This window comes from Raphanus sativus, unplaced genomic scaffold (assembly GCF_000801105.2).
Source record: "Raphanus sativus cultivar WK10039 unplaced genomic scaffold, ASM80110v3 Scaffold0085, whole genome shotgun sequence".
Lineage (NCBI taxonomy): Eukaryota > Viridiplantae > Streptophyta > Magnoliopsida > Brassicales > Brassicaceae > Raphanus > Raphanus sativus.
The window spans coordinates 9,600-70,772 of NW_026615407.1; the positions used below are offsets into that span (position 1 = coordinate 9,600).

At 41.7% G+C, this 61,173-nt stretch overlaps 3 protein-coding genes and 1 long non-coding RNA gene across 4 annotated transcripts in view; 1 reads left to right on the forward strand and 3 right to left on the reverse strand.

Annotated features, from left to right (window-relative positions):
- LOC130501044 (uncharacterized) overlaps positions 1-148 on the reverse strand; it is a 742-nt gene extending 594 nt beyond the window's left edge. Inside the window, exon 1 of the long non-coding RNA XR_008939470.1 lies at positions 1-148. This exon is cut by the window's left edge and continues 353 nt beyond it. This is a non-coding gene — a long non-coding RNA (uncharacterized LOC130501044).
- Positions 149-2,271: 2,123 nt separating this feature from the next.
- On the reverse strand, positions 2,272-5,147 carry LOC130501047 (mechanosensitive ion channel protein 9-like). Its single transcript, XM_056995941.1, has 5 exons — positions 3,772-5,147; positions 3,561-3,681; positions 3,075-3,368; positions 2,795-2,997; positions 2,272-2,707 (listed from the first exon to the last, which is right to left on the reverse strand). The coding sequence occupies exons 1-5, from the start codon at positions 4,956-4,958 to the stop codon at positions 2,467-2,469; spliced, it is 2,046 nt and encodes a 681-aa protein (XP_056851921.1). The 5' UTR covers positions 4,959-5,147; the 3' UTR covers positions 2,272-2,466.
- Positions 5,148-35,310: 30,163 nt separating this feature from the next.
- Positions 35,311-37,722, reverse strand: LOC130501045 (uncharacterized). The gene is made up of 6 exons (XM_056995939.1): positions 37,029-37,722; positions 36,778-36,951; positions 36,597-36,698; positions 36,134-36,432; positions 35,547-36,078; positions 35,311-35,429 (listed from the first exon to the last, which is right to left on the reverse strand). The coding sequence occupies exons 1-6, from the start codon at positions 37,720-37,722 to the stop codon at positions 35,311-35,313; spliced, it is 1,920 nt and encodes a 639-aa protein (XP_056851919.1).
- A 19,018-nt stretch (positions 37,723-56,740) lies between these two features.
- On the forward strand, positions 56,741-60,231 carry LOC130501046 (uncharacterized). Its single transcript, XM_056995940.1, has 6 exons — positions 56,741-56,819; positions 57,659-57,787; positions 57,872-58,012; positions 58,097-58,445; positions 58,653-59,701; positions 59,798-60,231. Exons 1-6 carry the CDS (start codon positions 56,741-56,743, stop codon positions 60,229-60,231), a joined length of 2,181 nt encoding a protein of 726 aa, XP_056851920.1.
- Positions 60,232-61,173: the final 942 nt, after the last annotated feature.

The following is a 61,173-nucleotide window of genomic DNA, read 5'->3' on the forward strand; positions in this document are numbered from 1 at the left end:
AGAAATTTTAGAGATGCAACTCCGACTCCGGCTCTGTGTGAGCAACCGGAGTCGGTGAACAGCGACTAACAGATGGGAATCAAAAGAGACGAAAAATCGTATTTAGAGAGAGAAACTTTGATAGTCTGTGTGACATTTGGTTGAATCTGTTCTGATTTGTCCATCAAAGCTGATTTTGTTTTGCCAAAAAAGAGTTTAAGATCTATTAATAGTTAAGATATTATGTCATATTATTTTAGTTCAATATAATAATTTTATTTTAACATGATGATAATGATTATAATTTTCATTTTATAAACGATAACTTAACATATATATTTGCATAATAATAGTTCATTTCTAATTACAAATTAGTGAAAAATATTTACATAAAACTTTTGAAAATTGATATATTCTTAAAGTATTTTCAAAGATTTATTGGAATTTTTAAAATATAATATTTAAGTATATATATATATATATAATAATAAAAATACGTTGATAAGACGGGTTAACATTAGCAAATTATATAATTCATGTATAAAAATTAACATGTATTTCAATAAAGCTAATTATATAAAATCTTTGTAACTACTTTAGTCATGCTATCTTTTCATTTTAAATAAATATATAAAATTTATCAATTTAATATAAATTTATCTTAGCACAATATAATAAATTTCTTTTAATATGATTAAGCATGATTATTCATTGATAAAAATAGGATACCCCCTCCGTTTATTTTTGTAATATATTTTAGAAAAATGTTTTTGTTTCAATTTATATGATGTTAAGAATCTTTCTATGTAAAATTATTAAAATAATTGATTAAAATATCGAAAGTAATGTATAGTTTTTTTGTCTTATTTGTTCAGAACATCAATGATTAACTACTTTTTGTTATAATTAAGTGTTTTAATGAAGTAATTTTTTTCTTAATCTGTGTGTCATAAAACATCCAATAAAAAGAAATAGAGGTAGTATATCTTTATTTTTCATTTTTACACAATAATTGAAATATTATGTATAATAATATTTTAAAACTAATTGTTATATTATTGAAAATATTAAAATAATTTTTGAAAATTAAGATCTTGTTAAAATATTTTTATACAAATCTATTAGAATTTAATTTATATATATATTTATATATTAAATGAAAAGATATCAAACGATATTATGATTAAAGTTTTGAAAGATTCTATATATTATTAGTATTAATAAAATACATTTAGTAAATTTATAAATGATGGTCCAAATTTTTAAAAATTACACATGAAAAATCATGACTTCTATTTTTATAGATAAGATAGTGTTGAATCTCTTGTACATGATAACCTGTTTTATCACTTTTTCTGTTTTTTTTTTTGTCTTTCTTTCTTATTATGTATTATTTTTTGGATTTTTTTTTTCTGATTAACATGAGTGTCCCAAACTTATGGAATGATTCATACTGATTTCAGAAAAAATGTAGACCACAAATGAATTTTTCTCTCCAATATTTAAACAAAGGTCAGAGTATAATTCACATTCTTGTAGGTTCAAATATTTAATATCATAATTTTTTTCAAACGGAAGTCACTTTTTTCTTTTGTTCACCCAGACTGAAATCAGTTATTTTTACAGAATTCACCTACCAATACACACTTATGTGTAGGGTTGGATTGGGGGTCAAACCCACCATTTGTGCAGGATTGAATAAATATTAGTCTAGATCATTAATAAACACTCTGACCCATATGGCCCATAGACACTTAGGTTTCATTGTTAGTTGATTATTTATGGGCCATATGAGTCAGAATTTGTAAGAAAAAAATATTTTGTATATCAAACACACAAAAAACATTTTTTGGTCTAGATCATTAATTCTTGTTTTATGTGAGATAAATAAGTTAACGGTAAATTTTTTGATCCAAATATTATAAATTATTATATTTTATATTAAAATTAGGTATTAAATTTTGGTAAACTATTTCAAAATCCCTAAAGGCAAAAATCTTACAAAATCCTTGTTAGTTTATCATTTCAAAAAAAAAAAACTAAGATCTAAAAAATCAATTGTGTATTATTGGTAATAGAATTTTGGCTAACATATCAATACAAATGTTTGCAGATTTCGTCCTATGGGAGAAGATTACTGATTTGAAGCATATTTTCATGCTTTGATGATGTCATGTTGATTTAGTTTTATATTTGAGATATTGGTATTGAGAATGGTAATCACGGTCTCATGATGTCCTTCGAAAATTAGTTTCTTATAAGTTAAAAATCAAACGGCTTGTATTGCCCAAATTAGTGACGAAAACTCTGCCTTTTAGCAGTATATCTTCCTTCAATCTTACGTTCAAAAAAGAAAGGATAAATATAAGTCTTCAGAAAAGAAATCCAAATCCAAACAGAGTTTTATGAGTTGAATTATCAAATGGAAGCAAAACAAGTGAACAAGTAGTAGTGAAATAAATGCAAATGGAAGGAAAAAGGAAATGATCACTTGTGACCGGTGAGATGAACATCTTGAGGAAGAAGGGTGTAATCAATCTCAAGCTCCTCCAGAACTCGCTTGATAGCTATGAACAGCTCAGTTCTCCTGATATTTTTCTCTGCAAAATTCTGGAAGTTGATAGTGTGCTGGACTAGAACATTCATCTTCAATTTATTCACATTCTCGATTGCCTTCACCATCAACAGCGGTTCTGGATACCAATTATGTGGGTTCTGCACCAAGTATCTGATCCAATAAAAAAGCATAGCACTTATTCGCCAATACACAGTGATATGTGAATACTAAAGAGGTTTTGTTTTGCTTAATACTTACTCTCCAATTCTTTTCTTGAAAGTGGCTATTTTCGCAGCCGGTGTTGAAAATGCGATGGAGAGTTCTATAAAATCTCCCATATCTGGACTTCTGTAGAAATTGCTTATTGATTTCGTTATTAAAACCGCATTTGGATAGAAGACTTTCTCGTTGTCAATCTTGAGGAATACGGTAGTTAAAAGATGTATTTCTTCAACCAATAACTTCAAAAAAGAAATTCCAATAGGTTAGATGTGTTAATAGTGAACAAAAATAAAATAAAACCTCAAAAGTTATTTACCATTACACCATCGACAACACAACGGTCACCAACATCATAAGGGTGCATCACAAAAACAAACACAAATGACTCAAAGATGTTCTTGCAAGTGCTTCCAATCATAAAAGCAAGACCCACAAATTGTGAGGAGAAGACCAACAAAAACTTGGTCGATGCTATATCAAGAAGTATTAACCAAATGATGAAGGTGATGATGGTCAAGATTCCAGCTATTAGTTTGTCCACCTGCTTAACTGCTGTTTTTGTGTCATCCAGTGAATGTCCTAGAGCTTTCCGACTTGTGAAAACTTTAATCTGTTAAAGAAAATTGGGCAAAAATTTACACATATATAAAAATGTTCTACAAGTTCTCCAAATCAGGCATGGACACAAAAACAAAAGCTTGTTTTTATAACCATGGATCGCAACCGGCTTATAGCTTCTACAGCGACCAACATACAAAAATAAAGAACGCTTTATTTGAAAAAGGTGTTTTAAGAATGTTACCACCCATTCTGTAAAAGCTTTGCGCGTGATTTTTCCGGTTTCAGCACCTTCTATTAATGGAAGTAGAAGATCCACCTCTTGCTTTATCATGAACCTCAACAGATCATCTTCATTTATGTAACTGGAAAAAAAAATATCAAGTATGTTACATATGCACAATATGATTTAAGATGCAAACTAGAAGAAAGAAGAGTATATTATGACTACTCACTTGCGGTTAGGCTGAGCAACATTGTTGAAGATATCATAAGCAGCAGCCACAGCTTCCATCTCATTAGTTATCTCTTTATCAGTTTTCCCTTTCCTATTGATACACTCATCTAAAGTGTTTGATATGGTTGAGAGACCTGAAGCTCTCACAGCTTCAATCAAAACTCTCATTGCCAAAGCAGAAACCTTCTCTTGTTTCATCTTGTGAACTTTTCCCATGTCGAGCACTTTCTTCCCTTTCAATGATCCATCTTCGGTGCTCATGAAGCTAAGGTGTCCCCTCTTTGGCTTGCTCCCAACTCTCTCTGCCTCTTCTACAAGCGGAGGTCCCGAGAGGGTCTGGAGAACGTATTGGTGGAAGACAGACTCCTGAATTCTTTCAAAGAAGTTTCTGACGTTGAATTTTGAAGCAAGTACTTTCAAGGCAAAAGTCTTCACCAAGAAAAGGATTGACCCCACGAGTAAGGAAACAATAGTCCAAGTTATAAGGTCAAGAATTTTTTTGGTCTTACGTGAGTGTTTATCGTCTTCCTCGAACAGAAATATCCAAGAGACCAGAACCAGGCTGAACCAAATGAATACCTGAACATTCTTCTTCAAACCATGCACAAAGTACAATACCTTTTTCCGTAGGAGATAGTTCCTTTCTATGATGAAAACTGCTAAATGCATGAACCAGTTGGTCATGAACATGCCGCTTAGCGTCACCATCACAAATACACACCATTTCCAAATTTCCAGACCCCAAATCAAATGCTTGTTCACCTTATCAATGGTTAAACTCACAACCAAAGTGCATAAAATGGCAAAAAACACTGCCAATTCAAGCAAAGCTCGAAGTTTAATTCCACTTCGCTTCACTCGGTGTAGCTTAACCTTTTCGTAAATTTCCTCATTTTCATCTGTTTCCTCCTCATCAACTTCATTCAGTGCTGCTGCACCAACCCTAGAGGCTCCAACATTTTCCTCTACTATACTCTCATCGAATCGAAAAGAATGCTGTTTCTCAAACCTTGAATTAGGCTTAGAGTAAACTGACCTAGAAAACGATTTCCTCCGAGCTAGACCTTCATTGTTTGGACTCGGAAGTTTCCTATCTGTATCTGTTGAATGAGATGCTGCTCCTTCTCCTTTATCTGGAACATTGATAACAACTTCTCCTCCGGTTTTGCTTGTCTTCTCTGCCATCCCTAAAGTCACCCCCAGCCAATAAGTTTGCGATGAAATTTGACCTCAATGGCTCTCAAAATAGCACAAAATCTGGATCAAATCCTAAGAACACGACAATAGAAATGTACCAACAATGATAAGATGAATCATAAACTCTTACAAAAAAATAAAATGAGATTTTATTTTTCAGATTCTTGACACCGACTTTGAACTAATTTTCTTTTTTAAAACGACCAAACTGAGGAGCGTCTAGCTTTTAAAAAGAAAAACATAAGATGAAAACTAAAACGTTAAACCCTAAATCCAACACTGTTAAACATAGGTATGCAAGGTCGACCATTTGTTCGTACTTAATGAGTATCTATTCTATTAAAAAGTAAAAAATAATATTTGCCTATTTTTAAACGGCTTTTACATATTTTCATTCATTTTAAAACTAATTAATTCGACAATATTTATTGTAAAGTATAAAAAGTTAAAAACATAACTTACCTGTTATTAATTGTTTGATTACATCTCTTTATTCACTTTTCTTGACTACTTTATTAATTATATTTAGTATAATAATTAGACATCATTTATTTTACGTATTAACTATAATTATTTTACATGTTTGAATAAAATTGCTTCATTCTTAACAAATATTGAAAGCGGTTAACAAAAAGATTTTTATTTGTTTACATAATCAGTTAGACATGACATCCAAATACCTATTCGAGTACAATTTTTTTTTTGGATATCAGTTTTTAAGTTTTAAAATTAAACTCCATTCGGATATTACAAATTTGGACGGGTTTGAACCGGATCCTCACGGATCTGGATAGGTTCATAGAAACCTAAAAATATCTAAATAATTTATGTATTTAAAAATGTCATTAAACAATTTATTAAAAAAACTAAAAATCAAAATCCACGCTGACGGGTGAATGAAGCTTTAGTTAACTACTTAAGACAAACCTTTGAAACCTTACTATTTATTCTAAGAAAGCGGTAAGAAAGATCAAAAGTTTTCCAAAGCAAATATGCATGTTCACAGAAACAGAAAAAACTAAACAGGGCTACTGGTATCAGCTATACAAAACAATACTTTAGCTAGAAGAGCAAAACAATGCAGATGCTACAAGAGATTATAAGGGGTGACTACCAGAAAATAAACAAGAACTGCTAAAAAAAGAAGAGGTGATGGAAATACCTTTAAATCAGAAAGCCACGATGATAAAACAGAGCAGATATGGAACTTTATATATATCCTTATGCGGACCCAAAAAACCATTTTTTAAGAAACTTTAAAGAAAAAGAGAAAGGTGAAAGAGCAGAAGATCGTACAAGAACCCAAGCAAGGAATTATGTTAAAACTTTAGTCTAATTTAACTGCATTTTAGAAACCAAAAGAATTACAAAGTAGCCAAAAACAAATAGGCCTCAATTGAAAAATATATACACTAAATGACTTTACTATTTCTCTTGATTTGCATAATAACTTTGATGTTAACATGTATGTGTAAAATACAAACAAGTTGAGGAAACGTCACTAACAAGTTCTTGATCTAATGACTGTTGTATTTTTCGGTTGTGTTAGTCAGCAGTCAGTGGAAGGCGATGGTCTTTTATGCTCAACAACACAGGCTATGAGAATATTACCGTAACGCCCGGCTCCCCTGATGTCTGACCGAGGTTTCCGAACGAGTGTTATGGACACGTGTGTAAGAGACATAGAAAATATTTATTAGATACCCTATGAGTATGCACTAATGGCGATCCCTTAAGTGCTGTATATTAGCTAACCTTAATCTCTCTTGTAATCGGATATGTATGTACTTTTATTGTGAATAATAGAAGAAAAGCATTTCCCAAACGTAATATAGTATCAGAGACAGGACGAGCTTATGGTTTATAGGGTCTTTAGGCAAAATTCTTTTAGGCCCTTCAATTATTAAAAAAATTTATTTTAGCATGATTTTCTAAAAATTATAGTACATAAAATGTTATAAAATTTAAATATGAAAATATTTTAAATAATTTTTTAAAAAATACATGAATATTTATTTTTGTTTTTAAAATAATTTAATTTTTTCTTTAAATAAATAAAAAATAATTTTTTTAATTAGACCCTAATATCATGGATTCCGGGGCGGTCGCACTGCTCGCCCCCCTAACTGAGCCGCCACTGTCAGAGGTTTAGGCTCTCTTTTTTTTACGCCGTCTACTTCCTTCTCTCCTCTTTTCTGTTTCTCTGCAACTTGTTCTTCTCATCTCTCCTCTGTTTTCTCAATCTATCTAAAACTCTAAAATTTCTCTGCCATGTCTGATTCAACGCAAAAAGAACATCGGTTTTCAACACTCATGATCTGCAGAGCACGCTCCTCTCGGTCAATATGTGGAGTGTAACGAAACTTACCAACAAAAAATACTTAAAGTGGAGTTGACAGGTCCGTGCGTTACTTGAAGGTCACGAGCTACATAACTTCATCCAAGGAACCAACAATGCACCACCATCGACAATCATGCTTAACGGAGTCGCAGCTCCAAACCCGGTATATGCTCTGTGGCGACGCCAAGACAGTCTTCTGTACAGATCCATGAGTGGATCGATCTCTCTTCCGGTTCAGACAGTTGCTCAAGTGCAAACACCACAAAAGATGTTTGAACAACACTTGCAATGACCTTTGGTAATGCATCTCGTGGGCATATCAGGCAGCTTAAACTGAAAATTGAACGATGTGTCAAGGGAACAAAGACAGTCAGAGAGAAATCAAATCCAAAGCAGATTATCTTTCTCTTCTGGGAAAATCAGTGAACCATGAGGACCTTATTGAGCGCATCCTTATAGGTCTTAGTGAAACTACAAGCCAGAAGTCGATTCCATCCATGGATGTGATGTAACAATCTCCTACGCAGAACTTCATCAAAGGCTACTCAATCGAGAAGCTATTATCATGACCAGCGAGACAGCTCATATCACTCCGATTACAGCACATGCGACTGACACTCGCCACAATCAAAATCACAATCAACAATGGTGCAACAAAAATAACCAACCTTGCCACAATCAAAACAACAACCATGGAAACAGCAACAATCAGCAACGTTTATCCAAGCCGTCTCTAGGGCGATGCCAAGCATGTGGGATACAAGGCCACAGTGCCAAGTATTGCCCAGAATTTTGTACAGTAAGGGGATCTGCATCAGCACCACAGAATCAACAATGCAACAACAACTCGTGGAATAATGCTCAACAGATTCAACACCAGCACCCGAGTGATAATGCTCAACAGATTCAACACTGGCACCGAGTGCTAACCCTGCAATTGTGTCAAACTCCTTCAACCGGCTGCTAGAATCCGGTGCGTCGCACCATATGACCTTCAACCTTGCAAACTTGTCTAAGCACAAACCTTATCAAGGTGGTGATGGTGTCATGCTTGGGGATGGCTCTGGGTTACACATATCACATTCTGGTTTCCTATCTATTCCCTCTTACACTCGTCCATTCTTTTTAAATAAAGTCTTGTGTGTTCCTTCTCTTGAGAAAAAATTAATCTCTGTTTCAATTATGTATGACTATTTCTGTTACATTTACGCCAACGTCTTTCAAAGTGAGGGACTTGGAAACAGGGACACTTCGTAGCAAAGGGAAACCTAGAGATGGAACATACCAATGGCCAACCTCTACATCGAAACCTCCTTTACTTGCATTTGCATCAGCCGTGAAGACAACCTTGTCGGATTGGCATTCCCATTTGGGGCACCCAGTATTTCATATTCTCCAAAAACTAGTTTCTCAATTTCAGTTATGTATTGTTTCAAACGCTTTATTGGCTCAACCATGCAATGCTTGCTCGAGTAATAAAATGCATAAGTTACCTTTTCAAAATTCTAGTCTTTGATCTTCTGCGCCGTTAAACATAGTTTTTTCAGATGTGTGGACATCTCCCATACTTTCAACCGATGCTTTCAAATATTATGCTATTTTTGTCGATCATTTTCCGAGATACACTTGGCTGTATCCTTTAAAACTCAAATCTCAGGTCTTTGATGTGTTCACCCATTTTGAAGAATTGGTTGAAAATCAGTTTCAAACAAAGCTACGAACCTTATACACAGACAATGGGGGTGAATGTATTGGACTGCCACATTTTTTTGGCTCAACATGGCATCTCTCATATGACCAGTCCGCCGCATAAGCCTGAATACAACGGCATCACAGAACGTCGTCATAGACATTTTGTAGAAATGGGCCTTTCCCTACTGTCTCATGCATCGACTCTGAAGTCCTATTGGACGTATGCATTAACTGCGGTTTAGTTAATTAATAGAATGCCATCGTCAGTTTTAGAGTTCAAAACACCTTTTAAAAGTCTTAATGGGCATAGTCCATTTTCAGAAGCTTAGAGTTTTTGGGTGTTTGTGTTTCCCTTGGTTTCGACCTTACACGTCTCATAAGTTAGATGCCAAATCCACACCATGCGTGTTTCTCGGTTACTCTATTACGCAAAGTGCATATTTTTGTTTAGATCGCTCTACTTCTAAAATTTATACATCTAGACATGTAGTCTTCCATAAACAAGTTTTTTCTTTTTCATTACCTTCGCATATAGAATCAGATGTCACTGATGATATGGACATTACGACTTACTCTCCTGTCAAGATTTGCATGTTATTAACACTCCTGCAGGATCTGTCTCTACACCGCAAGAACCAGTCGTGCATACTACACTGGCTCCAGCTGAAACCTCATCTGCCGTGCCTGACACTCAGAACCCAAGTCCCACAATTATAAGTGCAACTGTGGTTCCACTGAATCCATCTTCATCCAACCTGCAGCAATCTCAGCCTGCTAGTGCTCCTCCTCCACCGGCCAGACAGAGCACTCGCCAATGGAAACCAGTCCAAAGATTGAATCTTCACACAAAAGTTGTTCAAGCAACAGAAACCCCACATACAACAGTCTCTCAGGCTCATAATATTTCTCACTGGCGGAAAGCGATGATCGACGAATATAATGCTCAAATTGGTAATCATACTTGGGATCTTGAGAACTTGACTGATGATACACGTTTAATGTTATAGGTTGCAAATGGATATTCAAAATAAATAAAATCTAGATGGGACGATTTCCAGATACAAAGCTCGACTCGTAGCGAAGTGACTCACACAAAACCAGGGATATACTACCATGACACCTTCAGTCAAATAGTCCAACAAGCAACCAACAGAATTGTCTTAAGAACTGGAGTCTCCTCAAACTGGCCTATTTGTTAACTCGATGTTAAGAATGCTTTACTCCAATGAACATTAAAGGATGAGGTCAATATGATACAAACACCAGGTTTTATCAACAAAGACAACCCCACTGCAGTCTGCAGACTTCGCAAAGCAATCTACGGAATCAAACAAGCTCTCCGAGCTTGGTATAAAGCTCAAAAAGTTTCTCCTTCATGCAGGATTCATCAACTCCTTAGCCGATGCATCATTATTCATCTACCGGAAACAGGGAGTTCCTATTGTTTATGTTGAAGATTTAATAGTCACAGGAAATAGTGCAACTCTTATGTCTCAGTTTATTGACTCTCCCTCACATAGATTTTCTCCAAAGATCTTGATGATTTGTCCTTCTTTCTTGACATAGAAGTTATGTGATCGTCTAAAGGCATGCTACTAACTTAAACTTGTTACATTGCATATTTGTTACATCAGACGAAAAATGGAGAATTTCAGACCGATAGTGGTGTCAATGTGCTCCTCTACGCACCAAACTCTATTTTCTGGAATTCCTCTTGCTTATCCAACAGAGTATCGAGCTGTCGTAGGAAGCCTTCAATATCTATCTCTCATCAAACCCGACATATCATTTCCAGTAAACAAGATGTCTCAGTACATGCATAAACCAACCGACGAACAATGGAATGCGGTCAAGCGATTCTACGCTATCTTGCTGGCACTATGAACAAAGGGCTTATACTTCACGCAAACAACACTCCTTCTCTCATTCACAGATGCTGATTGGGCTGGCAACAAAGATGATTACACATCAAATAGAGTGTACATTGTCTACCTTGGCCGTAACCCTATAGCATGGTCCTCCAAGAAATAGACTGGAGTCTCGCGCTCCTCAACTGAGGCAGAATATCGATCTCTAGCCTCTACAACAGCTGAAGTTTGCTGGGTAACTTCTCTCTTTATTGAACTTGGCATCAAATCTACCACTACACCAGTGATATATTGTGATAATATTGGTGCAACTTACTTGGCGGCAAATCCGGTCTTTCATTCAAGAATTAAGCATTTGGCACTCGACTATCACTTTGTCCAACAATAAAATTTAGCATGCAAGCTACGTGTCTCTCATGTGTCCTCTCATGATCAACTCGCGGACTTCCTTACTAAGCCTCTGCCTCGGCCTGCATTTGACTCACTTATGCTCAAGATCGGACACTCTACCGGCCGTCCGTCTTGTGGGGCTGTGTAAGAGATATAGAAACTATATATTAGATACCCTATGATTATGCACTAACGGCTCTCCCTTAAGTGTTGTATATTAGATAACCTTAATCTCTCTTGTAATCAGATAGATATGTACCTCTATTGTGAATAATACAAGACAAGCAATTCCTTAACCTAATAACGTGTCTACTCATTTTAGACAACCCGACGTGTTCCGTTACTGGTCCTAAGAGTCGACAGACGCACTCTTTCTGTGAAATACCAACCCACCCATATCCATATACTTTTACTTACATATCTACACACATGGATATAGAAAGGGAGGGAATGAGCAATTGGATTACTCAGTGAAATGGTTCTAGTCCAGCCACTACAATCAATCAATGCAACCTATCATTTCTTAACATCAACATTTCTATGAATTTCTATCAAAGTAGCGTTCAATCATTGCAAGAACTCAGTCATTGCTACACGTAAACTCAACCGACTCGACCAACATGACAGCTCGGCCCCAAGCAACCTAGCTACAACTCGGATATCATTTAGGAAGCTGGGGGACAGTCATACAAAGTAAATACCTAAATGATTAGAGATAGAGAGAGAGAGAGAGAGAGAGAGAGAGAGAGAGAGAGAGAGAGAGAGAGAGAGAGAGAGGAGAGAGAGAGAGAGAGAGAGAGAGAGAGAGAGAGAGAGAGAGAGAGAGCTTGATGGCTAGGGCTTTCAGTCTGTAGATATTCTCTGCATAACTCCGCTTCAGATTTGTGAATAAGACAAAAGAAAAGGTGAACAACTATATTTATAAGAAACTAAAAGAAATCCTGGGTCTTTTTTTCAAATGGACTGTAGAAAAACTCTTCTCTTATAAAAAAATTTGGGCCAGGTTTCGGATCATTACAATTACTTCAAGCATGTTTGGCTTTGATCATATAAAGTGTGGTTAACTAGTAGATAGAGACAGTTCTATTTTGTTGGCAAATGTGTAATTATTAGTGAATTATGGGATTGATTCTACCAAATCATATCCCACCAATCACGTCCCCGTAATTATCCCTTAACACTTGGGAATGAAGCTGAATGTTATGGGCCCTTATGTAGTGATTTCATAGTATTATATTGTTTATGAAAGTTAAATTTAATCATTGTATTCTTAGCATGTTTTTTGTGAGTCTCACACTGCCTTAGGCTTGGAATATCTCAGATATTGGTTTGTTCTTGGCTAAAGCTCATAAAGGTGTCTACTTTGAGCCTCTGAATCATAAAAGCACTTTAATTTCTATCATATTTCGTGTACTCTTTTAATCAGCTTCAGATACGATAGTTAATACCTGATAAAGTAAATCAATCTTTAGTTTGTTCTTTTATCTGAAACAAAAGTAGGTTTCAACGTGAAGGTTGTTCAAAACTGAGATACCACCACAATCGAACTAGCAAAATAAACTTGTAACGCTAATTTAAGACGGGAATCTTGAAGTCTCTGATGAGACTGTAAGTGATGCTAGATTCCGTGATCATAAGTAAATTTTATTTTAATATTTAATATTGCAAATAATTAAATTGTCACTGCTCTGCTCCTAATATAGAGGACAAGAGTATTTCATGTTATTATTTCACGTTTCTTAATTGTGTAGTTGTTTAGTTGTTTCCACAATTGTAGGAACGTGTACTTTCCATATCTATCATAAACAGAAGAAAACAAAGAAAAAGGGAGATTGAATTTGTCAAAAGAAACTTGTTTTTTGTGTTTGTTAGTTTGTTCTTCACAAACTGTCGTAATTTTGAGAGACTTTAATTAGTATCAAAGCAAAGTTGTGTTCTAAGGTATCAAAAAGGTGATCGGGTTCACTCCTAACAATTTGTATCAGAAAATTCTATCCTGCTACTTTTGTTTTCATTTTTCATTGAATCATTTTGCCTACAGAAAAAAAAAAATGTTTCAACAAATTCATGATTGTGAAGATTGCTATGCTCGTGTATCATACACCGTTTGTGAGCCTGTGCATAAGGTATACAATGAAGATGTGGTGGTGGGCTTTTATGAAGTGCAATCCGAGATGCTCTGTAAAATTCATGACGAGTTCCAAAAGATGAAGATTTGTAAGGAATCTCAATGCGACCATGAAGTGTATGATGGAGACGGTGACTAGTGGTCATGAGGAGTCTGTTTGTTCAAAGAAATGAGAACCATAAGATCGAGATGTACGGTGAGCCCATATATGACAAGTATGAAGATGATGTCTTAGGCATCGTTGAATCCCAAGGAAGAAGGCATGAGGCTGCCACACCAACCATACAACAAACACAAACCAGTCCTCCAAGAGAGATTCAACAGTCTGGTCAAGTAACTCCCAACAGTTTCTTGACAACCAAGCATGTGTGGCTCGGGCTGTGTACAACTCCCTACTGCTGAAAGACTCACCATTTCACTGGAGCTTCCATGTGTCTTCCATTACGTATTAGTGCATTACATACATTGTTGCCAACAAAAATGAGGTATCATAGATTGTAAACAAATGAAAAACCCTGATCTGCAACTTCAACAAGCAAAATATTAACTACTCACTGCACTACTAAAGTCTAAAACATTATTTAAGTTTGACATTTTAGTTTAAAATAATAAGATTACAAGAAAATAAACAGAAAATTTAAAACACAAGAGCCTACCTGTCAAATTAAAATAAAAATTAATTCAAGTCCCACATCAGATAATAGATAGAATAAAGTTTAATATATATCAGGCTCAATCTCATTTAATATATATGAGGCCTTTTGAGAGTAAGGATCCAAAAACAAATTCGTGAGGGCTTAATCCCAAAACAGACAATATCATACTAGGTGAAGGGTTAGACATCTGGTGACAAACGTCTGACTCTAGTTGAGCGTCTGGCCTCCAGCTCGGGCATATATTCTGGCTGTAATAGAGTATCTGGCCCACGAGTGCATCTGGTACGTCACAATAAATTGGTATCAGAGCCAAAGTTTTGTGGTCCTTAGTTTAAGAGAATGATTGTCAGAATATATAAAAAGGCAATCTAAGTCCCACCTTGAATATAGACAGAATAAACACTAATATATGTATATATATATATGTTTCAAACCTACTTAATATAAGGCATTTTGGGAGTAACGACCCAAAAACAAATCAATGAGGGTTTAGGCCCAAAATGGACAATATCATACTAAGAGAGGGATTGGACATCTGGTGACTGACGTCAGGTTCTAGTTGGGTGTTTGGGCTCCAACACGGGCATTCGGTCTGACTCTAGTAGACCATCTGGCCATAAGTGCATCTGGTCAGTCATAACAAATTGGTGTTAGTGCTTCGGGTTAAATCTGCTGAGAAGATGTCTGGGTAAACATAAGTTCTCAGCAGATCTTCCTCAAGTTGAGGATGTCTGGTGACAGGCATCTAGCTTTAGTTGAGCGTCTGGCCTCCAACACGAGCATCTGTTCTGACTCTAGTATAGTATGTGACCCTGAAGTGCATCTGATCCGTCACAACACTACCAAACCAAGTCAATGTCTCAAACGGTTAGTTCAATGTTGGTTTGTAAATTTTTTTCTGCCCCAAACAATAGCGCACATATATGATATACCATGGATTTTACCCGTTTTTAACCATGGTATACTAGTGTTTTATTATATATTTAATCTGTTTTCTAGCCTGTTAGGTATGTTTTCAGGTTCAGGAGCGTTTCGTGATAAAGTGATATTTTTGGAGCATTTTGGAGTACAAGAGATGATACACCCGAGTTGACCATTCAAGACCAAGTCGGAAGTCAACATTGCGATTAGAATCGATCGATACTCATCCAGAGTTGTCGATCGATGTACTAGAATATTATAATCGATCGATACACATCCAGTGTTGTCGATCGATATCGAGGACGAAATGGTTTAGCCGACTACTTCACTAAGACTTCACCAAATTACGAGATTGCCCCTGACGAGTTTTTAACCTAATGGAAATGCTTAAATATTCCTGCTAAGTGTTTTTTGACGGCAAGCTTTGAAGAGTCTAAGAAAACACAAGTCTTGAGAGCAGCAGAGAGTGTGAGAGAGAGACTAGAGTTTTACTTGTTTTGAGAGATTGGAGAGATTTCTCATCTCCTTTGTATTTCTACTTTATTCTATCTATGCAATTCTTTCATCTATCTATTGTTATGAATTGCTTAGCTATGTCTGAGTAGTCTACTTGTTAGATCTAGGGTTTAAATAGGTTTGTGGGATTAGCCCCAAACTATAATTGCTAAGTTTGTGATATTCATCAAATAGATTGCACCCTAAGCTTGTTCTAGAGTAGCTAACTAGAATATAGATCACTAGGATCTTTGATATCTTGAATTATCTGTTTGAACTAGTATCTCTTGGAGAAGAGCTAACCGCCTCCTTGAGATCTAGTGTTCATTATCGGCTCGCGCCTAGGCATATCTAGAAGCCGTCGATCGATATCCCGACAGGTGAATCGATCGCCGAGCGAAAGGTGTATCGATCGATATCTCTAAAGGATATCGATCGACTCTTTTTCTGTGTCAACATACGACAGTTGAGGCCAGAGATCTAGATTATTTAACCAGTGAGACATCACTGAGAGTTAAGCGACTGAGTTCTATAGTATCATGCAAGCAACTTGTTAGGCATTTATAGACATTATAATCTCCATTCCTGAATAAAAGCCCTAAGTCTAGCACTCTTTATCACATTTAAACACCCCATCATATTGTTAGTTAGAGCAACTACCTTGCTCATTTTAGGAATTGCTATTTACATTTGTATCATTAAAATCAACTTCACCTAGGATTGATTAGTAGATTATATTTAATTGGTTCCCTAGCTCCTCGTGATTCGATCCCTAAGTACTACAGCTGTACCTCTTATTTGAGAGAGTAAGCTCTACTGGGTAATTTGAGCACTATCAAATTTGGCGCCGTTGCCGGGGAGCTTTGATCGCCATTAGATTTAATCTTATTAATCTTAGGTTTTTTTTTTTACCCCCTTTCTGATTAAAATTTTTCTTGTCTTTTCAGGTACATGCCCAGCAGTACCAGAAGCAACAGGGGAAATCAACTACTATTCTCAGAAGATCCTGCACACTTGGAACGCTCAATCCGCAAAGACCTACGCTCCGCATCGATCGACAGAACCGCACAGTACCGTCGACTGATATTCACGTTTACCACGTCGACCGACACTCAGACAGGCACCGTCGACCGATACCGTTCGCCGATCCACATCGTTCGATACTACTCACCGTACATCGATCGATACTACCCCGCGAAGCATGGTTGCGATTGTTATTCTCACGCAGGCCAGAATGGAAACCTGTATGACCAAGATGGTCATCTGCGTAATGCAACAGGTCAGAAGCTAGATGCACAGGGAAACATAATCCCTGAGCCTGAAGCTGAGGCTACAGGAGAAGCTCAAACACGATCGTTGGCAGACTACAATCGTCCAGACGAGTACTACACCAACAGATCAGCTATTCGACTTCCAGAGATTCAGAAGCCGAACTTCGAGCTCAAGCCTCAGTACTACTCTCTCGTGTCTCAGATACCTTATTCTGGGTTATCACACGAGCATCCTATGGACCATCTGGAGAGGTTCGAGGATCTTATCGCTGCTATTCGTATGGATGGAGTCCCTGAGGACTACCTACTCTGCAAGCTCTTCAAATACTCACTGATTGGAGAAGCTTCACACTGGCTCAAGCAGCTACCTACAGGATCACTGACATCCTGGGCCGACATCAAAAACGCCTTCCTGCGTAATTTCTTTGATGAGGCACGCGCTGAAGACTTAAGGAGCAAAATCGCCACTTTCGCGCAAAAGCCTGGTGAGACTTTTAAAGACGCGTGGATCAGATTTAAGTTCTTCCAGCGAGACTGTCCACACCATGGATTCAATGAAGTGCAGCTGCTAAGCACTTTCTACAGAGGTATCGCCTTGAGGTATCAGATGGCTCTTGATACTGCTAGCGAGGGGAACTTCAACACTAGGAATCCAATAGAGGCTGTGAGACTTATTGAGAACCTAGCCAACAGCAGCAGCACCAAGAACACTGACTCTGACAAGAAGAAATCGGTTGCAGCCATCGGGGAGACCAGATGAATGAAGTCAGAGCCAAGATAGATGCTTTACATGCATTTCTGGGCAGCCAGTCTGCTCAGCTGAAGAAGGAGAGGCTAGAGAAGATGATACAGAGGAAGATGTGAACTACATTGGAGGTACTGGATTTCAGAGATATGGAAACCAGAGTGGAAACAGAAACTTTTTTGGCAGTGGTCAGAAGAGTAACTACAACCAGAGTTCACAGTATCAGAAACCCTTCACCAACACAAGGAACTACGGCAACTCAGCTTACCAAAACCCACCACCACCCACCCAGGAGAGTAAGTTTGATGCCATGATTGATAGAGTTCTAGAAGGTCAGCAGAAGCTTACAGTAGACTTCAATGGGAAGATTGACTCTGTCTTCAACAATCTGACCACAAGGATAGACACCATTTGCACTCAAGTTAAGAACTTGAGACACAGATTGTCCAGACTGAAGACTCTATCAGGAGAATTGGAACTTCTAAGGAAGTAGGGAAAGAAGTAGGAAACACCACGTGAATGCCATTATAGATGATGATTTCTGGCAAGTGGTGAAGCATGAGAAGCTACAAGAAGGAGACTTTGAAGTGGAAAGTTCACTAAGTTTCGGTGGATCACAATGGTGTCGATCGACACCAACTAGTCCACATCGATCGACATCAACGATGTCATTTCCGGATTCGACTGCAGATTGCAACGCGGTTAGGATATTGACACATGCTGAATTCACGGCTTCTCATCCTCACCCCCCACCCACCCCACTACGAAGATATCGACCGACGAGACGAGCCACTCATCGATCGACACAAAGATGAAAACGTATCGATCGACCCTTTTCTCCACCTATCGATCGACACGCACCTCTCACATACCGAGTGCAACTACCATCGATAGACAGCAACCGAATCAATGCACTCAGACCCACACCGAAACCACAAGCTAACCCTACAGAGACTACTGGTAACCCTTCAGACACTACACCTACATCAGAGGGAACTGAAGGAAGAAGGTTAAGGAGTAGGAAGGAGAAGATTCCTAAGAACCTTAAGAGGGAAGCTAATGAAAGGAGATTGATGGTTTCACTAAGAGAGTTATCAGAATCCCACCAGAGAAACTTTTGAGGAGGTTTACTTCACAAGCAGATTGTGGATGTTCTTCAGAGAAACAAGGGAGACTGAAAATGACATTAGAAGAAGGTTTGACAATGTCAGAGAAGATATGAGGAAAATGATTACTTTGAAGAAGAAGAGTGATCCTGGGAAGTTTGCAATACCCTGTGTAGTACAAGGGATTGAATTTCCTCATGCACTATGTGACACTGGTTCATCAGTCAGCATCTTACCAAAGTCATGGCAGACCATCTGGGTCTGCAAGTAGAGCCTTCACCAGAGATCTTTACATTTGTGGATTACACTCAGAAAAACTCTGGAGGCTTGATCAGAGACCTGGAAGTACAGATTGGTAATGCTATCGTCCCTGTGGATTTTCATGTCCTAGACATCAAGCTAAATTGGAACTCTTCCCTCTTACTTGGAAGAGCATTTATGGCTACAGTAGGAGCTATATGTGACATGAACACCAACAGGATGTGCTTGACTATGATAGATCCAGAGATCCACTACGACCCTGTCAAGCTTGGCAAACCACCAGCCAAACCGTGGTAAAAGAAGATGATCTTGGTATCATTGCAGTTTGTCATTGTGAAGTCGAGTACGAGACAGAGTACTCGGGATCGATCGACAGCACCTTAACTTCATCGATCGACACCAGCAAGTCAGAGGAGATCGACACCAAACATGGATTATCGATCGACAGAGACCCACCAGATGATGAACTCGATCTACCAGATCATTGCTACCCGAATTTCGCCATCCCACCCAACAGAAAGAAGATGATTACTCAGTAAGGAGTTGGGCAGATAGCGGATTTCATGAGAGTTTTGCAGTAGATATAGCCAACTCTTCCCACAGTGGAGACCACAGTGAAGAACATGATGCAGATTATTGGGAAGAGAGAGCTTGGAAAATTACTTGGAGAATGACAGATTTGCAAATCGATTCCCAAAATCGATCGACATCAAGCGTCCACCATCGATCGATTATCTACTTCATCCAGCAAAACGACATCGTCCATCGATCGACATCGCCAGTATCACATCGATCGATATTAACCCGGACGACTTAAAGGACAAAATCGGAATTTCACCGATTAGGACAACACATGGGTATATAAGGTTGACAACACCAGCCACGAAAATTCAAACCTTACACCTTTATACCCAGCAGCTTCCAGCATTCAGAACTTAACAATGGAGGACTGCAACACCATGAACAATCGATCCAACCATGCAGCTAGACGATCACCATCGATCGCCCACCACATCACCATCGATCGACGCCTTCAACAGAGCTCAATCTCGATTTCATGATCCTTATGATATCAGGAATGTTTCACTAACACCTGATGAATTTGGAATTTTCAGGGACACAGATGGCTATGCAAGAGCAATGGATGGAAGAGTTCTGCACATAACCAGAGAAGACATAGCAGACATCCTCCAAGTTGCTAATGGACCAGAAAACCTGTTCACACAGCAACGTGGCCATCCAGACATCCTAGCTCACGTCCAGGACAACCACCACGTCACCACAAGGAGGATACAGTTCCTCAAAGTTTCGGTCAACCCAGGAGTTCACCATCGATCGACATCGTTTCATCACCCATCGATCGACGGCGGATATCCAGATCGATCGACAGAGCAAGAGTCAGATCGCCCGACAGACGATTGGAGTTTGGACGACGTGCCTTCAATACTGATGGATCCAGGAGATTCAAATGGGAAGCAAAGGATGAATATGGTGTCTACAGAGATGAGTTTGGACATGCTAGAGGAGTTGATGGTGAAATCATCCCTGTTACCAAGGAGCACATAAGAAGAATTCTGGAGAGAGCATCACTTTTTCACAAGGTTGCTTACGCCTTCCAGAACACACACGCCCTTACCATGCATACAGACCACCACCAGTACCCTACAGTAGAGAGGAGATAGATGATATGGTGACTGATGTATGGAGAGCTCAGGCACACCTTGAGGCAGACATGCGCACATTGGTGGAAGACACTTTCCAGCCTTTGGATATCAGCTACAAGGATTTCCAAAGTGACATGGCTGAGATAAGAATGGAGCTTGAAACATATTAACCATGCTTGAGAAGGAAGCTACGCCACCAGTATCGATCGACACAGTACATGTACCATCGATCGACATCGGCAAGACTACATCCAAGGACCGACCAGAATGTTCATCACCTAAAAGATGAATGGGAGATTGCTTACATCAATACACGGATTGGAGACGTCTACAGCCCTCTCAACAACAATGTCGAATGGTTAAGCAAGAGGATCGATCTTCTACAGAAAGAGCTAGCATCAATTCGCAAGAAAGATCAAGCTCAGAATGCTACTTTACCATCGATCGACACAAGTCTTCACCGTCGATCGACACAAGGTTCGCAGCACTGGAAGATAGGATGAAAGCATACGAAGAGAAGCATGATCATTTCAGTTCACCTATCTGCGATACCCGGATACACTGTCACAGCAGCTGAACGAGCTACAACAAGACATGAGCATAGTTCAAGATCATCTTGGTCTTCGTGACAGAAACGCGACATCGATCGACAGGCCTAGACTGACATCGATCGACATCGAGCCCACCACCAGCGAAGAGAGCATGCACTACAGCAGAAGTTGATCAGATCAAACATGAGCTGTACGAAGCTATGAATTCTATGGAGGAGAGACTCAACGAACGAAGTGATGACATTGACGACACTCTCAACGAAAGAGTGACCAACCTTTGCAGAGCTACTGGTCTATTGAAGAATGAGATACGCAGTATTCGAGAATTCTTGAGTACCAAGGCCAACATTCAGAATCGATCGACACAGTTGACTTTGAGTCGACCGACAGAACCCCAGCGAAACGCGACCGACGCACAAGTTGTAGCATCGATCGACACCGAGTCCTTGGCAGATCAAGATCAGAAAATTCTGACCAGCACGACACAGAACAACATGAAAAACTGACTGAGCATTCACGATTTGATTCTATCAGCATCAATTTGACATGGAAGATTTGGACAGAAGGTTGCAAGTCATCAAAGCAGATTTAGCAAAGATACATCCTAGATGGACAGATCAGATGATGCCACAAGAAGCTTCACTGCTACTGAGTCCAAAGATGAGGGAAATGTTTGCCCACCACCAACAACCCCACTGCACCCCTGAGTCACACCTCCCAGTCAAGCTAAATGACTATAACAAAGCGCTGAGTGGGAGGCAACCCACTATTAGGTTTTCTTTTATTTTTCTTTTTCAGTTATTTTTCATTTTTGCTTTTATTTTTTTCGGATTTATTTTGCAGTTTTTATAAGATCCGAGTAGAATGATGATTCCGTCGACCGACACGTACCATTCATATCGCTCGACACCACACGACCATTAATAACGATCGACGTACACCCCTACGAATCGATCGACACCTTGTCGATCAGGCTTAATCGTTCTCACTTGTTTATTTATTATGATTTATTTTATTTACCTCACTCCGGCTGTGTTACACTGGGACAGTGTAATTTAAGTCTGGGGGGGGGGAGTTTACTCATATGTGTTTTTATTTTGGTTTTTATTTAAAATGTTTTTCAAAATTATTTTTTTCACATAAGTATTAAAATAGGAACATTGATATAGATTTATATTTGATTGTCTGACCACTCTTTAGCACCATTCTAGATTTACTGATTGCAGATAGTACTAAAGATGCTAAAGTGGATCAACATGTCATCTATATACACTAGCTGAGATTGTTTGAAGGAACCAAAGCTGACCTCCAACGCTAATACTGACTTATTTGCTTGTCTTGGGGCTTGGAAATCACTGAATCGGAATCCTCTTACAAGTCTGAAAGGTAAAAAGTCTGTGTGTTTCTGGTTCCCTTCCTTCTCTCTCTTCGGCATCTCAAAGATCTAAGTTTATGTTATAAAAGATTGAAATGATTTTTTGAGAGGCAGAGGGGTAGGAGTGTCTCCTGCGACCCCAGTATTCTAAATCTCAAGGATGATCACACATTGTGGAAACGAGGGATAGGTAATGTCATGTCCCCGATCCTAGATAGGATCGGCCGGATGGACCATGGTACTAGGTGATGCACCAAATCAGGTCGGATGACCTAAGGCAAGGCGTATCATGGTCCAGGAAGTGGGTTAAGGGTATCAGAAGGCTGAAACTTAACCAAGGAAGGAAAGGTTCAAGCTCAGAGAGCTGGACAAGAGTTTAGGCAGCTGGCCGGAGTGGGAAGCAACCTCAGGCAGCTAGGTCAAGGGTGGAGAAGCTCACAGTAGCTCACAAGAGTTCAGGTCAGCTCCAGTAGCTGGAGTGTTAGCTCACTCAGCTGGAGAAGCTAGTGGTCAGCTCATCTCAGCTTGGAGGAGTGTTATGGGTTGAGATGGTGTGACCAGACCATGGGCGGTTATGGGTCCGGTTAGATGGTGGTGCGGTCCGATAGGACCAGAGGTGTTTGGTGGTGCAGCCAGGCACTTGGCAATGTGCCAAGTGATGAAGTTCGATGTATGGGAGCAGTTGGGAAGCGGTTGAGAGGCGGTTGGGCCGAAGAGATGCGTTGATTCTCACTTGTGCCCATTCGGCCATTCACTTGCACCCATTAGCCCAAAAGAGGTTGTCAAAGCCTTCCTCTATAAATAGAGGGCTCTGGACATCGATTTCTTCATCAGATCAAAGAGGGGAAAATCTACCAAAATTGCCAGAGAATCCAAGAGAGAAAGAGACCGGCGGTTTGCTTGTTTGGCCGCTTGAGTGTGGTGGTGATTGTTCTTGACCGGCGACCAAGGAAGTGTTGCAGGAAGGAACCAAGTGAAGATGGATACAAGAGGAACCGAGAAGGCTAGTGGGAAGGAACAGAACCCATCGTCGGCCACTCCTAAGGATCTGGTCAGGATCGTGGGAAAGCCAAGGAGCTGTGAAGACTCAAGCCAAGGATGGATGTGTGATGTGTGTTTAGATAGTTTGGAACTTATGATAGCCTATTGTGCAAACTGAATGATATTACTACCTTGTATGGATCACATGGTTTATATATATGAAATGAATGTTTATCTTAGCTTCCGCATTGTCTATTGATTGTATATTAACCTCAGATTGTATAAAAACGACTTAGAAAAAAATGGACATAAACCGGCCAATTGCACTTAGATCATTAGGTTAAGGCTGCGGACTGGTTGGGTCAAGGGATCCAGGTTCGGGTCTTACAAGTTGGTATCAGAGCATGCATGATTCTAGGACTTATGGCTTATGGTTTGATCATCACACATCCGGCTGGGGTCTCACAGTATAGGGCTTGTTTTCTTTGGATCTTAGGAACTGTTTTGATGGATCATTGGTTATGTGATTACTAACATTGGTCTTGTGTGTTGTTTTGATGTTTTTAAGGGTGGTAAGGGTCGGACTAAGCCTAGGAAGGCTAAGGATGGAGGTGGAGCATCGGGCCAAGGTGGCGCGGATGGAGTCAATCCAAGTGTGGCATTGCCTAACCTGAGCATTGGTGTGGACAATGCAACTGGATTGCCTTTGGCTCGGACAAATCCGACTGAGGTTCATGTAAGTCTAGCTGAACAGCAGCTTAAGGCAGCTGAGGAGACTAGGCAGGAGCTGGAGCAAGCTGAGCTAGCTAGGCAACAGCAAGAGCTAGCTGATGAAGCTAACAGGCAGCTGCATGATGACATGGAGGTTGAGGGAGAGTCCTCACATGCTGGTGTTCAGGGCGGCCGAGGCATTGGTGCAGTCAATGGTGGAGCCAACCAAGGGAACCAGCTGGTGGAACCTTCCATGAAGGAGGTGCTTGATGCAATCAGGCTTATGGGTAGTCAGATGCTGGCTATGACCCAAGTGATCACTCCCTTGGTGAATTCATCAGTGGGGCAAGCTCCACAAGTTCAGGTGGTGGTACCAGGAGCTGCTGGATGACTTGCAGCAGTTGATGAGGTGATTGAACTCGATCCACCAGTTAGAGCAACCGGAAAGGTGGACTACCTGAAGGTGATGGAGCACATATCTCGCCTAGGGACTAAACACTTTGCTGGAAGTGCTGATCCTATGGAGGCAGGTGAGTGGAGGGACCGACTGGTCCGGAACTTCAAGTCTACAAGGTGCCCTGAAGAGTACCAGAGAGACATAGCAGTGCACTTCCTGGAGGGAGATGCACACAACTGGTGGCTGTCTCTGGACAAGCGCACCAATGGCTCTATTGAGAGGTTCTCTGACTTTGAGGTTGAGTTCAACCACAAGTACTTTCCGGCTGAGGCATGGGACCGTTTGGAGGCCAAGTTCTTGGACTTGACTCAAGGACGCATGTCAGTAAGGGAGTATGAAGAGGAGTTCAACCGGCTCAGGAGGTATGTGGGTAAGGAGTTGGAGGATGAGAAGGTTCAGGTCCGAAGGTTCATAAGAGGCCTTAGGGTCGAACTCTGGACCTACTGCTCAGTCTGTACATTCCGCACTGTCTCTGAGTTGGTGGAACGCATGGCGATGCTGGAGACTAACCTTGCAGAGGAGGCTAGGCTCAAGACAAGGAGTCAGGCAAGTGGTACTGGTCATGCTGGTGACCGGAAGAGGAAGAGAGACTCAACTGATGAGGGCAAGACCTCAGGTGGAAGGCCGGAGTGCCAAAAGTGTGGAAGGCGCCATGGTGGTGAGTGCTGGAGAGCTATGGGAGCTTGTACAAGGTGTGGCAAGATGGACCACTCAGTCTGGGGCTGTCCAGGACTAGATCAGGGTCGTGGCCAAGTGGCTGGTGGAAACTCCAGGACCTGTTTCCAGTGTGGGAAGGCTGGGCACTTCCGAAAGGACTGTCCCAAGCTTCAGACTGGATCAGGAAGGATGAAGTCTGAGGTTAGCAAGCCTGAACCAAGTCGTGGCCAGACTTCTGCACCAAGGGTCTATGAGTTGTCTAAGGACACTGATGAGGCCAAGCCTTTCATGGAGATCAATGGTAATGATCTGATCTTATTCTTTTTAAATTTTTAGAAATGCATGGTATGGAACCTAGAATGGATTAGATGCTTAGATTGGGTTTCCTGTAGGGACCATAAGTATTGGTGGTGTGGAAACACATGTAATTTTCGGCACTGGAGCTACACATAGTTTTGTGAGTCCATGTTTGGTCGGAAAGGGTTTGTTCCAGATTGGGACAGGGGATGATCCTGGCCTAGTGAGTGCGGCTAGAGGCCAATTGATGCCCTCATTAGGACGAGTGAAGGATATCCCAGTGGTGATCCAGGATAGGGTAATGCCTGTGGATCTTGTTGTGGTCCAACTCAAGAATCATGAGGTGATCTTGGGTATGGACTGGCTTGGAAAGAATCGGGCCACCTTAGACTGTCACCGGGGAAGGGTGATGTTTGAGAGTGGGTGTGGACCCCCGATCAGGTTCCAAGGTATTTGTCCAACCTCTGGATGCTTAGTGGTATCAGCAATCCAAGCGGAAAGGATGCTTGAGGGGGGTTGTGAGTCTTATATTGCCACAATCACCACTAAAGAGGTTGTTGGGGGTGGTGACCGGGACGGGATTCCGCTGGTCAGTGAGTTTCAGGATGTGTTTAGGTCCCTACAGGGCATTCCCCCTGATAGGTCAGACCCATTCATAATAGAACTGGAACCAGGGATGGCCCCAATGTCAAAAAGTCCCTACCGCATGGCTCCTGCTGAGATGGCCAGCTAAAGAAGCAACTGGAAGAGTTGTTGGATAAGGGTTTCATACGCCCTAGTGTGTCGCCTTGGGGAGCACCAGTCCTCTTTGTGAAAAAGAAGGATGGTAGCTTTAGGCTGTGTATTGACTATTGAGGGCTGAATAGGGTTACTATCAAGAATAAGTACCCATTGCCTCGGATAGATGAGCTGTTGGATCAGCTGAAGGGAGCAAAGTGGTTCTCTAAGATTGACTTGGCTTCAGGGTATCATCAGATCCCAATGGAACCAAGTGATATAAAGAAGACTGCATTCCGAACCAGGTATGGCCACTATGAGTTTGTGGTTATGCCATTTGGTCTGACCAATGCACCAGCAGCATCCATGAAGATGATGAATGGTCAGAAACTTCTTGGATGAATTTGTAATCATCTTTATAGATGACATACTTGTATACTCCAAGAGCAAAGAAGACCATGAGAGGCATCTCCGGGCTGTGCTGGGAAGATTGAGAGAGCAGCAGCTCTTTGCTAAGTTAAGCAAGTGTAGCTTCTGGCAAAGGAGCATTGGCTTCCTTGGACACATTGTATCAAGTGAAGGTGTGTCTGTTGATCAGGAGAAGATAGTGGCCATAAAGGCATGGCCTCAGCCTAAGAATGCCACAGAAGTCAGGAGTTTCTTAGGGCTGGCCGGCTACTATAGGAAATTTGTGAAAGGTTTTGCCAGCTTGGCACAGCCTATGACTCAGTTGACAGGAAAGGATGTTAAGTTTGTATGGCCAGAGGAGTGTGAGAGAAGTTTCTCTGCACTTAAGGACATGCTTACTAGTGCACCAGTCCTTGTCCTGCCTGAGGAGGACCAACCATATGTGGTGTACACAGACGCCTCCATTACTGGACTAGGCTGTGTATTGACCCAACATGGGAAGGTCATTGCTTATGCCTCACGACAACTGAGGAAGCATGAGGGTAATTACCCAACGCATGATCTGGAAATGGCAGCAATGGTGTTTGCCTTGAAGATTTGGAGAACATATATGTATGGTGCCAAGGTTCAGATACTTACAGACCATAAGAGTCTAAAGTATATTTTTACTCAGCCTGAGTTGAACCTGAGGCAAAGGAGATGGATGGAGTTTGTTGCAGATTGTGATCTGGAGATAACTGTTGGGCCCAAATATGGCCCGATAGCTAACGATGAATAACAGAAAAAGATAACGGGCCGCGATAGGCCCATCGCAAATTCAATCTTCAAAAGCAGCTAAGCTAGAGCCGGAGGCTGTGAGCTAAGGATGTTCACTGGAGAGGTCACGGAAAGGAGGCAGCTCGTGGGCGTGTAAGTAGGCGCAGGACCCGGTCAAAGGGAAGCTGTTGCAAATCCCTCAAATTACGGAGAGGATCTCGGGAACCAGTTGGTGACGATCAAATGGAGCCTGAGGCTATTTAAAGAGGAAGTCAATCAGGAGAAAGTGATTCATTCAACCCTTATTCGACACAATACTCTCATTATCTTTGTAACATTCTCATTATCTTTGTAATCATCAAAGAACATCCTTTGTAACAACTCTTTTACCGAAATCATCAATACAAATCAAAGTTCATTCTACAATTTATTACGGGATTCAGCCCACGTTATCTTTCCCTAATCTTTCCTTAAACCTTAACCTGATCTAAAATCTAGGAGGTGAGTTTAATCCCTCACAATTGGCACCGTCTGTGGGGAAGAAACAATCGAATCCCTTACTCTAACTTAAGGATGAATCCTACCGATCAGATAACGAATCCGTCTGATTCTAACCTCCCGATTCAGAGCGATAGCTCACCGAACGATGGAGGCTCTAGTCTCGTAACTCCGGAGCCTCGATGTGGCGATCACCGATCTGGGCAACAGCCTTCGGCTAGCGCTCGAACGAGCAAGACTGCCACCGGAGTGACTAACCCAAGATCCTCGGGTGGAACCAACTCCGGGCTTCCAGTCACCGAGAATCCTCAGCAGCAAACCGCTCCGAATCAAACGGAGGCTCAGCTTTCTGAGATTCGTCAGATGATGATGCAATTAGTAGACAAAGCTCAAGAAAATGAGCGTACAATGCATCAGCTAGCTGTTCGGCAGCAACGATTCGAAGAGATAACTAGATCTCTAAACGCTACAACCCAACCACCGCAACATCAAGCTCCGGGGGTCACATTCCGAGATCGATTGACCGATCCCACGTTCCCCCGAGGACGTTTAGATTTTTCTCCTGATAGCACTGTTCCAGAAGGACGGGGATCTGCTTTCCAGACACCTCATACTGGGACAGCTTCCGCGTTTAACCCACCCAACACCAGTGCTATGGGAAGTAACGTAGCGACAACCAGCTCCACGCCCAGTCAAATTGCTGACCGGAGCACTCGCTTGCTTCCTCCGCCGCCTATTTTTAGGACCGGAGCAGGAGCATCCTTCCCATCCGGGGGCAGAACATCAGCTTCGGTTTATCAAACCAGAAGCTCAACCCCGAGTACGGACGGATATCAAAGGGCAGACACCGATAACCCAAGAGCCGGTGAGCGACTTAGCCCACCAGCTGCATGGGAAGATGAGCCAACACGATTCCGTCAAGAACCTGCTCGTCAGATACCTAATAATGACCCAAATGTCCTTCCTCTAGAGGGACCTGACGCCATTCGCAGATATATGGAACGAACTCACGCAGCTCTCCAAAAGTTGAATGCTCAAGTTCATAAGGCAACGAGCTCAGCTCCCGAAATCGAGAGCTTGATTGAAGAAACCCGTGGGACTCCATTCACTGACAGAATTGCCAGCTCTTACATAAGAGATACCCGAAAAATTAGAATTCCTGAGTATGATGGGACCTCTGACCCAAAGGCCTATTTGAGAGCCTTCCGATTAGCTATCGTGAAAGCCCATTTTACGCAGGAAGAATGTGAAGCAGGTTACTGTAGGACATTCGCCGAAAACCTGGTTGGAACAGCCCTTGAGTGGTTTTCTGATCTCGAACCAGCCTCGATAGACAGTTTCGATCAGTTAACTAATGCCTTCATGAAGCAGTACTCTACCCATATCCTGAAGCAAGCCTCTGAGGCTGACCTCTGGAAGGTCAGACAAGGAATGGGGGACTCGCTACGAGTCTACATCGAGAAATTCAGAGCAGTGAGAACTAAACTCTCGAACCCCAACGACCAAGTCACCATCGAGGCCCTTAGAAGAGGTCTGTGGTACAAATCAGATTTCTGGTCGGAGCTAACACTCAATACTCCTCCAACTATCGACGATGCTCTCCATAAAGCCACTAGATATATTACTTTGGAGGAAGAGACAGCTGCACTGGATAAACTCCACAAGAAACCTCAGAATCACTCGAAAGGTGAATCTTCAGAGGCAAAAGGACCTCATAAAAAAGGGAACTTCCGAAACAATCAGACTCAGGGAGAACATTCCTATGCAATCGAGGAGGATAAGGAAGAAAAACCTGTCGCCGCAGCAAACAAAACTCCCTGGTCAAAAGGCTTTGATAAGAACAAACATTGCTCCTATCACGATCGAGAAGGACACTCAACTGAGGAACGTTGGGACCTCCAACGACAGCTGGCAGCTAAATTCGCAGCCGGAGAAATAAAAGACGTGGACCTCAAAAAGCGACCGCCCTATCAGAAAAGAGGTCACAGAGATACCTCTCCAAAACGCGAAAGGTCACCTGAGAAGGAGACAGATTCGCCACCTCCAGCTCCCAAGAAGAGAGTCGATATGATTCTCGGAAAATTCCCCCAAGGAAAAAGCCTACAAATCGAGGCTGTCTTGAGCAAACCGTCACCTCAATCGAGCCCCGGCTCGAGGGTGGACTGTATCCTTGGAGGATCCGATATATGTCAAGACTCCATTAGTTCTATTAAAAATCATGTACGGAAGGCTGTATCTAACACGGGACCGAAGCCACCAAACCCCGAGTCCAATACTAAGATCTCTTTCTGGGAAAGTGAGACGTCAAACCTTGACAGACCTCACGATGATGTCCTGATCGTCACCCTGAACATCGCAGGATACGAGGTGCCTAAACTTATGATAGACACAGGAAGCTCTGTTGACCTCATTTTCTACAACACCCTGAAAGGGATGGAAATAGACGACTACGAAATTATTGGCCAAAAAGCTAATCTCGTAGGTTTTTTCGGAGAAACAGCTACCTCCTTGGAAACTATCAAACTCCCAATCATAGCTGGCGGAATAATGAAAATGACTAATTTAGTAGTAGCCTGGATTCACAAGATGAAAGCAGTAGCCTCGACTTATCATCAATGTGTGAAATTCCCAACACCTGAAGGAATAACTACCGTACATGGTAGCCAGAAGATTTCCAGGATCTGCTACCTGGGAGGATTCGAAATCCTCAAAAAATCCCCCCAATAGCAATTACAGATCCAGGAGGGTCGTGAGATGCAACAAAATATTCGAGGTCCCCCTAGGAACCTCACCGAAAAAGTTTGCATCGACGACTCAAACCCTGAAAGACAGGTAAACATCGGATCTGAGCTACCTCTTGAGACCAAAAAGGAGCTCATCGACTTCTTGAAAAGCAATGTCAAAACCTTTGCATGGACCACCAGGGACATGAAAGGTATAGATCCGAACGTCACCACTCATAAACTGAGAGTAGACCCCACTTTCAAACCGATCAAACAAAAGCGTCGCAAGCTGGGCCTCGAAAAGGCTCAAGCTGTTAACGACGAAGTTGACCGACTTACGAAAGCTGGGTCCATTCGAGAGGTGCACTACCCTGACTGGTTAGCTAACCCGGTAGTTGTAAAAAAGAAAAACGGGAAATGAAGAATCTGTATAGATTTCACCGACCTAAACAAGGCTTGTCCTAAAGACAGCTTCCCGTTACCTCACATTGACCGCCTGGTTGAAGCAACAGCTGGCCATCGACTCTTGTCCTTCATGGATGCCTTCTCAGGGTACAACCAAATCATGATGGATTCTGAGGATCAAGAAAAAACTGCATTCATAACCGAACGAGGAACCTATTGCTACAAGGTTATGCCATTCGGGTTAAAAAACGCAGGAGCTACCTATCAGAGGCTAGTAAATAAGATGTTTGCTGGACAACTCGGAAAAACCATGGAGGTCTATATTGACGATATGCTAGTCAAATCCTCAGCTGGAGAAGATCATATCTCCCACTTAAGGGAATGCTTCGATATCCTTAACGAATACGATATGAAGCTCAATCCCACTAAATGTACGTTCGGGGTACCCTCAGGCGAGTTCCTATGTTACCTCGTAACTGAAAGAGGTATTGAAGCCAACCCGCAGCAGATAGCGACCTTCCTAGAAATGCCGTAACCTAAGACAACCAGAGAGGTACAGAGATTGACTGAACGAATCGCAGCATTAAATCGATTCATATCCAGGTCAACCGATAAATGCCTCCCATTCTATAAACTTCTAAAAAATAATAAGAACTTCTTATGGGAAGAGAAATGTGAGGAAGCCTTCAAGCAATTGAAAGCTTACCTCTCCGAACCTCCGATCCTGTCCAAACCTGTAGTAGGAGAGCCACTGTATCTGTACCTCGCCGTATCAACTGCTGCAGTTAGCGGCGTGCTGGTACGAGAGGAACAAAACGAACAAAGACCTGTTTATTACACTAGCAAGAGTCTAATAGACGCCGAAACAAGGTACCCTGCCATGGAAAAATTAGCGCTAGCGGTTGTAACAGCTGCCAGGAAATTACGACCTTACTTCCAATCACACTCGATCATCGTAATGACTTCGCAACCATTACGAATGATATTGCACAGCCCCAGCCAGTCAGGGCGATTGGCTAAATGGGCCATAGAGCTCAGTGAATACGACATCGAATACAGACCTCGAGCAGCAGCAAAGGCTCAGGTCCTTGCCGATTTTATCATTGAGCTAGCATCCGAGCAATTAGACTAGGAAATGGAAGCTCCAAAATGGAGCCTGTATGTCGACGGAGCCTCATCAAAACAAGGCTCCGGTGTCGGGCTAAGGCTGACTTCTTCAGCTGGAGAAACCATCGAGCAGTACTATAGGCTCGGATTCAGCGCCTCAAACAACGAGGCTGAATACGAAGCACTAATCGCAGGGCTAAAACTCGCCCTAAGCCTCGGAATCCGAGAGCTAAACGCTTATAGTGATTCACAGCTAATAGCCAGCCAGTTTCATGGAGAATACGAAACGACGGACGAAAGAATGGGGGCATATCCCGAAGTCGTCCAGAACCTCACTAGGCAGTTCGACAAGTTCGGGCTAACAAGGATCCCACGAGGAGAGAACTCCTCAGCAGATGCGTTGGCTGCTTTAGCCTCCACATCAAACCCTCTCATAAAACGAATCATACCCGTAGAAGGAATCGAAAAGCCAAGTATCGACATAGCTACTAAAGCTGAGATAGACAGCAAGCCAAAAGAGCAAACCGAAGGTAACTGCCCTAAAACGGTAGCTACCCAAGTTCTCACAACATTCTGGTTCCCAAAAGCCAAAATACGTAGCTTTAAAAAGCATACCTCCGGGAACACGATCCAAAACACGGTGAACAAAGACAAAAATGAAGGTATTCCCCGAAATTCAGACTCCCAGGAGCTAATCCTATGAATACCTCCGGGGGCACCATCCAGACCTCGGACCCAATCGTCTGCAGAGTCAAAACTAGAAGTCGCTCAGCTCTCAAAAATTCATTTGGGGGCACCATCCAGACCCCGGAGAATAACGAGGAAATTGGAGATATTCCTCAGAATTCAGACTCCCTGGAGCCTAATCCTACGAATATCCCCGGGGGCACCACAACACCAGGTCTCGAACAGGAACCTCCCTCGTCTCTTCATAACGAAGTTGTAGGGAGAGAGGACTGGAGAAGACCAAACACGCAATACATCCTGGAGGGAAAGACTCCACCCAATAAATGGGAGGCTCGAAAACTCAAAGCATTGAGCGCGAGATACTGCATAATCAACTCCGTCCTCCACAAACGAAGCGTTTCCGGACCTTACCTAAAATGCGTCCATGGCCTCGTTGCTATGAAACTCATGAAGGAAATGCACGACGGCTCCTGCAGGAACCACTCTGGAGGCAGAGCTCTAGCTATCCGAATCAAAAGACATGGCTATTTCTGGCCTACCATTATTGCAGACTGTGAGGTCTACTCTTCCTCATGCGACAAATGCCAGAGGCATGCACCGATTATACACCAACCTGCGGAAAAGCTATCCAGCATATCCGCCCCTTACCCATTTATGAGGTGGTCCATGGACATCGTAGGACCACTAGTAGCGTCAGGAAGTGGAAAGAAGAAGCTACGCTTCCTCTTAGTCCTAACAGACTACTTCACGAAATGGATAGAGGCTGAAGCTTTCCAACAGGTAACCAGATTCGAGGTCGAACGATTTGTGTGGAAAGATATCGTGTGTAGACACGGCGTCCTATACGAAATCGTGACTGACAATGGAGGGCAGTTCATATCTCACGACTTCAAAATATTTTGTGACAAATGGAATATCCGCCTGACCTTCTCAACACCTCGACACCCTCAAGGAAACGGCCAGGCGGAGGCTGCTAATAAATCAGTATTAGCAAACCTCAAGAAACGCCTCGGAACCCAGAAGGAACTCTGGTCAGAAAAGTTACCTGAAGTACTTTGGGCATGTCGAACCACCCCACGAAAGGCTACAGAGGAAACCCCTTTCTCCTTAGCCTACGGGATGGAAGCTGTCGTCCCAGCCGAAACCATTGCTGGTAGCCTCCGCCGGGAACTCTGTACGTCCGATCCTGCAGCTAATGGCCAGCTCCTGACGGACAGCCTCGATCTAATCTAGGAAAGACGGGACCGAGCTCTGATTCGCATCCAAAACTATCAGCAAGCAATGACACGACAGTACAATTCCAAAGTCAGGCCTCGACAGTTCGCTGTAGGTGACCTAGTACTTAGGAAAGTTTTCGATGGAACCAAGGAACCAGATGCTGGGAAGTTAGGAACCAACTGGAAGGGTCCATATCGGATCATCCATGTGGTACGACCTGGCGTTTACAAGCTCCTAAAGGTGCGAACCGGGGTACCTGAAATCAGATCGTGGAATGCCACGAATCTCAAAAGATACTATCATTAGGTACCTAAAATTCTCGAACTACGTTAGGCTTGATCCCTTGACTGGGTACATAGGTAACTCCGTCATGAGTGCAGCCCCAACACTCTGTTCATCACGATCAAAGGGGGCATATGTCTGATTAAAATCACATAGCCCAAGCAGCAATTGTACGATTATTATATACCGTGTATTCCATTGTCAATAAAACAATTATCTTCGATACCTCGACTCTTTAAAAATTCAGGTTTCCAAGCACCTGGACCTAAGGTCTTAAAACCCTTAATATTCTCGAAGGTCTTAAAATCCTTCAAACGAAATCAAAATTGATAAACTTAAACCTAAGGTCTTAAAATCCTTAGAAACCACCAAGGTCTTAAAATCCTTCAAACAAAATCAGGTCTCCACGGATCTGAACCTAAGGTCTTGAAATCCTTAACAAAATACAAAGGTCTTAAAATCCTTATCAAATCTCAAAAGGTCTTAAAATCCTAAGCAAGTTTCAAAGGGTCTTAAAATCCCACAAACGAATTCAGGTTCCCATGAACCACTCTCAAAAGAGAGTCCAAACCGAACTCAAAACCTTGAGCTAATCTCGATATTTCAAGAATTCCTCTTAAGGAACCAAAGACAATCCAAATCTTCTAGACTTATCATAAAATCCGAGATCGAACTCTGAGGATTCACTAAACCTCTTAGTTAATAACCGCAATACATTTCCTATCAAAACTCTTAACAAAGTACGAATTTATCCAAAAAACGACTAAGTCAAATCAAAATACTTGAAACGAAGCTAAAAACCAAGTTTAGATAAAAAAAAGGGTTTAAAAGCCTTCACAGGCTACCAAGGGTTCCGAAGACCCTAAAACAAGTCAAGGTTTAAAAGCCTCCTCAGGCTGTAGATCTGATACATAAATAAAATAAAAGGCCACTGGGCAGAAATCCTAAAAACACACGAAAGAGCCTCAGCTCTTAGACTTCCTTATCACCCGAGCTCTTCTCAGCTCCCTTATCAACCGGATCATCTTCCTTGTCAGGAACTTCTTCCTCCATTTCCTTGTCGTCATCTCCCGGGGTGGCTTCAACTGGGGCTGAGTAAGAACCCACCAAGCCTAAGTTAGAACCGTACTCTCCAGAATAGGAGAGGTTAAACATATTGATCTCGAAAGTACCTGAGCTCTCAGAGAGTTGAGGAAGAGGGAGCTTGCTGATCGAGAAGTCCGAGACTTGCGCCTTTTCGTACGCAGCAGCCGCCTCCGGCATCAAAGTCATTAGACGATTATACTCGTCCTCAGCATTCTGGATTTCATTCTCCAGCATATCCTTCAAGAGGTCGGTGTTAGCCTGAAGCTCTTGAGCACACATCTGGAGCTCGACCTCATCCTTTTTCTTAGCAAACTTCTCCTTCACGGAGGCCAAGATCTTGTTGTAGGCACCAGCTACCTCCTTCTTTCCTCTCCTAACAGCCAGCTTGACCTCAGCTTCCTTGTTCTTCTGGTTGTCTTGGGACGAAGCAATCAGTTCCTTGACCTGATATTCGGCTATTTTACGAGCAGACTCCAACTCAGCAATCTTCCGGCTCTTCACTTGGATGTCCACCGTTTGACTCTCAATCTTCCCTTGCTGAATGTCGGCTTTGGAGCCAAGTTTCTTGACCTCAGCTTGAAGTTCAGAGACCTGAACCCGAGCCTGGTCAAGCTCCATCTTAGTAGCTCTAACTAGCTCAGTAACCTGAGCTAGCTCACCAGCATCGGGGGCATTGTGAACAGTTAAAAGACTAGAATAGAGACCATACCTGACCCATGAAGTGGGCAATCTCAACATACTCCTCCTTGTTCGTGAGATTGGCGGTTGAGGGAAGGGCGCATCCGGTTCTCTTCATATGCCTCATTAGCGTAGCCAAACCCCACGAGTCATTGAAGACTGATCCAGGCTTCGAGTGAGTGAAGTTCCAGCCGACGGTTCCTCCTCTAGAGGAAGAAGAGGAAGACCTAGAAGGTCTGTCAACTTGGTCGGTCCTGGACCTCTTGCTCCTCGGAGGCTCAAATTCATGAGTATCCTTCACTATTTGAGGATCAGCTTCCACCTCCGGACCTCAGGGTGAGGGAAAACTTCTTGAACCTTGGGCTCGGAACGACCGGCATCTTTGGCAGGAGCAGAGCCTCCATCATCAAGAACATCCTTCACCGTGCTGAGGAAGGATCCTCCTTGATTCTTGTCGCTTCCTCGAGAGGAGCTGGCAGCTTTAGTCGATCTACCCCTGGAACGGAACGAAGGCTGGATAGGCATCTTCTGTGACTGAGTCTTTTCTGAGGTGCTGGCTCCTGACGAGACTGAGAATATCGATTCACCTTCAGAAACTGAATCAAAAGAAAAATCCTTAATCCCCAAAAGACAAATTCAAGCATCAAAGATTTGAAATCAATGAAAGAAGACTACCTTCTAAACCAGCGACCGTAACTGAATCAGGAAAGGAAGCCTTGTATCGATCAGGGAACCTAGCTGATCCAACTCTCGAGGTAGTGTAAGCTGCCCAGGTATTGGGGTTGTGCTGCAGCTTCCTATAGAGAGCTCTGGTGAGTTTATCGGATAACTTGACAGGGTCTTTAATCTCTGCAAGAAGAATCAAAGGGGGTTAGCAAATCACGATAAGCAAAATAAATATGCAAACACATCCCTAAAATCCTAACCAGAAATATCAGACCAAGAGGTCCTGAGGTCTCGGCCTACAGGAATCGAAGGCTCAATCTTGACATAAAAATACTTCTTCCGCCAGTCATCGTCACTGGCCGTAAACTTGAAGATGCCTAGCCCTGGACGACAGGGGAGATAGTAGGTCCCGCTTCCGCCATCTTTGGTAGTGCTCTCCTTTATCAGGAAGAGACTCATTTGCTCGGTCAACCCCACGATAACTCCTTCTTCCTTAGCCCTGGTGATGAATCCGTTTATCACTCGGATAACCGAGGGACAAAGTTGGGAAAGGGCCAGTTGATAATGATCTAGGAGATCTAGCAAGAGGGTGGGGAGAGGGAACCTAAGATGACATTTAGAGATATACTTCTCGTGAACACAGAACCAACCCTCCGGAACGGTTTCGGGGGTTTCATCATCGGTACAAGCTCTGGCTAAATCACTCTTGCCGTGAGCTTGGACAACGAGGTTGACAACGTCCTGACTCTTCAACAGCGAAGGAGAGTGGGGCCCAGAGGAGGCGCTCTTGCCATCTTTCTTCTTCATCCTCTTGACTCTCGCTCCGATTGAGTCTTTGGCCTTTTTCTTCTTGGCATCCTTCTTCATCCTCTCACCAGCTTCTTGCTTAACCTTCATAATACGAACACCGGAAGCAGAAATTTGAACCTCACCGGAACCTTCCTTTTGACTCATGATAGTAGAGGGAAAGGAGAAAAGAAAGCGAAAGAGGGGAATCGAGCTCAGTCGAGTAAGATGCAATCTCTAAAAGAGGTTGAGGGCTAAGAACGAGTTCGATCAAGAAGCATATAAAAAAAAACAAGAGAAAACGCAGTAAAATAAAGGAGAGAAGAGAAGTTACCTTGGAAACCGTCGAGAGGCGTGGAGAAAGTGGAGAGATAAGCAGTTAATACACGCAGCTTTATATCCCATCACATCTCGAAAATCGGAAACCACATTTCAAACTTCCTTTAATTTGAATCGTCGATCTAATTAAAAATGATTACAGCCGTCCGATTAGGCGAAGAATATATATGGTTGAGATAGCTGATAATCATTATCTCAACAAGAAGATCTAGGCTGGGCGGCTAGGTTTTGCTCCCGAGATAACGAGTCGTATCTCGAAAGCTGGGGGCAACTGTTGGGCCCAAATATGGCCCGATAGCTAACGATGAATAACAGAAAAAGATAACGGGCCGCGATAGGCCCATCGCAAATTCAATCTTCAAAAGCAGCTAAGCTAGAGCCGGAGGCTGTGAGCTAAGGATGTTCACTGGAGAGGTCACGGAAAGGAGGCAGCTCGTGGGCGTGTAAGTAGGCGCAAGACCCGGTCAAAGGGAAGCTGTTGCAAATCCCTCAAATTACGGAGGGGATCTCGGGAACCAGTTGGTGACGATCAAATGGAGCCTTAGGCTATTTAAAGAGGAAGTCAATCAGGAGAAAGAGATTCATTCAACCCTTATTCGACACAATACTCTCATTATCTTTGTAACATTCTCATTATCTTTGTAATCATCAAAGAACATCCTTTGTAACAACTCTTTTACCGAAATCATCAATACAAATCAAAGTTCATTCTACAAGTTATTACGGGATTCAGCCCACGTTATCTTTCCCTAATCTTTCCTTAAACCTTAACCTGATCTAAAATCCAGGAGGTGAGTTTAATCCCTCACAATAACCTACTATCCAGGAAAGGCCAACTTGGTGGCTGATGCTTTGAGCCGGAGAAGGGCTGAGGTTTCAGCTGAGAAGGAGGCTGATATATTGGAAGGGATGGTCCGGTCACTTAACCTCAACACTTTGGCTAGTGCTGATGATCCATTGGGGTTGGAGGCAGTGGATCAGGCCGATCTCCTTACCAGAATTTGTGCAGCTCAGAAGCTGGATGAGAACCTTCAAAAGTTTGTTCTTAATGACAAGACAGAGTACCAAACGACAAGCAATGGTACCATCTTGGTCAATGGAAGAATAAGTGTTCCTAACAATAGGGAACTCAAGGAAGAGATCATGAGACAAGCTCATAGGTCCAAGTTCTCAGTCCATCCAGGACTGAACAAGATGTATAGATATTTGAAGAGGTATTACCATTGGGTGCGCATGAAGACTGATGTGGCCTAGTGGGTGGCAAAGTGTCCCATTTGCCAATTGGTCAAGGCGGAGCACCAAGTGCCCAGTGGACTACTCCAAAGCTTGCCCATTCCAGAATGGAAGTGGGATCACATTACCATGGATTTTGTGATTGGTTTTCCTACGACCAGAAACAAGAAAGATGTTGTTTGGGTGGTGGTCGATAGGTTAACCAAGTCGGCTCACTTCTTGGCAATCAAGAAGGGGGATGGTGTGGATGAGATTGTGCAGATCTACATCAATGAAATTTTGAGGTTTCATGGTGTACCTGCAAGCATTGTGTCGGATAGAGATCCGAGGTTCACATCTTACTTTTGGCAAGCTTTCCGAAAGGCCTTAGGCACAAGAGTGCACATGAGTACAGCCTATCATCCTCAGACTGATGGTCAGTCAGAGAGGACAATCCAGACGTTGGAGGACATGCTAAGGGCCTGTGTTTTGGACTGGGGAGAGACCTGGGAGAAGCACTTGCCTTTGGTAGAGTTTGCTTACAACAACAGCTTCCATACAAGCATTGGTATGTCACCATATGAGGCTTTGTATGGGCGGCCATGCAGGACACCCTTGTGCTGGACCCAAGTGGGGGAGCGCAGCATGATTGGTCCTGAGATTGTGGAGGAGACCACAGAGAAGATCAAGTTTGTCAAGGACAAAATGAAAGAGGCTCAGGATAGACAGAAGAGTTATGCTGATAAGAGAAGGAAACATCTTGAATTTGAGGTTGGTGATCTAGTCTATCTCAAGATGATTACTTTCAGAGGTAGGACCAGGGTTTCTGGAAGAAGGAAACTGGATCCTAGGTACTTGGGTCCATTCAGGATCATAGAGAGAGTGGGTGCAGTGGCCTACAAGTTGGACTTGCCATCTGCAATGGATGCATATCACAATGTGTTCCATGTGTCCCAACTAAGGAAGTGCTTATCCGAGCAGGATGTAGTGTTGTCTAAGATTCCCAAAGATCTTGGTAAGAACCTAATCTTAGAGACAAGGCCGGTTCGAATCATAGATAAGGCAGAGAAGGCAACAAGGAAGAAGACAGTACCTATGATCAAGGTAGTGTGGGAAAGCAATGGCAAGGATATTATCACTTGGGAAACCGAGGCAAGAATGAAGGCTGAGTATCCTGAGTGGTATGATCAGTATTTTGTGAGAATGCACTTGGTTTGGATTCGAGGACGAATCCCTATTAAGTGGAGGAGAGTTGTCATGTCCCCGATCCTAGATAGGATCGGCCGGATGGACCATGGTGCGAGAGGTGATGCACCAAATCAGGTCAGATGACCTAAGGCAAAGCGTATCATGGTCCATGAAGTGGGTTAAGGGTATCAGAAGGCTGAAACTTAACCAAGGAAGGAAAGGTTCAAGCTCAAGAGAGTTGGACAAGAGTTTAGGCAGCTGGCCGGAGTGGGAAGCAAGCTCAGGCAGCTAGGTCAAGGGTGGAGAACCTCACACTAGCTCACAAGAGTTCAGGTCAGCTCCAGTAGCTGGAGTGTTAGCTCACTCAGCTGGAGAAGCTAGTGGTCAGCTCATCTCAGCTAGGAGGAGTGTTATGGGTTGAGATGGTGTGACCGGACCATGGACGGTTATGGGTCCGGTTAGATGGTGGTGCGGTCCGATGGGACCAGAGGTGTTTGGTGGTGCAGCCAGGCACTTGGCAATGTGCCAAGTGATGAAGTTCGATGTATGGGAGCAGTTGGGAAGCGGTTGAGAGGCGGTTGGGCCGAAGAGATGCGTTGATTCTCACTTGTGCCCATTCGGCCATTCACTTGCACCCATTCTCCCAAAAGAGGTTGTTAAAGCCTTCCTCTATAAATAGAGGGCTCTGGACATCGATTTATTCATCAGATCAAAGAGGGGAAACTCTGCCAAAATTGCCAGAGAATCCAAGAGAGAAAGAGACCGGCGGTTTGCTTGTTTGGCCGCTTGAGTGTGGTGGTGATTGTTCTTGACCGGCGACCAAGGAAGTGTTGCAGGAAGGAACCAAGTGAAGATGGATACAAGAGGAACCGAGAAGGCTAGTGGGAAGGAACAGAACCCATCGTCGGCCACTCCTAAGGATCTGGTCAGGATCGTGGGAAAGCCAAGGAGCTGTGAAGACTCAAGCCAAGGATGGATGTGTGATGTGTGTTTAGATAGTTTGGAACTTATGATATCCTATTGTGCAAACTGAATGATATTACTACCTTGTATGGATCACATGGTTTATATATATGAAATGAATGTTTATCTTAGCTTCCGCATTGTCTATTGATTGTATATGAACCTCAGATTGTATAAAAATGACTTAGAAAATAATGGACATAAACCGGCCAATTGCACTTAGATCATTAGGTTAAGGCTGCGGACTGGTTGGGTCAAGGGATCCAGGTTCGGGTCTTACAGGTAAATTACCAAAGACCCCATTATTCGCTAGATGACCTTTGCGGCATCGAAACCTGTTGAAATTGAAACTAATAAGAGATTCAGAGAAGAGAGATGAGGGGAGAAAGGGATCAGAGAAGACTACATGTGTGTTCAGATACTTGTTTGAGTTGAATCCATGTGTCCTTTGATCGATACTCCCAAGGTAAAGCCTGCACTTTTATTTTATGTTAAGAAATTAGGTTAGTAGAGGGGAATGTCAGATGAAATTTGCTAAGTTGTTGGCTAGATGAGTTTGGTTGCTAAGTTAGGATAAGGCATAATGATTAGGATGTTTAAATATGAATTGCAAACCCATAGAGTGATGACGTCAATATTTTGAATCTTTGAGTTCCTACTGTTTTCAAACTTTTTCCAAAGACTACTGTTTTTGCTTGAGGACAAGCAAAGGAGTAAGTCTGGGGGAGTTGATATACCATGGATTTTACCCGTTTTTAACCATGGTATACTAGTGTTTTATTATATATTTAATCTATTTTCTAGCCTGTTAAATATGTTTTCAGGTTCAGGAGCGATTCGTGATAAAGTGATGTTTTTGGAGCATTTTGGAGTACAAGAGATGATACACCCGAGTTGACCATTCAAGACCAAGTCGGAAGTCAACATTGCGATTAGAATCGATCGATACTCATCCAGAGTTGTCGATCGATGTAGCTGAGTGTGGGAACCGAAATTCGCACCGTCAATATTTCGTATAAATAAGGAAACTAGAGAAAACCCTAATTTCCCAGAAGGTCCCGGATTTCTGAGAAACCACGCGTCAAGCAATCAGAACACGACAATACGAGAAAATAAAATAAAAATCGTAAAAAGAGAGCAAGAAGGATTTTATTCCGAATCTGCGTATGAGCGTAACAACAACAAGGTAACGTGCTTCGGCTACCAGAGCTGTCGGCGAGATCCCTAGTTCTAATAGCCGAAGGTGGCTAAACCTAATTGAGTCGCAGCTCGAAAAATAAAAACGGAAAGTTGCCTAAAATGCTCTAAGTGCTAAGTTGCTCTGAAAAAAGTGATCCCTTTATGCCTCTCGCCTTGAACTCCTTATATACTCCCTCCAAGGTCGATTTACGCTTCCGCCTTTTGCCCTTAAACCGTCATAGTCGAAAAATGGGAATATTCCATTTTTCCGATCTTCATGATTATCTGCGGAAAGTTTCCATTTTTTCCGCGGAAACTGATGCTTATCCTCCAAGCATAAACCGTCATAAGGTTTATGGGTTTTTAAGAAATCGTAAGTGGACCTCAAATCAAGTTTAGGACCCTTTTGGGCCGTATTTTTGATTTGAGACCTTTTTACGATTTCTCCGATAAGGTTAAGTTTCCGCAGTTTTATCGTAAACCAAACGGACGATTCCATTTGATCGAGAGATCAAGAAACGGATATTCATGAGTTGCGGAGAACGGCTATACGGATAGTCGAGAATGCATAGCTTTACGTCGTATCGTCGTTTCGGAAGACTTGGACGTTTCGGAGAATGATCGATGTACGAACGCTCGATCGCTATAGCGACCGAGCTACGAGTACAGCTCGGTCGCTATAGCGACCGAGCGTGGTTTCGTGATCTGTTCGCTATAGCGACCGAGCTCTCGTTCGTGACCCGATTGCCATCGCGATCGGGTTTATGCCGTGGTCTGAGGTCCGTTATCCAAGTGTTTGAACCTATCGCAAAGCTACGATTCTCTTAGGATGCTTGTTTGCGGAGGTTTGGCCCTTTGATAACAATGTTCCGTTTGATTTAAGAAATCGTTACTTTCTTAAATCGTTGATTTCTCAAGTCATTGACTTCTCAAGTCATTGATTAAGAAATCATTGATTTCTTAAGTCGTTGATTAAGAAATCGTTGTTTTAAGAAATCGTTGATTTCTTAAATCGTTGATTAAGAAATCGTTGTCTTAAAACAATATTTTAAGGAATCTGCCTTGGAACTTCAAAGAGGCTGTTCTCTCAAACCGTGAGGACCCAGAAAACGATCAAGGATATCAAATCGAAGCCCTCGCCGAGACGGATCTGGTGAGCTCGGTCGCTATAGCTCGGTCGCTATAGCGACCGAGCTTTTCCTGTAGCTCACTCCCTATAGCGATCCAGCTTTTCCGTAGCTCACTCCCTATAGCTACCCAGCTTTTTCGTAGCTCACTCCCTATAGCGACCCAGCTTTTCCGTAGCTCACTCCCTATAGCGACCGAGCTTTTTCTGTAGCTCACTCCCTATAGCGACCCAGATTTTCCGTAGCTCACTCCCTATAGCGACCCAGCTTTTCTGTAGCTCACTCCCTATAGCGAGTGAGCTTGTAGCTAGTGAGATTGTAGCGAGTGAGCTTGTATCGAGTGAGCTTGTAGCGAGTGAGCTTGTAGCGAGTGAGCTTGTAGCGAGTGAGCTTGTATTGAGCGAGCTTTCGGTATTGAGCAAGCTTCGTATTGAGCGAGCTTGTTCCGCGGATTGAAGTCTTTGTTTCGAGAACCCGTTGTCTGAGTATTCAAGCATCAGTTTTACGACAAGAACACGATCTTGTCGATTAGTTCTTCGTAGAAATTTGAATGCTTGGATACCTTTCGCAAAGACACCCTCGACAATTTTTACGAATGATTTGATATTAACTTCGTCGTCAATACGAACCATTGGAGCTTGTTTCGACGCTGCGGACAAATCTATTCAAGAATTTTAGCGTAAAAATTAGTTTAAGTAATTTTTACGGGAATTATCTTTTTCGAGAAATATTTTCGAACGTTAATTTCGTTGTGATCGTTTTTGACCCCAACAGTTAGCCCCCCAGCCCGTTAGAACCGTGGATTGTAGATGTGAGGTTCTAGCGTGCGATAAGACAAGTTAGTCAAGTTAGGCGGAATTAACGGTTGAAAATGTCCGTTGAAAGTTGTACGTTCATTCTAAGAAGAATTGAATCTTATAAGATTGAGGCTGCGCTTGATGAAAGCTGCCTACGTACCCTTTGTCAAAAGGGATCAAGCCATTCGTAGTTCGTCTTGGAGTTAAGATTCTTATGACCTATTTTCCAGTGAGACTTTATCGTCTAGTTATTTCGAGCTTGTTGCTGTTGATGGTATTTCGTATTGGACCTTTGTCGGCCGCAAGAGTAGCCTCGGAGGCTGTTTATTTTGGCCAAGTTTGGCCTGTAAAATATATTTTGCTAAAATCTATAAAATCGTGGTTTTTATAAATCGAGAGAACTTCCGTTTATCGAAGTTAGAGGGACAGGGTGTGAGTTGTCGTCTCATTCCTGCCTCTCCGATGATCATCGTATCGATCGATTGTACAAAGCAAGATTTTTCGCGGTTTACTGATTTACGCAAAGGTTCGTGAAACGGATAGACTTAAGTGAAGAGACAAGTTTTGGGATCTCGTATCGGGTGTTGATACTATCTGTGAGATGTAAAGTACCAGAAAGGCTGGGTTTAGGGCAAGACCTAGGTTTACTTTCGGACTGAGGCTTTGCGATGACAAATCGGCTTTCGTTTTGCCTGTTTGCGATTTTAACCTGACTCGTACCGTTTAAAATCCGCGAAGTGTTATCGGCTTATTGTGATTTGTCTGGGTACGAGTCGGAGCTACTTCCTTTACGAAGCACTCAAACGAAATTTCGGTTTTCTTGTATAGCGCGCTATGATATCCTGGTCGGATGTAAGAGAGCCTTTCCTTAGGTTGCTTGTCTGTTTAGGACGTTAGAGTTCGTTTGTTGTGATCAGCAACAACGATATGATGCCGTTTAGAAGGTGTATGAAATTTTGGTCGAAAAATGTTTATTCGAGCATGAAGCGACGTCTCGCAATGCTGCGACTTTATTTTTCTTATGCCATAAGAAGATTTATAGGCTTTCACTTATGATTTGATTTATACTTTCGTCAAGTGCAAATGGTAGAATCCGAGTAGTCACTTCGGATTTTGATTTTGTCGCTTGGTCCGTATGCTACTTTTTAGCGAGCGTTTTTAGGTGTAAGCGATGAGAGACATGTGTCCGGATGTGATAATTGTTTTGTGGATACTGGATCCGTTGTCGTAGTCGTTTAGTAGTTGGCGAATTGTTTTGAGGATTTTGGACCGAAGGGTCGTGTAAATTTACAAGGGAGAAGCGTCTAACTTCACTGTGTTTCGTGAAGTGTTGGCCTTCCGGAACTTGTTTTGAATTTTTAAGAATGACTCGTATAGCTCTTGGAGCTTTGTTACGAGTGTTTCTTTTTATGCCGCGTTTTATGGACCGTATAGAACTTAATCGATTTATGATAAGTTTAAATCTTCCATTAACCATATGGTTGTTAGGACTGAGTTTCGTTACGAAGAATTCATCGTATGATTTCCGATTCTGGGTTATACGACAAACTGCTTGCATAATAGTCACTTGGCGTTTTACGACAAATCGTGGATTGTTGTTTAGCCGTTAGCCGTTAAGCGGTTGGAGCGGTGGTCGCTCAGTAGTTTTGGATTGGTATGGAGGCTAGGTGCAGCCGTATAGCCAGGGAAGTTGTTGTTAAAGGATCGTCGTAGAATATGTGCGGACTTGGTTGCAGGGTCATTTCCTGCTTCGCGTAGCCGAGGGTAGTAAAAGCAGGAATCAGCAACCTTATGGAGCAAAAATTAGCTACGACTGATATCCGTTGTTTTATTTTACAAAAGAAAACGGGTTAACCGTTCTTTCGAAGGTTTTTTTTTCTTTAGGAAGTAGGACGAGTGTGCCTTAGAATGTGTGGCGATCATTTCTCGGTTTTTGAGAGACTAGGTCGGTTTGCATGTTCTGCCTGGAAAGTCAAGGAACAATGGAACAAGACTGGAAAATTTGCCTAAGACTTAGCTTGCTAGACTATCCACCTAGGTTCTAAGTTCCCTAAATTCTACGGCAGTTTTCAAGATGTTTTCGTTCCTTTTCTACCAAAAATTAAAACCTTGACGGAATTTTTAGTCAGACGTACCTTAGTCCCATTGATGATTCGAGATTGCCACTTCTTCCTTCTTCTTCTCTTCTTTTCTTCTGACTTTATCGAAAGTTTTTTATGTGTTTAGGAATGGCCACTTTCGATTCAACGTCGAAGGACTTCGAAAAGTCAGTTACCGAATTTCATCTGAATTGGTTTCCGATGAAATCCTGACAAGAATATCGGAATGAGGAAGGGATATGAATGTCCAAGTTCGTCCTCGTTTCTTCGTATCTCTGGTTTTACCAAACTGACCAGGTGCGCTTTGTATATTGTTGAAAAGTCTATCAAACGTTATGAATAGATGTTTTCGACTTAACGTGGCAGAATCTGGTAAAATCACATTGTGTTTTATGCTTCGAAGGAATTTTACGAAATCGTTGAACCAAAGGGAGGAGAAGCAGACAAAGAGGGGCGTTTGGAAAGACGGGTCAATGGACAAGACGTCACTCGAGTGAGGCTCTCAGTTCGTCAGGCTGCGAGCGAACTGGTTATGTTCCAGATACGATATTGTTTGGCTTTATGAATTATGTTTCGTAAAATATGGCCGAGCTTGATCTTACGAAAGCTGTTTCCTAAAGCGCTGTCGAGCTTTTGATCCGAAGGAGTTTTGAGTAGTTTTTCGAAAGTAAGATTAGTAGACAAAAGTCGAGAGTCCGCAACGAGCGAAATCTTAGGTGTCAGGAAACGTCTTAGCAGTGAGGGATATGATCTCTCGTTTTGGCTTTGTTTAGTCTTCGTTAACCGTTTTAAGTTTCGAGTGATTTTATAGAAATCACTCCATTTTTTCGAAACTGGTTGAGAAGGATGGCGAACTGGTCGGGACAGAGTCGAGACAAACCACATTCACAACGAAGTTGCTCGGAAGAGTTGTTTGGAAGAAGTACGGTAATGGTATCGGTCTTCCGAATGAATCCAATTCCTCGTATAGTTGAGATGATTGGTGTTTTAGAGTAACCGTAATCGTTTTATACGATGAATTGCAATCCATTTGTTAGCCGGACCTTCCGAGTTTTTCCGTAACTTTCCCGATCGTTCTGATCGAAGGTTTTTAGATTCACGATTTTAAGAATTCGCACTACGTGGCTTCGAGCGAGGATGCAAAGTACGTTATTGGACTAGTGTCGGGATGGTTTCACGAGGAATCGGCCGCACTCGCTGATCGACCCGCAGCCCGGCGCCCAGGACCGTGACGTCGGTCTGGCCGCCCGATGTCAGCGAGTGACAGCAAGCTGAGACGAGTCCCACTTGTTTTCGTCGTAAAATCTCAACGGAAACTCCGATTGAGACGAAACGAACGGCGTTTCGAAGAGGAATCAAAAGAGAACACAAAAGAAGACTCCTTTGAGGCCTGACAGGTCGCTATAGCGAGTGAGGAGGTGTCTCGGTCGCTATAGCGAGTGGGAGCCAAGACGTGTCCAACTTGTTTTCGTCGTAAAATCTCAACGGAAACTCTGATTGAGACGAAACGAACGGCGTTTCGAAGAGGAATCAAAGGAGAACACAAAGGAATACTTCTTTGAGGCCTGACAGGTCGCTATAGAGAGTGAGGATATATCTCGGTTGCTATAGCGAGTGGAAGGGAGTCAAGACGAGTCCAACTTTTTTTCGTCGTAAAATCTCAACGGAAACTCCGATTGAGACGAAACGAACGGCGTTTCGAAGAGGAATCAAAGGAGAACACAAAGGAAGACTCCTTTGAGGCCTGAAATGTCGCTATAGCGAGTGTGGATGTCATCTCGGTCGCTATAGCGAGTGGAAGGGAGCCAAGACGAGTCCAACTTGTTTTCGTCGTAAAGTCTCAACGGAAACTCCGATTGAGACGAAACGAACGGTGTTTCGAAGAGGAATCACGAGCTCGATTTAGTGCTCTTCCTGTGACGGAAGGTCGCGGCTAAGTTTTTGATTTTGTTGAACACTACGGCGTTTGCGTAAGCGTTGGTCGTAGGAGCAGTCAGTGCTGCGAGTTTGTCTTTTATATATGCGTACGTCTTTTTGATCAAGCGTTTTTTGGCTATGAGTGAGAATAATCCGTGACCCCCTCCTTCTAGCGCCAAACTGTGGCAACCGAAATTCGCACCGTCAATATTTCGTATAAATATGGAAACTAGAGAAAACCCTAATTTCCCAGAAGGTCCCGGATTTCTGAGAAACCACGCGTCAAGCAATCAGAAACGACAATAACGAGAAAATAAAATAAAAATCGTAAAAAGAGAGCAAGAAGGGTTTTATTCCGAATCTGCGTATGAGCGTAACAACAACAAGGTAACGTGCTTCGGCTACGAGAGCTGTCGGCGAGATCCCTAGTTCTAATACCCGAAGGTGGCTAAACCTAATTGAGTCGCAGCTCGAAAAATAAAAACGAAAAGTTTCCTAAAATGCTCTAAGTGCTAAGTTTCTCTGAAAAAAGTGATCAATCTATGTCTCTCGCCTTGAACTCCTTATATACTCCCTCCAAGGTCGATTTACGCTTCCCCCTTTTGCCCTTAAACCGTCATAGTCAAAAAAATGGGAATATTCCATTTTTTCCGATCTTCATGATTATCTGCGGAAAGTTTCCATTTTTTCCGCGGAAACTGATGCTTATCCTCCAAGCATAAACCGTCATAAGGTTTATGGGTTTTTAAGAAATCGTAAGTGGACCTCGAATTAAGTTTAGGACCCCTTTGGGCCGTATTTTTTATTTGAGACATTTTTACGATTTCTCCGATAAGGTTAAGTTTCCGCGGTTTTATCGTAAACCAAACGGACGATTCCATTTGATCGAGAGATCAAGAAACGGATAGTCGTGTTCGACGGCTTTTATTTTATTTTCTCGTCTAGGCATATCTAGAAGCCGTCGATCGATATCCCGACAGGTGAATCGATTGCCGAGCGAAAGGTGTATCGATCGATATCTCTAAAGGATTATCGATCTACTTTTTTTCTGTGTCAACATACGACAGTTGAGGCCAGAGATCTAGATTATTTAACCAGTGAGACATCACTGAGAGTTAAGCGACTGAGTTCTATAGTATTATGCAAATAACTTGTTAGGCATTTATAGACATTGTAATCTCCATTCCTGAATAAAATCCCTAAGTCTAGTACTCTTTATCACATTTAAACATCTCATCATATTGTTAGTTAAAGCAACTACCTTACTCATTTTAGGAAATGTTATTTACGTTTCTATCATTAAAACCAACTTCACCTATGATTGATTAGTAGATTATATTTAATTGGTTCACTAGCTCCTCGTGATTTGATCCCTAAGTACTACAGCTGTACCTCTTATTTAAGAGAGTAAGTTCTACTGGGTAATTTGAGCACTATCAATATATACCTAATATATACCTGACATTGTCGTCCACGTTTAAATCTTTTCTTCTTCGCATAATGCATCTTTTCAGTTGAACTTGAATATCATGTCTTTATTCCCTTGCCAAATATGAACATGGCTCTCTTTACTAATACTTAAATCTGCAGGAAAGAAAAATAACGACCCGCTCTCAAAATATAGAAAAAATATATGAAGTGAGTTTGAAATATAGGGGAACCTTATTTTTCTAAATGTTGGATACTTGTAATCGTTATGAAGAAATAAGATGATGATTTTTATCTAAGTGTCAATTATTCCTTGTTAACTACAAAAAATATTAGCTTCGACCAAGTTGCGATAAACTGATCATCATGGAGCGATGGAATCTAAGTAAAGGAATAACGGGACTTCAAAGAAAATTAAGGAAAATCCAGTCATTGGAGCATGTAAACTCCATCTAAGAAAGTTCAAGATCTGGAGGAGTCAGATAAGGAGAGAATTGTAGATGGTGAGTTAAGTCACTGATGGTAAAATTTGACAAATCCAAATTAGGAAATGCAACTAAATCCCCAACTTTGGAACAATTCAACAAACTACTACAAAATAAGACATTCAACTACTATTCTTTTCACAACTTAGAAAATGAGTCTAAAGAGAAGTCAGAGTAGAAAAGAGTATGTAAATAGAGAATTTGTGGAGAAGGATCAGAGGAGCAGTTAAGGATTTTTTTATCGGAAATAAATCTAGGGAAGTCAGAGTCTTTGAATCCTTAATATTCAACTAAGGTGATGATATGACCTGTGGCAGTTCGATAAGAAATGATTTGTGATGTTTGATTTTGTAGGATTGAGATTATGCGTTAAGTGATTAGATTATGAAAAATTATTTTTTTTCCTCCAAAGGGGAATCTTCAAGAATCGAAGTACGTCCTTCGGATTCTTAGGAAATGAATGATTGATTTGGTGGACTCATGACAGAATAACGTTAGGATATTTATGTAAGAAATTATTGTTTAATCTTAGGTATGTAAGTCATGAAATGTAAAATTTGTTAATGAACAAAAAAACAACTTAGATGAGTTAATTAAGGAAATGGTTACGCGAATGTTATGCAATGAACTTTTGGGTTGGAGGTTGGCTACAGAATGTAAGACTTATGGGTCGTAATAGAACTTCAGATTGCAGGTTTGGCTACGATCACAAGTTTTTCCGTGGCTGCAGGTTTGGCTATGGCCATGGATCGGCTATGGCCACATGTTTGGCTACAGTCATGGATCGGCTATGACCACATGTTTGGCTACTGCCACATGTTTGGCTACTGCCACATGTTTACTTGAGCGTATTTTAAGCGTATTTTCTATGATTTTTGGGTCGGGATATCAGATAGGGTAGGCCAGTCAGATCCTTCCTCGCACGAAGGATAAGTTTTATGTAGCTAATGTTTATTAGTGTATCTTATGATTCTTAGCAAAAAGGCTAAGCGACTCTGTGAAAAGTTTTAGGTGTTAATATGAGCTGACTTAAATATCGTTGAAGATAATTCCCAAAATTAGGTAGAAAATTAAGGCAGGACATGATGGTTATGAAGAGATGGTGAATGCATAACACATGGAGAATGTTGGAGGAGAGGGTAGCAACCGGGGTCCGCGGGTGCTGCGGCAAACACTACTAATGTGATACCACTGCCACCACCAAGTTTTCCTCCCATGGATGCAGAGAAGTTCAACATGTCGATGGTGGATGAATTCTTTGCACAATATTCCAAAGACTTCAACTTTCAGTGCCAGCCTTGGTACAAGAGGGAGACAGCGTGAACAAGGTTCAACAACCACCACCGCCACCGTAGACACAAAGCTAGTTGGACATGATAACCAGCTGATAAATCTAAAGGGAGGGAAGTTCAGTGGCAGGTACCAGTGGAGAAGCCGCAGTGGAACGTTGAGTCTCTGTTACATAGAGGAGCACAAAAAGGACCTCACAGTGATGACTACATGTGTGACGTGTGGTAGCATATATAGTGGAGTGTCACTAAGGTATCAATGGGCTATTCAGGTGTATAAGTGTGGATCATCAAATTCGATACTGCCAGTGGGTGGTGCAGGGAATTGTTACTAATGTCGTAGTGCTGGACATCTGGCTCAAGATTGCGTAGCACCAGGGAATGCACAACAAGCTCGTACTTATGGTAAACTTTTGAAAGAAGATCTGCTACCATTGCCCAAGACCCCAAATGTGGCACCAGTGGTGCATATGCTGGGAGTGGAGGATGGAGCAATCACGATCGATGGTAATCCTTGTAACTTATATTATTGATAATATCAAATTTACCCTAAGAGGAACTCTGTAATTTCAGAGGTTGGTTATGTGAGAACCGAGATTCGCATTTTCGATTTCCGTAAAATAAGAAAAGCCAGGGACCCTGGTTTTCCTTTAGGTCACGAATTCTCTGCGAGAGCCAACGACAAATGACCAAATAAATGCAGAAAATAAGAAAAGATAACAAAAAAAGAATTATAATAAAAGTATATCTTATTTTGAATCCGCGTAAGAGCGCAACGAAGTCACAACTGATTGTTAAAGATTTGCCTGCAAGAGATGTCAGCAAGTTTTGTAATTCTAACTACCTAAAACCTTAAACCTAGTTGAGTCGCAGCTCAATAACGAAAGACGAAAAAATATGAAAAATGTTTTGATTGATTTCGGAATGAACTTTATGAAATGCTGCCTACGTACCCCTTTCGAGGATCAAGCCGAACATAGTTCGATTTAAAGAGTAGAACAAGAGATTAAACTGCATGTACGAGTTCGTCTAATAATCGAGTGCCAGTCATAGAAACATAACATGTTGAGAATAATTCTTAAAGTTACTAAGTGCAGAGAGTTCTAAGAGTTTAAAAGAATTCTCTCTTTGCTCTTTGCTCTTCGCCTTAGCTTCCTTAGTATATGCCTTCCAGGTCGGTCACCCTTTCCCTTTCTGCCGTCTGGTCGAGTTTATCCTCTCGGGAAATACTCCATTTTTCAGGATCTTCTTGATTATCCTTTGAAACTTGACATTTATCTACGAACTTGACATTTATCTTCTCCTGCGAGTAATAGATAGGCCGTCATAATATCCTTGGGCTCCATTTCATTTAAAATCATAAGCGGGCTTTTACGCGCATTTTAGACCTTTTCAGGCCGTTTCTTGACTTAAACGTTTTTACGATTTTCCCTTCTAAAATAATTAAATTAACTCAAATAGTCGAGGCAGTCTTAGGATTTAAGCTAACCTTTGTCGTTTTATACAATCAATTTGAACTTACACGCGAAGACACGTCTTTGCGGTTTTTATCGTAAAGTTCCAACGGTAACTCCAATCGAGACGAAACCAGACACAGTTTGATCGAGACCCGAAAGTGGAAGTTCCAGAGACGAGAATGCATGGCGAGGGACTGATCCAACTCACCATTGGGCGATTTCGACATGGTTCATCCAACTCGCTAATGGCGAGTTGGATTGGTTGATCCAACTCGCCATTGGGGGAGTTGGATGAGGTGTGTCCAACTCGCCCAATGGCGAGTTGGATCTGGTGCGTCCAATTCGCGCAATGGTGAGTTGGATGTGGTGCGTCCAATCTTTTTCGATGGCTGGTCGGATGACACTGGTTTGATCCTTTCGATGTTCGGGAATTGTCTGTTTGAGGATCTTGTCGTTTAATACTCTTTAAAAACGATGTTTTAGTTTTCCGTATTTTTATTTTCTTTTGATGAGTTACTCGGGAGCTTTCTGATTTCGTCGTAACCGATTTTGACCCCAACAGTTAGCCCTCCAGCTTGCTAGAATTAGGCAGAATTAATGGTTGGAAAGGCCCGTTAGCAAAACCATTTTTAGCATGCGATAAGATTGGGGCTGCGCCTTGTGAAAGCTGCTTACATACCCTCGTTGAAGGGATCAAGCATTTAGTTGTTCGTTTTTGAGTTAAGATTCTTATGACATGTTTTCCAGTGAGACCTTTACGGTCTAGTTATATATCGTGTTGAGATTTTCGAGCATGGTGCTGCCGATGGCATTTTGTATTGGACCTTTGTCGGCCCCGAGACAAGCCTTGCTGGCTGTTTTCTTTAGCCAAGTGTGGCCGTATTTATAATGTTGGGACTGGCCTCGTGTGGCTTCGAATCCCTGCCGCTTTGCAGCTTTTTAATGACTTGCGTTTCGCGTTTTTAGAGCATCATTGTATTCATGCGAATGTAGAGGGAAGAGTATGAGTTTTCATCTCATATCTAACTCTTTGTAGATCGTTATATTCGTTGTTCGTCTTATATGATATTGTTCGAAAATTTTGCTTTTTTGGAATATCATGAATGTTGGAACACAAACGAAGATACATATTTTGGGATTTTGTATCATTTTGATGCCATTCCTAGAGATGTTAGAGACCAGTGTGCTGGGTTTAGGGAAACACCAATGTTTACTTCCGGTTTTAGGGTGTGCGATGACTAATTCGGCTTACATATCCAGTTGCGGTTTTAATCTGATTCCGTATCGATTTAAAGTCCGTGATAAGTTCTCGGCTTATACGACTTGTATGGTAGGAATAAAGCATCTCTCCAAAGACAATTTCTAAGTCGTCTGTAAGTTCTGACCAAAATTTCGGTTTTCTTTTATAGCGCTGTTATTCTTGTGTCGGATGTATGAGAGCTATCTCTATGAGATGGCTAAGTCTGTTTCAGGACGTTAAGAGTATGTTATGATCAGCAACAAACATAGTGGTAGATACTACTTTTTTGAATATTCACGAAGGATAAGTGTTTGAGAGGGTGTTAGTGCGTATGACTGTTTGGTCTTCCAAGAAGATGTTTTAATCGAGGAAGGTAACTTTGTCGATTAACGGTTCTTCAGCCGTCTGCGACGACTCGCAGTGCTTAAGATTGATTTTTCTTTTGTATGTCATGTTTCGTGCTTCAAATGTTCGAGGGCTTAAAGATGTTTCTTGGTGTTGCAAGGGTTTATTCTTAACCCTGCGTTAGAGAAACATTCTAGTAGGTCTGCTGATGTTCGCAGCCAAAATTGTTGTTTCTGTTTGGATGTTTGATATATCATGGATTTTACCCACTTTTAGCAATGGTATATAAGTTTTTAGATACTATTTATTATGTATTAGAGTCTATTTAGAGTATTTACAGGTTCATGTACGTTTTGGAGGAAAGTGGTGATTTTGGTGTTTTTTGGAGTCTTTCGAAATGCAAAACTGCACAGACGGGTCAGATGTTTTGCTATGGATAGAGACCTTACCACCGTTAGATCTTTCTCATATTTTTACAAAAGATATATATGTGAGTTATCTTTTCAATGCCACCGGTTTGAGGTCAATCAGCATCCTGTAGCAGAGGTTATGCATGTTTTACTGAAGAGTGGTCAGTCTGCCTCGCGAGAAGAATGTATGTCGATCGATTCAGCACACTGCACATCGATCGACATGGATGTCAATCGATTCAGCACACTGCACATCGATCAACATGGATGTCAGAATGTGGGCCGAGTATATTTTATGACCGACTGAAGCCCATGAGCCACCACAAAGTTACCAAAATACTCTTGGACGACCAGAAACCCTATTTATGTGTTTTCTAAGCCATTGTTGACGGCGACGCTCTTTACGCTTTCTATTATTCCATTCTATTGCTTTCTATTAGGTTTTGGAGAGAAGATAAATTCTCCTTCATAGATTGATTGGAACTCCATTGGTTTTACCATTGATTTATATTCTATTGTATTATTTAGACCATGATTTGTGTTATTGCTTTCATGTCTGAGTAATTCTCTTGTTAGGTTTAAAGATTTCATAAGCTTAATGTCAAAATGATAATCAATTAGGATTTCTAGAATATCTATAGATCTTTGCAGTAGGGTGATTTGTAATACTAGGATCTATAGTATTTAGAAAAGAACTACCGTGTGACTAATTGCTTGAACCTAGAATCATATGATAATTGGGAGGCATGGAAGTGTAATCGATTAACGGAACCCGAATCCTGCTGTATTAGATACCTAGACGCATACGAGAGCTGGTCTAAGGGTATAGTTGAACATAATCGATTAAGGTCGTTAATGCCTGTCTGACGAAGTATCGATCGACGTTCATGCCATAGCATTGATCGACGCTCACTCTTTGTTCGCGTGCGAGAGTCGAAACAAAGACTTAGGCATCTGATTAGTAATTGCATGTGAGAGATGTATTACTTGCTTATTAAAATCGAATTTTAGAATTGAATCTATAAGCCTTTAACATCCTTGAATTGTAGTTTTGAATCTCTTGATTGATAAATCCCTAGGTCTAGCTATTTCTCCTTATTGTTTACAACCTCAATTAATCGAACAATTGATTTGTTCACCTTGCTTTCATTTATATACTGTTTTAATACTAATTGTCTAGCTTAATAATTATATCTATAGTTTAGTGTTTACCCTAGCTCCCTGTGGATTCGATCCCTAAGTGCTACAACTCGACCTCTTATTTGAGAGAGTATAAATCACTCCTTAGTGTAATTTGAGTGATATCAAATTTGGCGCCGTTGCCAGGGAGTAAGAATTTATCATTAGACTTGATTAATAGGTTTAGTCTACGTTTTATTTACTGTTTTAAGCTACTTACAAATTTCTTTTCTTGTTTTTCAGGTACATGCCAATCGGTACCAGAAGCAGCAAGGAGGTATTGCTTTTCTTCTCAGACCTAGCACGTATGGAACACTCGATCCGCAGAGAGAAACGTTCTACATCGATCGACGCCACTACTAGTGCATCGATAGATTCTGATCATCAACCGTCTACTGAGTTTCAGCAACCGTCGACCGACACTCGCTCAACCACATCGACTGAAACCTCTCAGTACCCGTCGACCGACATCGTCCACCCGACATCGACCGATACCGCACATCGCGAATCGATCGATACTGAGCTGTGAGACATGGTTGCACCTTTGATTCTCATGCAAATCGATAATGGAGACCTGCATGACCCTGAAGGTCATCTGTGTAGTGCAGCAGGTAAGAAGATAGATGGACAGGGGGCTGCAATCCTTGATCCATCTTCTGCTATTGAGGTTGCTAATGTTCTTCGACAAAGAACAATAGCAGAATTGATCTAGCCTAGTCAATTGTATACCCATAGGCGTGCAATTCAACCTCCAAAAATCTAGGGATTTGAAATACGACCCGCCTACTTCTCTCATATGGGTCAGCACCCCTATTGTGGTCTTCCTCATGAAAATCCCATCACTACAAGAAAACACGCTGAATTCCGACGGAGGTTCCGACGGACCAAAATGTCGTCGGACAAATTTGACGATTTTCCGACCAATTTCCGACGAAAGCCAAAAATATGAGGTCGTCGGAATTCCGTCGGTATATTCCGACGGAATTCTGACAAACCAGGGTTCGTCGGTATATACCGACGACTATCCGACGATATTCCGATCAACAAATATATCCGTTGCGGTCGTCGGTATTCCGTCGGAATATACCGACGGAATTCTGACGAACTGTTGTTCGTCGGTATATACCGACGACTATCCGACGATATTTCGATCAACAAATATAACCGTTGCGGTCGTCGGTATTCCGTCAGAAAATACCGACGAATTTCTGACGGACTATGTGACCGTTGCCGACAAATCCATATGACCGTTTTATAGCCGTTTGAAATTTGTAAATACCGACGGAATTCCGACGCACTACTTTATGTCTGTCGGAATTCCGTCAGAAAGTCGTCGGAAAGCCGTAACCAATTTTCTATAAATTCAACCCCTCCTCATTTCAACTCTTCACTCCTCATTCTCTCTTCATTCTCTTTGATCATAACAATTCCGTAAAAATCATGTCTCCAGGAGGTTATTATCGTTCATGGATGGATAAACCTCATTTGGATCCCAACACCAAATTGCTTACGGAAGAATACGTTCAAGGGATTAAAGAATTCATGAGGCTTGTTCAACAACAACCGGATGCCAAAAATGGTATGTTAAGATGTCCCTGCTCTAGTTGCAATAATAATAAAGTTATAGAAGAATTTAATGTTTGGACTCATTTGTATATGAAAGGGTTTTCACGTAATTATAAAGTTTGGTATCTTCGGGAAACTGGTTATGAATATGGTAGTACTAGCGAACCTCAGCCTGTTAGTGAATTTCAGCCGGATATTAGGTTAGAAGAATCTAGAACGGATATAGATTATGGTGTAGGTACTGAGCAGATGGTACATGATCATTATAGAGGGGAAGAACCAAATCCCGAATCTATGAGATTTTTTGACATGTTGGATGCAGGAAAACAACCTTTGTATCAAAATTGTAGAGATGGTCATTCAGCCTTATCATCTGCAACTAGATTAATGGGTATTAAGACAGACTATAATTTGGCTGAAGAATGTATGGATGCGATTACTGATTTTGTCAAAGGCATTCTACCTGAGGATAATGTTGCACCGGGTTCATACTACGAAGTTCAGAAACTGGTTGCCGGTCTTCAACTACCGTACGAAGTGATAGATGTATGTATTGACAACTGCATGATCTACTGGAGAGCGGATGAGACACAGAATGAATGCAAATTTTGTGGGAAACCTCGTTTCCAGGAGACGAGGGGAAGAGTTCCGATCCCGTTCAAAAGAATGTGGTATTTGCCATTGACGGAAAGATTGAAGAGGTTGTATCAGTGTGAGCGCACAGCAAAAGCAATGAGATGGCATGCAGAGCATTCCACAAATGGTGAGATTAGACATCCTTCAGATGCGAAGGCTTGGAAACATTTCCAGTCAATATATCCAGAATTTGCAGAAGAGAGAAGAAATGTTTATCTTGGATTATCTACTGATGGTTTCAGCCCATTTGGAAAGCATGGAAGACAGTATTCTCTTTGGCCAGTTATTGTGACACCGTACAACCTACCGCCGAGCTTGTGCATGCGACGAGAGTTTTTGTTCCTCTCAATTCTCGTCCCCGGGCCAGAGCATCCTAAAAGATCACTAGATGTGCTTCTTCAACCACTGATATATGAGTTGCAACAACTATGGGCGCATGGTTCTGAGACATACGATGTTTCGTGCAAAGAAAACTTTCATATGCGGGCAGTACTTATGTGGACAATAAGTGACTTTCCAGCATATGGTATGTTATCTGGATGGACAACACATGGGAGACTATCATGTCCATATTGTCAAGATGACACAGCTGCTTTCCAACTAAAGAACGGAAGGAAAACGTGTTGGTTTGACTGTCACAGGCGATTTCTACCACCTGATCATCCATACCGCAGGAGTAGGAATGCATTTACGAAGAACAAGCAGGTGTTTGATGGTCCACCTGTGGAAGTTAGTGGGGAAGATTTGTTGAAGCAGTTTAGGTATTTTGATGCAGAAAGGACGCCAGATGTAGGTGGACATGAAAACATTCGAGTCAGTGCGGTTGGAGAGCTACATAACTGGCACAAAAAGAGTATTTTCTGGGATCTGCCATATTGGGAAAGTCATCTATTGCGGCATAATTTAGATGTCATGCATATTGAGAAGAACTTCTTCGACAATCTGATGAACACAGTCCTTAACATCCAAGGTAAAACGAAGGATAACTTGAAGTCAAGGTTGGATTTAGTCGATATCTGTGATCGTCCTGAACTTCATGTGGATGAGAATGGTACGGCCCCTTTTCCCATTTATCGTCTGGATGGTGCTAGAAAAGAAGAGTTCTTTGATTGGATTACAGATAAAGTGAAATTTCCTGACGGATATGCATCAAATTTGGGGAATTGCGTTGATAGAAGCGAAAGAAAGTTTACTGGCTTGAAGAGTCATGATTGTCATGTAATTATGCAGCGCCTCCTTCCGTTTGCTTTTTCAGCATTATTGCCACGTAATGTTCATGAAGCAATTGCAGGTATCTTATATTTTTACAATTTAATTTATTTTTATATTTAACAATTATGCTTATATAAACTAATACTTATGAAAATTATGTCTTTTATCTATGTAGGGATAAGTGTTTTCTTCCGCGATTTATGCAGCAGAGTAGTGACTGAAGAGGGTATTAATAATTTGAAGACAAACGCACCAGTCAGCATGTGCAACCTCGAGAAGATATTTCCTCCATCATTCTTTGATGTTATGGAACATCTTGTTATTCATCTCGCAAGAGAATTGGAACTTGGTGGTCCTGTGCAGTACAGATGGATGTATATTTTTGAGCGTTATATGCATCATCTGAAGAAGATGGTCAAAAATTTAAGCCGGGTGGAAGGATCTATAGTGGCACAGGTGATCAATGAAGAAACTGCAATCTTTGCTGAAAATTATTTTCCACCAGAAGTGCATACAAAACATCGAAGACCTTCTCGGCACAATGACAGAGGAGAGAGCAACATATCATGTTACTGTCCCAAGCATGTTCAAGGAAATAGGACGACTTAGTGGAACATTCACGAAGCGGAGACTTACGGACACTGAGCACGCTCATTTGCAAACATATTTGCTCACCAACTGTGAAGATGTTCTACAATATGAGAGGTAAAAATATTTATTCATTTACATTGTTTTTTTTTAATATTCAATAAATTTATTTCATATTGATATAATATTTTTGTATATAGTGTATATATGGCGGAGTTGCGTATGACTCACAGGCATGCAACAGAACATGAGCTTCAACAACTTAGAGATAATGGATTTGCTGCGTGGCTTCGTAGTTATGTGAGTCATATAAACAAATGAGTAGTTTAATTTTAATATAAACAAATTAACTTTTCACTCATATATGTTTTTAATTTATAGGTGAATGATGGTTTGGCCAGAGGTTTTGTGTTCGATGATTGGATACGCGAATTTGTGCAGGGACCAAACTATGTGGTCAAATCATATCCAAAATTCTGTACGCGAGGATATGCATTCACAAAGAAAGGTCATTCTAAGACAACATATGATGCTGGTGTTTCATCTTCTTCCGGTGACGATGTCTACTACGGCAACATAAAATAAATATTAGAAATCCAATTTCCTGGAATGGTTGGATTGCGTTGTGTAGTATTCTATTGTGATTGGTATGACACCACCCCAGATAGAGGAGTGAAGATTGATGCGTTTGGTGTTATATCGGTTCATTCGCGGCGGAAACTTCAATATCATGATCCCTTCATTCTTGGTTCGCAAGCTGATCAGGTATGTCAATATATTCATAATTTTTTACCAATATCATTAATTAATGTTATATATTCTACTAATACTTGTAAAATTGATATGTATAGGTGTGCTACATCAGTTACCCTCGGGTGACGTACAGAGACGATCCATGGGTCACAGTAACGCAAATCAACCCAAGAGGACGATTGAATGGAAGTTCTGATGATGATGAACCAT

Bases quoted from the DNA above. Each gene is read 5' to 3' on its own strand.
- LOC130501047 (XM_056995941.1), bottom strand. From the start codon at position 4,958: ATGGCAGAGAAGACAAGCAAAACCGGAGGAGAAGTTGTTATCAATGTT. The intron at 3,682-3,771 runs GTGAGTAGTCAT...TTTTTTTTCCAG, and splicing joins GTTGCTCAGCCTAACCGCAA to TTACATAAATGAAGATGATC. The intron at 3,369-3,560 runs GTAACATTCTTA...TTTCTTTAACAG, and splicing joins AAGCTTTTACAGAATGGGTG to ATTAAAGTTTTCACAAGTCG.
- LOC130501045 (XM_056995939.1), bottom strand. From the start codon at position 37,722: ATGAGTCAAAAGGAAGGTTCCGGTGAGGTTCAAATTTCTGCTTCCGGT. The intron at 36,699-36,777 runs GTAGTCTTCTTT...CTTTTGATTCAG, and splicing joins TACGGTCGCTGGTTTAGAAG to TTTCTGAAGGTGAATCGATA. The intron at 35,430-35,546 runs GCAAGCTCCCTC...GTTCTTACTCAG, and splicing joins AGTCTCGGACTTCTCGATCA to CCCCAGTTGAAGCCACCCCG.
- LOC130501046 (XM_056995940.1), top strand. From the start codon at position 56,741: ATGGTTGCACCTTTGATTCTCATGCAAATCGATAATGGAGACCTGCAT. The intron at 57,788-57,871 runs GTATGTTAAGAT...TGTATATGAAAG, and splicing joins ACAACCGGATGCCAAAAATG to GGTTTTCACGTAATTATAAA. The intron at 58,013-58,096 runs GTACTGAGCAGA...TGTTGGATGCAG, and splicing joins GGATATAGATTATGGTGTAG to GAAAACAACCTTTGTATCAA.